At 48.6% G+C, this 71670-nt stretch overlaps 9 non-coding genes across 9 annotated transcripts; all 9 read left to right on the top strand.

Moving 5' to 3' along the window:
* The first annotated feature begins 9868 nt into the window (after nucleotides 1-9868).
* Nucleotides 9869-9941, top strand: Trnaa-ugc (transfer RNA alanine (anticodon UGC)). The gene has a single exon. It is a non-coding gene; the product is annotated as a tRNA-Ala (tRNA).
* Nucleotides 9942-11436: 1495 nt separating this feature from the next.
* Nucleotides 11437-11509, top strand: Trnaa-ugc (transfer RNA alanine (anticodon UGC)). The gene has a single exon. It is a non-coding gene; the product is annotated as a tRNA-Ala (tRNA).
* Nucleotides 11510-11935: 426 nt separating this feature from the next.
* Nucleotides 11936-12009, top strand: Trnat-agu (transfer RNA threonine (anticodon AGU)). The gene has a single exon. It is a non-coding gene; the product is annotated as a tRNA-Thr (tRNA).
* A 1005-nt stretch (nucleotides 12010-13014) lies between these two features.
* On the top strand, nucleotides 13015-13087 carry Trnaa-cgc (transfer RNA alanine (anticodon CGC)). The gene has a single exon. It is a non-coding gene; the product is annotated as a tRNA-Ala (tRNA).
* Nucleotides 13088-17739: 4652 nt separating this feature from the next.
* On the top strand, nucleotides 17740-17812 carry Trnaa-ugc (transfer RNA alanine (anticodon UGC)). The gene has a single exon. It is a non-coding gene; the product is annotated as a tRNA-Ala (tRNA).
* A 426-nt stretch (nucleotides 17813-18238) lies between these two features.
* On the top strand, nucleotides 18239-18312 carry Trnat-agu (transfer RNA threonine (anticodon AGU)). Its single transcript has one exon. It is a non-coding gene; the product is annotated as a tRNA-Thr (tRNA).
* Nucleotides 18313-19317: 1005 nt separating this feature from the next.
* Trnaa-cgc (transfer RNA alanine (anticodon CGC)) lies at nucleotides 19318-19390 on the top strand. The gene has a single exon. It is a non-coding gene; the product is annotated as a tRNA-Ala (tRNA).
* A 1504-nt stretch (nucleotides 19391-20894) lies between these two features.
* On the top strand, nucleotides 20895-20967 carry Trnaa-cgc (transfer RNA alanine (anticodon CGC)). Its single transcript has one exon. It is a non-coding gene; the product is annotated as a tRNA-Ala (tRNA).
* Nucleotides 20968-30331: 9364 nt separating this feature from the next.
* On the top strand, nucleotides 30332-30405 carry Trnat-agu (transfer RNA threonine (anticodon AGU)). Its single transcript has one exon. It is a non-coding gene; the product is annotated as a tRNA-Thr (tRNA).
* The last annotated feature ends 41265 nt before the right edge of the window (nucleotides 30406-71670 follow it).

Consider the following 71670-nt stretch of genomic DNA (forward strand, 5'->3'; position numbering starts at 1 on the left):
TCTCAAAGCGTCGGCACCCGCGACAACGAAGACGACACCCAACCAACCGACATTTCCATGCAGAGGTCGGCGGACAACTTTCACGATGATCAAGACATTTCGCAGGACGGGACCACTATGGAGGTCGCCACGCACAATGTAACGATCGGTGCGCCGGTTGAGACGCCTGTCTCCCCGCCGACAACTCCAGATCTCTCTCACCACGACGCAATTCCCATGGACATTGGACGGACCCATGGCACAGGAGCATGGGCCGACGAGATTGAGGAAGATACGCCCCCTCCTCCGGATGAGTTGCCTCCGCCGGACAAGGCTGCCTGTTAACATCAAAGCGAGGCCCTGCAGCTGATGGGACGGGACTTCCTGTCAGTGTCCTCCTCTTACTTCCCTTGGTGATGGTAGATGCGCGTCCACCACCACTGAAACAAACGTATCGGTTTGCCACGATGAACATCAACATGATCGGCACTGTACCCAAGCTGAAACTCCTATGTGACATGCTTCGGGCCTCTGACGTCGACGTCGCCCTTCTTCAGGAAGTACGCGTTGCCACACTACCACCAGTCTACGGCTACAACTCATACACGTCCACATGTGATCAATCAGGGCGTGGAGTGGCTTTCTACATACGCGAAGGAATCCCACTCCAGGACACGACAATCCTTCCCTGTGGAAGAGGCATGGCTGTTACCATCTTCGACACGCGCGTCATCAATATCTATGCTCCGTCTGGCTCCTCGAACCGTCGGCAGCGGTCCACTTTCTTCGGACATGACGTGGCGCCCCTGTTTTCTGGACGCTATGATCGCCTTATCATGGGAGGCGATTTCAACTGTGTCCTCCATCCTCAGGACCAAATGCCTGGTTATTCGCCATGCCCGGCGCTTCTCACCTTAATCGAAGATTTTCACCTAGTGGACGTTTGGGAGAAAATTCATGGCAATACCCCCGGTTTCACCCATTATACAGCACATTCTGCGAGCAGACTGGACCGGTTATATGTCTCTGCCCACCTTGGCAATGACGTCGCCCAAGCTGAACGGTGGCCCCTTGCATTTTCGGACCACTGCGCCGTCATTTGCTCCCTGGCTCTGCCACCTCAGTCAGTGTGGCGCAGCAGAGGTTACTGGAAGCTTAATACCTCCCTCCTTAATGATCCACACTGCCGACAATGTATTGCCACTACGTGGGCGTCTTGCGAACGACGCCTTCCGCAGTACACATCCACGTTCCATTGGTGGCTCAAATGTGCCAAACCTGCGATCAGAAAGGCTTTCATACAATGTGGCAAGGAAGCAGCAGCATGGCATCGAGACACCACAAATTTTTACTACACCGTCCTCCGTGAGCTCGATGAGCTCCCTCCATCACCTGACACCCATAGGGAACGACAACGTACCAAAGCTCGTCTCCTCTCTCTTCAACGTGCACGACTGCATGGTGTCGTGGTGCGATCCCGGCGACAAGACCTCCTCCACGACGAAACCCCATCCACAATCCATGCCGCATCCGACCATAGTCGTCGACGTCGACTCTTCGTCTCCCACATCAAGACCTCCGATGGTGTTCACCACACAACACAGGCGGAGGTGGTGTCTGCCTTTGCTGAACATTATCGCCAATTTTATGATGATGAACAGATGGCGACGCCCATTCCTGATGATCTCCGTCCTTCCCCTGACCGGACCCTCACCGTAGCGGAGTCAACGTCCATGATGTCTGCAATCACCGCAGAAGAGGTAGCAGATGCGATCAACAGAGGGGCCAAGAACAAATCACCAGGACCAGATGGTCTCCCAGTAGAGTTTTACCGGGCGTTCACCACGTTGATGCTTCCTCGCTGGACGGAAATGATTCAGGAACTCTTTACTCCATCCTTCCCAATTCCACCTGAATTCGTCACTGGCATTCTTCTACCTGTGCCTAAACCGAAGGGAGGGCCTCATGTCTCTGCATATCGCCCCCTTACACTACTGAATGCAGACTATAAAATCTATGCACGCCTCTTAGCAGCGCGCATGCGCACCGTCTTACCTACGGTCCTTTCACCTGAGCAGACTGCACGTGGTTGTGGGGCAACCTTACAAACAGCCCTAGGAGAATGCCGTGACCTCATTGCACTGGCGTCGGTTTGTCGCCTTCGTGCAGCACTGGTATCCGTCGATTTCACGAGTGCCTTTGATCGCGTTCGACACCCATTCCTCCTCATGGTGGCGACATGTATGGGGTTCCCATTACTTTTTGTCGATGCCATTCGCCGGTTACTACTTCCCGCCGTCTCGATGGTACAAGTCAATGGGAGGCTTGTAGGACCGATTCCTATACGCCGCTCTGTACGTCAAGGATGCCCTATGTCTACTTTACTATATGCCATTGCACTTGAGCCCCTCATCACTGGACTTACCTCTAGACTGCAGGGCCTCACTTTGCGTGACTACACCTTTCACTGTAGGGCTTATGCGGACGATCTCCTCTTTCTCACCTGCTCCTCCACGGAACTCAATGACGCCATCCAATGGATCCACCAGTATGGACGTCTTTCTGGTAGCATTCTTAATGTCCGCAAATCGACTATGATGCACATTGGGCGCGGCCTCCCGGCTATGGTGCCGAACAGACTCCCAGTCAGTACCACCCTTCGTTACTTGGGTATCGAATTTACGAGCTCCACACACCGCACAGTGGCCCTGGCATACCGGCGACTTTTGCAGTCGATTCGGCACCATGTCCGCGGTCAAGTGCACCGTAACTTAAACCAACTCCAACGTGTGTCCTATGTCAACATGTATATAGCCCCTAAACTGGTACACGTCGCCCAGATCCTCCCAATGCCGTTACTCCTTGGCCGCCGCATCCAATCAGCCTTTGGATATTTCGTGTCAGCAGGTGCACTTTTCAAAGTCCGCTACAGCACTTTAACATTGCCTCCTGCAAAAGGTGGCCTCGGACTCGTCAACGTGCGGGCACGATCTTCTGCACTCTTTGTCCACACTCTGTTGCGGCACTGGCAGGGGACGGTTCCGTCCTTAACACGTAGTCTCTTAGATATCCTCCGACCAGCTTCTCTCGATCCACCGATCAATGTGGCACCTATTTCTCCATTATTGTACCACGTCGCCAATTGTTTCATAGAACTCAGCTACGTTCGGACCGATCTTCCAGTCGCCCGTCCTCCCCGTACAAAAGATTATTATCGTTTGTTTATGCTGTCCAACCCTTGCGACCCCATGGTGCTACAGCATCCTGACATTAACTGGCGCACGGTTTGGGGGTGTGTGCATGCACCCTTTTTACCGTCGTCTGTGTCTTCACTCTGGTATGTTTTAGTTTATGGAAAGTTCCCGACTAACAGTCGACTTTATCGCATAGGACTGGCCACCTCCCCACTCTGCCCTGACTGTCAGCTCGAAGACACCGACGAGCACCGTCTTACGTGCCCCCTGAAACAAAACGTATGGCTCCTCATCCAACGAATCGTGGGCTTTTACCTCCGTGCCCCGCCAACGACGGTAACCCCGGATTTCCTGTTGTTGCCCCAGACATTTCACTACCCTCTTGCTAAGCACCATACTCTCATCTGGTTTCGAGGACTGGCTTTAGAATACCTCTTTCAAAATGGTCCGCATACAGTCCTTGACTTCTGGTGCAAAGTTGTGACCTCGCATAGCACCCTCACCCGAAAACCATCTTACCGACAAACTTTTGCCGGTTATCTCCGCAGCGTCTTCCTTGACCCCCCTCAAAGCTGGGGTGTACCATGCATACCTGTCACATGATGCAACACCCTTATCCACGTTCCCATGCATCGAAAAAAAAAAAAAAAAATTAAAAAAAGCAAGAAGACAGAATATGTTATACATTGTTGTATTTAATTTTTTTTCTTTTTAATGTATTTATTTATTTATTTGCTTAACTAACAGTCATTTGTATATGTTTAAATGGAATGGTACCTTGAAGAACTCTTGCATAGTGAATATATATGTACTTTTAGTTTCTTCAATACAAATTATTATAAAAAAAAGAAACAAAAGAAGGATGTAAAAAAAAAAAAAAAAAAAAAAAAAAAAAAGATGGTAGAGCTCTCGCTTAGTATGTGAGAGGTACTGGGATCAATACCCAGTGCCTCCAGAATTTTTAACACACCTACATGCGCACCTTGCCATGCAAGTGGAATAATTCACAGCCAGCAGATGTGTCAAGGAAGATACAAGCGAATGATTAGCATCCACAATTGGCAAGCGTGCTGTTATTAGTGCGCGGGAAGCACCCTCCTCCCACGCCTACACTTAATTTAGAAACAGTACAAGTGTTCCCGTAAGATTCTCAAGCCTATGTAGGAAAGATCTGCCTTGCGCCGAGTTCACGTAAATCCCACTGCACATTCCTATTCTTAGCGTGCAGTCGGCTGCTACTGGTGTTGCTACTTGTGACTGCTGATAACAGATGCCGTAGCAATCAATTCATGGAGTGAGTTGTATGTTTTGCGATAGTCTGTCTCTGACAAGCAAGCACAGGTGACATAGGTGCGAACACAGGAAGCTTGCAGACACTCGCTGCCTGCAGACACCGAGCAGCCACACTAGGAGGGCGGCCTAAGCCGTAGGCGAAATGTGCTCATTCGCTTTGGCGCGACGTCGAACTATAAATAATGCTGTCACTAGCGTGAGCGTCGTGGAAAGTCGGAAAAGTCTGCTGCGTGGGTGCGTGCCAAGTTTGGGGAGCGTTTTGTAGTATGCGAAGTGCAATGGAGATGCGGAAACTTGTTGTGGCCCAGTGTTTTGCAGTTGGACGACAAGATTGGTACTCAGTAGTAAAGAGCGAGGCACTGAGTTGGCAGGAATAATGGAGTGCACAATGGGGCTCGAGATGTGTTTGTTACCTCAGGTGCTGTATGATTGTCGACAAGGAGTGAAAACGGAGCAATTTGTGACGGCTCTTTCAATTTAAGACGCTAACAACAGACGGAATTTGCATTTGTAATACCAGAGCATCGAAACTACTTGGAACTTTTGTGTATATGAACGTGTCCGCGCCTTTGTACTCTGCTCCCTTCACCGCTACAAACCAACCAACCATCGTGTCCGTGCGCATCAGAGTTGCAAAGAATGGGGAATAGCGCAGTTTGGTCGTGCATGGGGCGTAGCTCAGTTGGTAGAGCGTTCGCTTTGCATGTGAAAGGTCGAGGGTTCAAGCCGCGGCGCCTCAATTTTTTGTGGTCAGTGCATGGTAAGTGTTGGTCGCGGCGAACCTAAAGGCACGCAAGATGTTGCAAAGCCAGCGTCACAGACTGATATGATGTATACTGACGTAAGGAGAGCAAGATGTAAGTGTGGGGACCGGCTGTTATCGAGGTGTCATCGAGTGCAGATCTGTCTTAGGTATCACGGCTTAACCTCATTGAAGTCTAGAGGGTGGACAACACGTTCGTCTTACTCAGAGCGGTGTCCGAACTCTGTTTTCGACGTTATACGTGCCACTTTCATTGTGGCCAACTACGATTCGATACAGAATGCACCGAACCTGAAAGACACCCTAACGGATACATAGAGAGTAGTGTTTGTCTGCTAAATAATGGGAGTGCAAGGGTCTGTGTCGTATATATGGCTGTATGAAGAACCATTAGTCTTCGTGGGGCGGGCGTAGCTCAGATGGTAGAGCGCTCGCTTAGTATGCGAGAGGTACTGGGATCAATACCCAGTGCCTCCAGAATTTTTAACACACCTACATGCGCACCTTGCCATGCAAGTGGAATAATTCACAGCCAGCAGATGTGTCTAGGAAGATACAAGCGAATGATTAGCATCCACAATTGGCAAGCGTGCTGTTATTAGTGCGCGGGAAGCACCCTCCTCCCACGCCTACACTTAATTTAGAAACAGTACAAGTGTTCCCGTAAGATTCTCAAGCCTATGTCGGAAAGATCTGCCTTGGGCCGAGTTCACGTAAATCCCACTGCACATTCCTATTCTTTGCGTGCAGTCGGCTGCTACTGGTGTTGCTAGTTGTGACTGCTGATAACAGATGCCGTAGCAATCAATTCATGGAGTGAGTTGTATGTTTTGCGATAGTCTGTCTCTGACAAGCAAGCACAGGTGACATAGGTGCGAACACAGGAAGCTTGCAGACACTCGCTGCCTGCAGACACCGAGCAGCCAAACTAGGAGGGCGGCCTAAGCGGTAGGCGAAATGTGCTCATTCGCTTTGGCGCGACGTCGAACTATAAATAATGCTGTCACTAGCGTGAGCGTCGTGGAAAGTCGGAAAAGTCAGCTGCTTGGGTGCGTGCCAAGTTTGGGGAGCGTTTCGTAGTATGCGAAGTGCAATGGAGATGCGGAAACTTGTTGTGGCCCAGTGTTTTGCAGTTGGACGACAAGATTGGTACTCAGTAGTAAAGAGCGAGGCACTGAGTTGGCAGGAATAATGGAGTGCACAATGGGGCTCGAGATGTGTTTGTTACCTCAGGTGCTGTATGATTGTCGACAAGGAGTGAAAACGGAGCAATTTGTGACGGCTCTTTCAATTTAAGACGCTAAAAACAGACGGAATTTGCATTTGTAATACCAGAGCATCGAAACTACTTGGAACTTTTGTGTATATGAACGTGTCCGCGCCTTTGTACTCTGCTCCCTTCACCGCTACAAACCAACCAACCATCGTGTCCGTGCGCATCAGAGTTGCAAAGAATGGGGAATAGCGCAGTTTGGTCGTGCATGGGGCGTAGCTCAGTTGGTAGAGCGTTCGCTTTGCATGTGAAAGGTCGAGGGTTCAAGCCGCGGCGCCTCAATTTTTTGTGGTCAGTGCATGGTAAGTGTTGGTCGCGGCGAACCTAAAGGCACGCAAGATGTTGCAAAGCCAGCGTCACAGACTGATATGATGTATACTGACGTAAGGAGAGCAAGATGTAAGTGTGGGGACCGGCTGTTATCGAGGTGTCATCGAGTGCAGATCTGTCTTAGGTATCACGGCTTAACCTCATTGAAGTCTAGAGGGTGGACAACACGTTCGTCTTACTCAGAGCGGTGTCCGAACTCTGTTTTCGACGTTATACGTGCCACTTTCATTGTGGCCAACTACGATTCGATACAGAATGCACCGAACCTGAAAGACACCCTAACGGATACATAGAGAGTAGTGTTTGTCTGCTAAATAATGGGAGTGCAAGGGTCTGTGTCGTATATATGGCTGTATGAAGAACCATTAGTCTTCGTGGGGCGGGCGTAGCTCAGATGGTAGAGCGCTCGCTTAGTATGCGAGAGGTACTGGGATCAATACCCAGTGCCTCCAGAATTTTTAACACACCTACATGCGCACCTTGCCATGCAAGTGGAATAATTCACAGCCAGCAGATGTGTCTAGGAAGATACAAGCGAATGATTAGCATCCACAATTGGCAAGCGTGCTGTTATTAGTGCGCGGGAAGCACCCTCCTCCCACGCCTACACTTAATTTAGAAACAGTACAAGTGTTCCCGTAAGATTCTCAAGCCTATGTCGGAAAGATCTGCCTTGGGCCGAGTTCACGTAAATCCCACTGCACATTCCTATTCTTTGCGTGCAGTCGGCTGCTACTGGTGTTGCTAGTTGTGACTGCTGATAACAGATGCCGTAGCAATCAATTCATGGAGTGAGTTGTATGTTTTGCGATAGTCTGTCTCTGACAAGCAAGCACAGGTGACATAGGTGCGAACACAGGAAGCTTGCAGACACTCGCTGCCTGCAGACACCGAGCAGCCAAACTAGGAGGGCGGCCTAAGCGGTAGGCGAAATGTGCTCATTCGCTTTGGCGCGACGTCGAACTATAAATAATGCTGTCACTAGCGTGAGCGTCGTGGAAAGTCGGAAAAGTCAGCTGCTTGGGTGCGTGCCAAGTTTGGGGAGCGTTTCGTAGTATGCGAAGTGCAATGGAGATGCGGAAACTTGTTGTGGCCCAGTGTTTTGCAGTTGGACGACAAGATTGGTACTCAGTAGTAAAGAGCGAGGCACTGAGTTGGCAGGAATAATGGAGTGCACAATGGGGCACAACGCGAGACAGATACCTCAGGTGCTGTATGATTGTCGACAAGGAGTGAAAACGGAGCAATTTGTGACGGCTCTTTCAATTTAAGACGCTAAAAACAGACGGAATTTGCATTTGTAATACCAGAGCATCGAAACTACTTGGAACTTTTGTGTATATGAACGTGTCCGCGCCTTTGTACTCTGCTCCCTTCACCGCTACAAACCAACCAACCATCGTGTCCGTGCGTATCAGAGTTGCAAAGAATGGGGAATAGCGCAGTTTGGTCATGCATGGGGCGTAGCTCAGTTGGTAGAGCGTTCGCTTCGCATGTGAAAGGTCCAGGGTTCAAGCCGCGGCGCCTCCATTTTTTGTGGTCAGTGCATGGTAAGTGTTGGTCGCGGCGAACCTAAAGGCACGCAAGATGTTGCAAAGCCAGCGTCACAGACTGATATGATGTATACTGATGTAAGGAGAGCAAGATGTAAGTGTGGGGACCGGCTGTTATCGAGGTGTCATCGAGTGCAGATCTGTCTTAGGTATCACGGCTTAACCTCATTGAAGTCTAGAGGGTGGACAACACGTTCGTCTTACTCAGAGCGGTGTCCGAACTCTGTTTTCGACGTTATACGTGCCACTTTCATTGTGGCCAACTACGATTCGATACAGAATGCACCGAACCTGAAAGACACCCTAACGGATACATAGAGAGTAGTGTTTGTCTGCTAAATAATGGGAGTGCAAGGGTCTGTGTCGTATATATGGCTGTATGAAGAACCATTAGTCTTCGTGGGGCGGGCGTAGCTCAGATGGTAGAGCGCTCGCTTGGTATGCGAGAGGTACTGGGATCAATACCCAGTGCCTCCAGAATTTTTAACACACCTACATGCGCACCTTGCCATGCAAGTGGAATAATTCACAGCCAGCAGATGTCTCTAGGAAGATACAAGCGAATGATTAGCATCCACAATTGGCAAGCGTGCTGTTATTAGTGCGCGGGAAGCACCCTCCTCCCACGCCTACACTTAATTTAGAAACAGTACAAGTGTTCCCGTAAGATTCTCAAGCCTATGTCGGAAAGATCTGCCTTGGGCCGAGTTCACGTAAATCCCACTGCACATTCCTATTCTTTGCGTGCAGTCGGCTGCTACTGGTGTTGCTACTTGTGACTGCTAATAACAGATGCCGTAGCAATCAATTCATGGAGTGAGTTGTATGTTTTGCGATAGTCTGTCTCTGACAAGCAAGCACAGGTGACATAGTTGCGAACACAGGAAGCTTGCAGACACTCGCTGCCTGCAGACACCGAGCAGCCACACTAGGAGGGCGGCCTAAGCGGTAGGCGAAATGTGCTCATTCGCTTTGGCGCGACGTCGAACTATAAATTATGCTGTCACTAGCGTGAGCGTCGTGGAAAGTCGGAAAAGTCAGCTGCTTGGGTGTTTGCCAAGTTTGGGGGAGCGTTTCGTAGTATGCGAAGTGCAATGGAGATGCGGAAACTTGTTGTGGCCCAGTGTTTTGCAGTTGGACGACAAGATTGGTACTCAGTAGTAAAGAGCGAGGCACTGAGTTGGCAGGAATAATGGAGTGCACAATGGGGCTCGAGATGTGTTTGTTACCTCAGGTGCTGTATGATTGTCGACAAGGAGTGAAAACGGAGCAATTTGTGACGGCTCTTTCAATTTAAGACGTTAAAAACAGACGGAATTTGCATTTGTAATACCAGAGCATCGAAACTACTTGGAACTTTTGTGTATATGAACGTGTCAGCGCCTTTGTACTCTGCTCCCTTCACCGCTACAAACCAACCAACCATCGTGTCCGTGCGCATCAGAGTTGGAAAGAATGGGGAATAGCGCAGTTTGGTCGTGCATGGGGCGTAGCTCAGTTGGTAGAGCGTTCGCTTTGCATGTGAAAGGTCCAGGGTTCAAGCCGCGGCGCCTCAATTTTTTGTGGTCAGTGCATGGTAAGTGTTGGTCGCGGCGAACCTAAAGGCACGCAAGATGTTGCAAAGCCAGCGTCACAGACTGATATGATGTATACTGACGTAAGGAGAGCAAGATGTAAGTGTGGGGACCGGCTGTTATCGAGGTGTCATCGAGTGCAGATCGGTCTTAGGTATCACGGCTTAACCTCATTGAAGTCTAGAGGGTGGACAACACGTTCGTCTTACTCAGAGCGGTGTCCGAACTCTGTTTCCGACGTTATACGTGCCACTTTCATTGTGGCCAACTACGATTCGATACAGAATGCACGAAACCTGAAAGACACCCTAACGGATACATAGAGAGTAGTGTTTGTGAATAATGGGAGTGCAAGGGTCTGTGTCGTCTATATGGCTGTATGAAGCACCATTAGTCTTCGTGGGGCGGGCGTAGCTCAGATGGTAGAGCGATGGTATGCGAGAGGTACTGGGATCAATACCCAGTGCCTCCAGAATTTTTAACACACCTACATGCGCACCTTGCCATGCAAGTAGAATAATTCACAGCCTGCAGATGTGTCTAGGAAGATACAAGCGAATGATTAGCATCCACAATTGGCAAGCGTGCTGTTATTAGTGCGCGGGAAGCAACCTCCTCCCACGCCTACACTTAATTTAGAAACAGTGCAAGTGTTCCCGTAAGATTCTCAAGCCTATGTCGGAAAGATCTGCCTTGCGCCGAGTTCACGTAAATCCCACTGCACATTCCTATTCTTTGCGTGCAGTCGGCTGCTACTGGTGTTGCTAGTTGTGACTGCTGATAACAGAGGCCGTAGCAGTCAATTCATGGAGTGAGTTGTATGTTTTGCGATAGTCTGTCTCTGACAAGCAAGCACAGGTGACATAGGTGCGAACACAGGAAGCTTGCAGACACTCGCTGCCTGCAGACACCGAGCAGCCACACTAGAAGGGCGGCCTAAGCCGTAGGCGAAATGTGCTCATTCGCTTTGGCGCGACGTCGAACTATAAATTATGCTGTCACTAACGTGAGCGTCGTGGAAAGTCGGAAAAGTCGGCTGCGTGGGTGCGTGCCAAGTTTGGGGAGCGTTTCGTAGTATGCGAAGTGCAATGGAGATGCGGAAACTTGTTGTGGCCCAGTGTTTTGCAGTTGGACGACAAGATTGGTACTCAGTAGTAAAGAGCGAGGCACTGAGTTGGCAGGAATAATGGAGTGCACAATGGGGCTCGAGATGTGTTTGTTACCTCAGGTGCTGTATGATTGTCGACAAGGAGTGAAAACGGAGCAATTTGTGACGGCTCTTTCAATTTAAGACGCTAAAAACAGACGGAATTTGCATTTGTAATACCAGAGCATCGAAACTACTTGGAACTTTTGTGTGTATGAACGTGTCAGCGCCTTTGTACTCTGCTCCCTTCACCGCTACAAACCAACCAACCATCGTGTCCGTGCGCATCAGAGTTGGAAAGAATGGGGAATAGCGCAGTTTGGTCGTGCATGGGGTGTAGCTCAGTTGGTAGAGCGTTCGCTTTGCATGTGAAAGGTCCAGGGTTCAAGCCGCGGCGCCTCAATTTTTTGTGGTCAGTGCATGGTAAGTGTTGGTCGCGGCGAACCTAAAGGCACGCAAGATGTTGCAAAGCCAGCGTCACAGACTGATATGATGTATACTGACGTAAGGAGAGCAAGATGTAAGTGTGGGGACCGGCTGTTATCGAGGTGTCATCGAGTGCAGATCTGTCTTAGGTATCACGGCTTAACCTCATTGAAGTCTAGAGGGTGGACAACACGTTCGTCTTACTCAGAGCGGTGTCCGAACTCTGTTTCGGACGTTATACGTGCCACTTTCATTGTGGCCAACTACGATTCGATACAGAATGCACGAAACCTGAAAGACACCCTAACGGATACATAGAGAGTAGTGTTTGTCTGCTGAATAATGGGAGTGCAAGGGTCTGTGCCGTCTATATGGCTGTATGAAGCACCATTAGTCTTCGTGGGGCGGGCGTAGCTCAGATGGTAGAGCGCTCGCTTAGTATGCGAGAGGTTCTGGGATCAATACCCAGTGCCTCCAGAATTTTTAACACACCTACATGCGCACGTTGCCATGCAAGTGGAATAATTCACAGCCAGCAGATGTGTCTAGGAAGATACAAGCGAATGATTAGCATCCACAATTGACAAGCGTGCTGTTATTAGTGCGCGGGAAGCACCCTCCTCCCACGCCTACACTTAATTTAGAAACAGTACAAGTGTTCCCGTAAGATTCTCAAGCCTATGTCGGAAAGATCTGCCTTGCGCCGAGTTCACGTAAATCCCACTGCACATTCCTATTCTTTGCGTGCAGTCGGCTGCTACTGGTGTTGCTAGTTGTGACTGCTGATAGCAGATGCCGTAGCAATCAATTCATGGAGTGAGTTGTATGTTTTGCTATAGTCTGTCTCAGACAAGCAAGCACAGGTGACATAGGTGCGAACACAGGAAGCTTGCAGACACTCGCTGCCAGCAGACACCGAGCAGCCACACTAGGAGGGCTGCCTAAGCCGTAGGCGAAATGTGCTCATTCGCTTTGGCGCGACGTCGAACCATAAATAATGCTGTCACTAGCGTGAGCGTCGTGGAAAGTCGGAAAAGTCGGCTGCGTGGGTGAGTGCCAAGTTTGGGGAGCGTTTCGTAGTATGCGAAGTGCAATGGAGATGCGGAAACTTGTTGTGGCCCAGTGTTTTGCAGTTGGACGACAAGATTGGTACTCAGTAGTAAAGAGCGGGGCACTGAGTTTTCAGGAATAATGGAGTGCACAATGGGGCTCGAGATGTGTTTGTTACCTCAGGTGCTGTATGATTGTCGACAAGGAGTGAAAACGGAGCAATTTGTGACGGCTCTTTCAATTTAAGACGTTAAAAACAGACGGAATTTGCATTTGTAATACCAGAGCATCGAAACTACTTGGAACTTTTGTGTATATGAACGTGTCCGCGCCTTTGTACTCTGCTCCCTTCACCGCTACAAACCAACCAACCATCGTGTCCGTGCGCATCAGAGTTGCAAAGAATGGGGAATAGCGCAGTTTGTTCGTGCATGAGGCGTAGCTCAGTTGGTAGAGCGTTCGCTTCGCCTGTGAAAGGTCCAGGGTTCAAACCGCGGCGCCTCAATTTTTTGTGGTCAGTGCATGGTAAGTGTTGGTCGCGGCGAACCTAAAGGCACGCAAGATGTTGCAAAGCCAGCGTCACAGACTGATATGATGTATACTGACGTAAGGAGAGCAAGATGTAAGTGTGGGGACCGGCTGTTATCGAGGTGTCATCGAGTGCAGATCTGTCTTAGGTATCACGGCTTAACCTCATTGAAGTCTAGAGGGTGGACAACACGTTCGTCTTACTCAGAGCGGTGTCCGAACTCTATTTTCGACGTTATACGTGCCACTTTCATTGTGGCCAACTACGATTCGACACAGAATGCACGAAACCTGAAAGACACCCTAACGGATACATAGAGAGTAGTGTTTGTCTGCTGAATAATGGGAGTGCAAGGGTCTGTGTCGTATATATGGCTGTATGAAGCACCATTAGTCTTCGTGGGGCGGGCGTAGCTCAGATGGTAGAGCGCTCGCTTAGTATGCGAGACGTACTGGGATCAATACCCAGTGCCTCCAGAATTTTTAACACACCTACATGCGCACCTTGCCATGCAAGTGGAATAATTCACAGCAGGAGATGTGTCTAGGAAGATACAAGCGAATGATTAGCATCCACAATTGGCAAGCGTGCTGTTATTAGTGCGCGGGAAGCACCCTCCTCCCACGCCTACACTTAATTTAGAAACAGTACAAGTGTTCCCGTAAGATTCTCAAGCCTATGTCGGAAAGATCTGCCTTGCGCCGAGTTCACGTAAATCCAACGGCACATTCCTATTCTTTGCGTGCAGTCGGCTGCTACTGGTGTTGCTAGTTGTGACTGCTGATAACAGATGCCATAGCAATCAATTCATGGAGTGAGTTGTATGTTTTGCGATAGTCTGTCTCAGACAAGCAAGCACAGGTGACATAGGTGCGAACACAGGAAGCTTGCAGACACTCGCTGCCTGCAGACACCAAGCAGCCACACTAGGAGGGCTGCCTAAGCCGTAGGCGAAATGTGCTCATTCGCTTTGGCGCGACGTCGAACTATAAATAATGCTGTCACTAGCGTGAGCGTCGTGGAAAGTCGGAAAAGTCGGCTGCGTGGGTGAGTGCCAAGTTTGGGGAGCGTTTCGTAGTATGCGAAGTGCAATGGAGATGCGGAAACTTGTTGTGGCCCAGTGTTTTGCAGTTGGACGACAAGATTGCTACACAGTAGTAAAGAGCGAGGCACTGAGTTGGCAGGAATAATGGAGTGCACAATGTGGCTCGAGATGTGTTTGTTACCTCAGGTGCTCTATGATTGTCGACAAGGAGTGAAAACGGAGCAATTTGTGACGGCTCTTTCAATTTAAGACGCTAAAAACAGACGGAATTTGCATTTGTAATACCAGAGCATCGAAACTACTTGGAACTTTTGTGTATATGAACGTGTCCGCGCCTTTGTACTCTGCTCCCTTCACCGCTACAAACCAACCAACCATCGTGTCCGTGCGTATCAGAGTTGCAAAGAATGGGGAATAGCGCAGTTTGGTCATGCATGGGGCGTAGCTCAGTTGGTAGAGCGTTCGCTTCGCATGTGAAAGGTCCAGGGTTCAAGCCGCGGCGCCTCCATTTTTTGTGGTCAGTGCATGGTAAGTGTTGGTCGCGGCGAACCTAAAGGCACGCAAGATGTTGCAAAGCCAGCGTCACAGACTGATATGATGTATACTGATGTAAGGAGAGCAAGATGTAAGTGTGGGGACCGGCTGTTATCGAGGTGTCATCGAGTGCAGATCTGTCTTAGGTATCACGGCTTAACCTCATTGAAGTCTAGAGGGTGGACAACACGTTCGTCTTACTCAGAGCGGTGTCCGAACTCTGTTTTCGACGTTATACGTGCCACTTTCATTGTGGCCAACTACGATTCGATACAGAATGCACCGAACCTGAAAGACACCCTAACGGATACATAGAGAGTAGTGTTTGTCTGCTAAATAATGGGAGTGCAAGGGTCTGTGTCGTATATATGGCTGTATGAAGAACCATTAGTCTTCGTGGGGCGGGCGTAGCTCAGATGGTAGAGCGCTCGCTTGGTATGCGAGACGTACTGGGATCAATACCCAGTGCCTCCAGAATTTTTAACACACCTACATGCGCACCTTGCCATGCAAGTGGAATAATTCACAGCCAGCAGATGTGTCTAGGAAGATACAAGCGAATGATTAGCATCCACAATTGGCAAGCGTGCTGTTATTAGTGCGCGGGAAGCACCCTCCTCCCACGCCTACACTTAATTTAGAAACAGTACAAGTGTTCCCGTAAGATTCTCAAGCCTATGTCGGAAAGATCTGCCTTGGGCCGAGTTCACGTAAATCCCACTGCACATTCCTATTCTTTGCGTGCAGTCGGCTGCTACTGGTGTTGCTACTTGTGACTGCTGATAACAGATGCCGTAGCAATCAATTCATGGAGTGAGTTGTATGTTTTGCGATAGTCTGTCTCTGACAAGCAAGCACAGGTGACATAGTTGCGAACACAGGAAGCTTGCAGACACTCGCTGCCTGCAGACACCGAGCAGCCACACTAGGAGGGCGGCCTAAGCGGTAGGCGAAATGTGCTCATTCGCTTTGGCGCGACGTCGAACTATAAATAATGCTGTCACTAGCGTGAGCGTCGTGGAAAGTCGGAAAAGTCAGCTGCTTGGGTGTTTGCCAAGTTTGGGGGAGCGTTTCGTAGTATGCGAAGTGCAATGGAGATGCGGAAACTTGTTGTGGCCCAGTGTTTTGCAGTTGGACGACAAGATTGGTACTCAGTAGTAAAGAGCGAGGCACTGAGTTGGCACGAATAATGGAGTGCACAATGGGGCTCGAGATGTGTTTGTTACCTCAGGTGCTGTATGATTGTCGACAAGGAGTGAAAACGGAGCAATTTGTGACGGCTCTTTCAATTTAAGACGCTAAAAACAGACGGAATTTGCATTTGTAATACCAGAGCATCGAAACTACTTGGAACTTTTGTGTATATGAACGTGTCAGCGCCTTTGTACTCTGCTCCCTTCACCGCTACAAACCAACCAACCATCGTGTCCGTGCGCATCAGAGTTGGAAAGAATGGGGAATAGCGCAGTTTGGTCGTGCATGGGGCGTAGCTCCAGTTGGTAGAGCGTTCGCTTTGCATGTGAAAGGTCCAGGGTTCAAGCCGCGGCGCCTCAATTTTTTGTGGTCAGTGCATGGTAAGTGTTGGTCGCGGCGAACCTAAAGGCACGCAAGATGTTGCAAAGCCAGCGTCACAGACTGATATGATGTATACTGACGTAAGGAGAGCAAGATGTAAGTGTGGGGACCGGCTGTTATCGAGGTGTCATCGAGTGCAGATCGGTCTTAGGTATCACGGCTTAACCTCATTGAAGTCTAGAGGGTGGACAACACGTTCGTCTTACTCAGAGCGGTGTCCGAACTCTGTTTCCGACGTTATACGTGCCACTTTCATTGTGGCCAACTACGATTCGATACAGAATGCACGAAACCTGAAAGACACCCTAACGGATACATAGAGAGTAGTGTTTGTGAATAATGGGAGTGCAAGGGTCTGTGTCGTCTATATGGCTGTATGAAGCACCATTAGTCTTCGTGGGGCGGGCGTAGCTCAGATGGTAGAGCGATGGTATGCGAGAGGTACTGGGATCAATACCCAGTGCCTCCAGAATTTTTAACACACCTACATGCGCACCTTGCCATGCAAGTAGAATAATTCACAGCCTGCAGATGTGTCTAGGAAGATACAAGCGAATGATTAGCATCCACAATTGGCAAGCGTGCTGTTATTAGTGCGCGGGAAGCAACCTCCTCCCACGCCTACACTTAATTTAGAAACAGTACAAGTGTTCCCGTAAGATTCTCAAGCCTATGTCGGAAAGATCTGCCTTGCGCCGAGTTCACGTAAATCCCACTGCACATTCCTATTCTTTGCGTGCAGTCGGCTGCTACTGGTGTTGCTAGTTGTGACTGCTGATAACAGAGGCCGTAGCAGTCAATTCATGGAGTGAGTTGTATGTTTTGCGATAGTCTGTCTCTGACAAGCAAGCACAGGTGACATAGGTGCGAACACAGGAAGCTTGCAGACACTCGCTGCCTGCAGACACCGAGCAGCCACACTAGAAGGGCGGCCTAAGCCGTAGGCGAAATGTGCTCATTCGCTTTGGCGCGACGTCGAACTATAAATTATGCTGTCACTAACGTGAGCGTCGTGGAAAGTCGGAAAAGTCGGCTGCGTGGGTGCGTGCCAAGTTTGGGGAGCGTTTCGTAGTATGCGAAGTGCAATGGAGATGCGGAAACTTGTTGTGGCCCAGTGTTTTGCAGTTGGACGACAAGATTGGTACTCAGTAGTAAAGAGCGAGGCACTGAGTTGGCAGGAATAATGGAGTGCACAATGGGGCTCGAGATGTGTTTGTTACCTCAGGTGCTGTATGATTGTCGACATGGAGTGAAAACGGAGCAATTTGTGACGGCTCTTTCAATTTAAGACGTTAAAAACAGACGGAATTTGCATTTGTAATACCAGAGCATCGAAACTACTTGGAACTTTTGTGTGTATGAACGTGTCAGCGCCTTTGTACTCTGCTCCCTTCACCGCTACAAACCAACCAACCATCGTGTCCGTGCGCATCAGAGTTGGAAAGAATGGGGAATAGCGCAGTTTGGTCGTGCATGGGGTGTAGCTCAGTTGGTAGAGCGTTCGCTTTGCATGTGAAAGGTCCAGGGTTCAAGCCGCGGCGCCTCAATTTTTTGTGGTCAGTGCATGGTAAGTGTTGGTCGCGGCGAACCTAAAGGCACGCAAGATGTTGCAAAGCCAGCGTCACAGACTGATATGATGTATACTGACGTAAGGAGAGCAAGATGTAAGTGTGGGGACCGGCTGTTATCGAGGTGTCATCGAGTGCAGATCTGTCTTAGGTATCACGGCTTAACCTCATTGAAGTCTAGAGGGTGGACAACACGTTCGTCTTACTCAGAGCGGTGTCCGAACTCTGTTTCGGACGTTATACGTGCCACTTTCATTGTGGCCAACTACGATTCGATACAGAATGCACGAAACCTGAAAGACACCCTAACGGATACATAGAGAGTAGTGTTTGTCTGCTGAATAATGGGAGTGCAAGGGTCTGTGTCGTCTATATGGCTGTATGAAGCACCATTAGTCTTCGTGGGGCGGGCGTAGCTCAGATGGTAGAGCGCTCGCTTAGTATGCGAGAGGTTCTGGGATCAATACCCAGTGCCTCCAGAATTTTTAACACACCTACATGCGCACGTTGCCATGCAAGTGGAATAATTCACAGCCAGCAGATGTGTCTAGGAAGATACAAGCGAATGATTAGCATCCACAATTGGCAAGCGTGCTGTTATTAGTGCGCGGGAAGCACCCTCCTCCCACGCCTACACTTAATTTAGAAACAGTACAAGTGTTCCCGTAAGATTCTCAAGCCTATGTCGGAAAGATCTGCCTTGCGCCGAGTTCACGTAAATCCCACTGCACATTCCTATTCTTTGCGTGCAGTCGGCTGCTACTGGTGTTGCTAGTTGTGACTGCTGATAGCAGATGCCGTAGCAATCAATTCATGGAGTGAGTTGTATGTTTTGCTATAGTCTGTCTCAGACAAGCAAGCACAGGTGACATAGGTGCGAACACAGGAAGCTTGCAGACACTCGCTGCCAGCAGACACCGAGCAGCCACACTAGGAGGGCTGCCTAAGCCGTAGGCGAAATGTGCTCATTCGCTTTGGCGCGACGTCGAACTATAAATAATGCTGTCACTAGCGTGAGCGTCGTGGAAAGTCGGAAAAGTCGGCTGCGTGGGTGAGTGCCAAGTTTGGGGAGCGTTTCGTAGTATGCGAAGTGCAATGGAGATGCGGAAACTTGTTGTGGCCCAGTGTTTTGCAGTTGGACGACAAGATTGGTACTCAGTAGTAAAGAGCGGGGCACTGAGTTTTCAGGAATAATGGAGTGCACAATGGGGCTCGAGATGTGTTTGTTACCTCAGGTGCTGTATGATTGTCGACAAGGAGTGAAAACGGAGCAATTTGTGACGGCTCTTTCAATTTAAGACGTTAAAAACAGACGGAATTTGCATTTGTAATACCAGAGCATCGAAACTACTTGGAACTTTTGTGTATATGAACGTGTCCGCGCCTTTGTACTCTGCTCCCTTCACCGCTACAAACCAACCAACCATCGTGTCCGTGCGCATCAGAGTTGCAAAGAATGGGGAATAGCGCAGTTTGTTCGTGCATGAGGCGTAGCTCAGTTGGTAGAGCGTTCGCTTCGCCTGTGAAAGGTCCAGGGTTCAAACCGCGGCGCCTCAATTTTTTGTGGTCAGTGCATGGTAAGTGTTGGTCGCGGCGAACCTAAAGGCACGCAAGATGTTGCAAAGCCAGCGTCACAGACTGATATGATGTATACTGACGTAAGGAGAGCAAGATGTAAGTGTGGGGACCGGCTGTTATCGAGGTGTCATCGAGTGCAGATCTGTCTTAGGTATCACGGCTTAACCTCATTGAAGTCTAGAGGGTGGACAACACGTTCGTCTTACTCAGAGCGGTGTCCGAACTCTATTTTCGACGTTATACGTGCCACTTTCATTGTGGCCAACTACGATTCGACACAGAATGCACGAAACCTGAAAGACACCCTAACGGATACATACAGAGTAGTGTTTGTCTGCTGAATAATGGGAGTGCAAGGGTCTGTGTCGTCTATATGGCTGTATGAAGCACCATTAGTCTTCGTGGGGCGGGCGTAGCTCAGATGGTAGAGCGCTCGCTTAGTATGCGAGACGTACTGGGATCAATACCCAGTGCCTCCAGAATTTTTAACACACCTACATGCGCACCTTGCCATGCAAGTGGAATATTTCACAGCAGGAGATGTGTCTAGGAAGATACAAGCGAATGATTAGCATCCACAATTGGCAAGCGTGCTGTTATTAGTGCGCGGGAAGCACCCTCCTCCCACGCCTACACTTAATTTAGAAACAGTACAAGTGTTCCCGTAAGATTCTCAAGCCTATGTCGGAAAGATCTGCCTTGCGCCGAGTTCACGTAAATCCAACTGCACATTCCTATTCTTTGCGTGCAGTCGGCTGCTACTGGTGTTGCTAGTTGTGACTGCTGATAACAGATGCCATAGCAATCAATTCATGGAGTGAGTTGTATGTTTTGCGATAGTCTGTCTCAGACAAGCAAGCACAGGTGACATAGGTGCGAACACAGGAAGCTTGCAGACACTCGCTGCCTGCAGACACCAAGCAGCCACACTAGGAGGGCTGCCTAAGCCGTAGGCGAAATGTGCTCATTCGCTTTGGCGCGACGTCGAACTATAAATAATGCTGTCACTAGCGTGAGCGTCGTGGAAAGTCGGAAAAGTCGGCTGCGTGGGTGAGTGCCAAGTTTGGGGAGCGTTTCGTAGTATGCGAAGTGCAATGGAGATGCGGAAACTTGTTGTGGCCCAGTGTTTTGCAGTTGGACGACAAGATTGCTACACAGTAGTAAAGAGCGAGGCACTGAGTTGGCAGGAATAATGGAGTGCACAATGTGGCTCGAGATGTGTTTGTTACCTCAGGTGCTCTATGATTGTCGACAAGGAGTGAAAACGGAGCAATTTGTGACGGCTCTTTCAATTTAAGACGTTAAAAACAGACGGAATTTGCATTTGTAATACCAGAGCATCGAAACTACTCGGAACTTTTGTGTATATGAACGTGTCCGCGCCTTTGTACTCTGCTCCCTTCACCGCTACAAACCAACCAACCATCGTGTCCGCGCGCATCAGAGTTGCAAAGAATGGGGAATAGCGCAGTTTGTTCGTGCATGAGGCGTAGCTCAGTTGGTAGAGCGTTCGCTTCGCCTGTGAAAGGTCCAGGGTTCAAGCCGCGGCGCCTCAATTTTTTGTGGTCAGTGCATGGTAAGTGTTGGTCGCGGCGAACCTAAAGGCACGCAAGATGTTGCAAAGCCAGCGTCACAGACTGATATGATGTATACTGACGTAAGGAGAGCAAGATGTAAGTGTGGGGACCGGCTGTTATCGATGTGTCATCGAGTGCAGATCTGTCTTAGGTATCACAGCTTAACCTCATTGAAGTCTAGAGGGTGGACAACACGTTCGTCTTACTCAGAGCGGTGTCCGAACTCTATTTTCGACGTTATACGTGCCACTTTCATTGTGGCCAACTACGATTCGATACAGAATGCACGATACCTGAAAGACACTCTAACGGATACATAGAGAGTAGTGTTTGTCTGCTGAATAATGGGAGTGCAAGGGTCTGTGTCGTCAATATGGCTGTATGAAGCACCATTAGTCTTCGGGGGGCGTGCGTAGCTCAGATGGTAGAGCGCTCGCTTAGTATGCGAGAGGTATTGGGATCAATACCCAGTGCCTCTGGAATTTTTAACACACCTACATGCGCACCTTGCCATGCAAGTGGAATAATTCACAGCCAGCAGATGTGTCTAGGAAGATACAAGCGAATGATTAGCATCCACAATTGGCAAGCGTGCTGTTATTAGTGCGCGGGAAGCACCCTCCTCCCATGCCTACACTTAATTTAGAAACAGTCCAAGTGTTCCCGTAAGATTCTCAAGCCTATGTCGGAAAGATCTGCCTTGCGCCGAGTTCACGTAAATCATACTGCACATTCCTATTCTTTGCGTGCTGTCGGCTGCTACTGGTGTTGCTAGTTGTGACTGCTGATAACAGATGCCGTAGCAATCAATTCATGGAGTGAGTTGTATGTTTTGCGATAGTCTGTCTCTGACAAGCAAGCACAGGTGACATAGGTGCGAACACAGGAAGCTTGCAGACCCTCGCTGCCTGCAGACACCGAGCAGCCACACTAGGAGGGCGGCCTAAGCCGTAGGCGAAATGTGCTCATTCGCTTTGGCGCGACGTCGAACTATAAATAATGCTGTCACTAGCGTGAGCGTTGCGTGAGCGTCGTGGAAAGTCGGAAAAGTCGGCTGCGTGGTGAGTGCCAAGTTTGGGGAGCGTTTCGTAGTATGCGAAGTGCAATGGAGATGCGGAAACTTGTTGTGGCCCAGTGTTTTGCAGTTGGACGACAAGATTGGTACACAGTAGTAAAGAGCGAGGCACTGAGTTGGCAGGAATAATGGAGTGCACAATGGGGCTCGAGATGTGTTTGTTACCTCAGGTGCTGTATGATTGTCGACAAGGAGTGAAAACGGAGCAATTTGTGACGGCTCTTTCAATTTAAGACGTTAAAAACAGACGGAATTTGCATTTGTAATACCAGAGCATCGAAACTACTTGGAACTTTTGTGTATATGAACGTGTCCGCGCCTTTGTACTCTGCTCCCTTCACCGCTACAAACCAACCAACCATCGTGTCCGTGCGCATCAGAGTTGCAAAGAATGGGGAATAGCGCAGTTTGGTCGTGCATGGGGCGTAGCTCAGTTGTTAGAGCGTTCGCTTCGCATGTGAAAGGTCCAGGGTTCAAGCCGCGGCACCTCCTTTTTTTGTGGTCAGTGCATGGTAAGTGTTTGTCGCGGTGAACCTAAAGGCACGCAAGATGTTGCAAAGCCAGTGTCACAGACTGATATGATGTATACTGACGTAAGGAGAGCAAGATGTAAGTGTGGGTACCGGCTGTTATCGAGGTGTCATCGAGTGCAGATCTGTCTTAGGTATCACGGCTTAACCTCATTGAAGTCTAGAGGGTGGACAACACGTTCGTCTTACTCAGAGCGGTGTCCGAACTCTATTTTCGACGTTATACGTGCCACTTTCATTGTGGCCAACTACGATTCGATACAGAATGCACGAAACCTGAAAGACACCCTAACGGATACATAGAGAGTAGTGTTTGTCTGCTGAATAATGGGAGTGCAATGGTCTGTGTCGTCTATATGGCTGTATGAAGCACCATTAGTCTTCGGGGGGCGGGCGTAGCTCAGATGTTATAGTTGCGAGTCAGCCGCCGAGCGGGACGGACGTGTGGCGGACTTGGACGTCTGGCTGTAGTAAACACAGGCTGAGCCGCTGCGTTTGAGGTTAGTGGTGCTGCTAAGCCGCTATTCGTGTTGCACTTGTATTCATGAAGTTCTAGAATGAATAGGTCGACTGATTTGAGGAAAGACACTATCAAGTTTACTTTCGATCGAAATTTCGTTCGACCTAAAGCATTTGAAATTAAAGCATGGTTTATCGAAAAAGTATTGATTTACGGTGATGATGTTGTCGGAGTTTATCTCTCGTTTGTGACAAATGCTGTGTATCTGAAGATGAAAAGTCCAGAATTATGTAGTTCCATTGTGGATCGTTGCGGAGGTAGCGTGAAGTTTAATCATTCTGATGGGAATGTGAGTGACGTTGCTGTTAGTCATGCTGGGTACGGGATTCGTACGATCAGAGTGTCTGAGCTCCCTTTTGAAATTCCGCCCGAAGAACTTAATGTTGCCCTTCGGCCTTATGGCAGAATTATTTCCAATGTGGCAGAAAGGTGGTCTGAAGCTCATATGTTTCCTGTCTTGAACGGCGTAAGGCAAATTAAGATTGAATTACAGAAGCATGTCCCCTCTTATCTTAATATTTGTGGGTATCGTGCTTTGATTATCTATGATGGGCAACCGCGGACTTGCGCTTTATGCAATTCCACGGAACACATTCGTGCAGAATGTTCACGGAGGCGTGTCCCGCAGTTACCGCGTGACGAGATGCCGAGTTCCGGCCCTGTTGTTGGTATGAAGTTGTCATACGCTGCCGCTGCTGACTTCCACAGCCGAGGCGAGTCGGTGCCGCCTGTGCGCGGGGAGCCTGCTGCCTCGCGGGCGGTTGTCGATGATACTCCGGCTTCAAGCTCTAGATTTGCGGATGGTCTGCCGATCAGCTCCGCGCCCCTCGAATCTATGCCGACGCCAACTTTTTCCAACTCTCCCACTGTGGTTGCTCGTTCTTCCGCGGACTCGGCCGAAGATCCCCAAATACCCGCAACGGAGGTTTCCTTGCGTCGTCAGGATTCCCACCAACGTGAGGATATTGCCACTAGCTTCCGAGGAGTGGACGCTCCAGGCATCCACTCTGCGGGAACTATGAACGAAGATAGCAATCTGGACATTGGTTTCACGTTGGCGCCCACAGAAGACACTTGCGTCAAGGAAACCACAACGAGCGATAGTGTAGAATTGGAGACTGGGTTGCTACCAGTGGGAGCCATGGAAAAAGATGCGCCTCCTTCTGCCGTTGTGGAATGCGATACGCGGACTTTTGTCCGAAAAAAGGAACAGGCGACGTCAGACGTATCATCCGGTACTTCTCCTGACAGGTCGCAAACTTCATCTCCTGCTAGATCGCCGAAGAGATCTTCGAAGAAAGGCAAGAAGAGGAGATTGGCACACAAAGCAGCAGAGAGTTTAGCTCCTGCATTGCGGGAAAAGTTAAAACATTTAAGGGATAATGAACGACTACGAGTACAATGCCCAGTAGCACGAGTTAACGAGTGTACTGAAGCGGAGATGAGTCGTGCCGATGCAGATGATCTTCAACAACAACCTCGCGCACCGCTTGGCGTCGCAGGTTTGCAGACCGGCACTACTATGGATTTAGACCGAACTGTCTCAGGAAAAGGACTTGATTGGGCCGATGCCCAAGAAGATCGCACCGACCACGGAATGGAGATGGACCTGACACATGCTAGTGGCATTTAATTTTTTTTTAATGTCTATTTTTCTTTCTGACAGACGGAATGGAATGGTACAGACGTGACTCTGCATGGGGTATACTTCATTAGCCAATTTCTTTTACCTGCACCTATGCCAACGGAACTGACATATAATGTGACCACGATCAATATACATCGGATTCGCAGTGAAACGAAAGTCGCTTCTTTAAAAGATTTCCTTTACCAGTCGGATACTGATATAGCCCTCCTACAGGAATTTAATGTACACAACTTTTATTTCCCAGGTTTTCAAGAGATTTTAAATATTGCACCGGAAGCCACATGTGGGACTGCGATCCTTGTCAAAGATGGTATTGATGTGAAGGATATCTGTCTGTTAGAAAATGGGAGGGGCATCAGTTGTAAAATTTTTACTACTACTGTTTTAAATGTATATGTCCCCTCTGGTAACAACGCTAGAGATGATAGGGCCAAATTTTTAAGAACGATATGGTCTATTTACTTAAGGGGAATCCGGCGGAAGCTTTAATCGGTGGTGACTTTAATTGTGTACTTCACAAAAAGGATCAGCGACCAAATTTTAACTTCTCCAGGGAACTGGCGGCTTTGGTGACAAACATGAAGTGGACAGACGTGTGGGAAAGCAAATACCCCACGTTAGTCAAATTTACGTACATCAGTAGTCGCTCGCAAAGCAGAATAGACAGAATATACGTCACAGCAAACCTGGAAAATAAAATCAGTAGTATCGAAGTAATTCCCACTACCTTTTCGGACCATCTCGCAGTGAAATGCAGCATTCGGTTTCAGAAGCAAGGAACGTATTGGGGTCGCCCCTTATGGAAGCTGAATACCCATATGTTGTTCGAGGGTGCCCTATCAAGAACAGTAGCGGAGGTATGGCAGGCTGCTCTACGTATGCGCCATAAATACAGCTCTCGCCTTGCGTGGTGGACCTCATGTGCTAAAAAGAAATTGAGATCATCCCTAATAGCTTACGGGAGGGAGCGAGCGATGTGGTCTCGCAATACCGTTGAATTTTACTATACATGCTTAAGGGAACTATCAGCTCAGCAGATGACTGATGAGGTTTTCATTGAAATAAAGAAGATCAAGGCTCACCTCATAAGTCTCAAGCGACAACAGCTGGAGGGTTTAAAAATTAAATCTCGTGTCCCGACAACGGTGGAGGACGAAAACGCATCGCTGTACCACTTACTCGAACATGAAAGAAATAGAAGACGAGCGTTTATTGCTTGTCTTAGAGTGGGCGATAACCGGGTGCTGACGGAACACTCTGACATTTTAAATGCAGTTTATGGATTTTATCGTACGTTATATACTGATACCCGGTATAATCTAGACTGTGCGAACGATTTGCTACGAACTACTGGTATCGACAACGTTATCAATGACGAGGACAATGTGTCCCTTACCACTGCGATCACATGTGAGGAGGTGTTTGATATACTTAAATATTCGCCTACCCGTAAGTCCCCAGGGCCTGATGGCTTGCCTGTAGAGTTTTATTGTAAATTTTGGCCTCTCATCGGTAATCAATTCACAGAAGTGATAAATGAAGTGTTGCAAGGTGTTACTGTTCCACGCGAGTTCAAAGAAAGCGTAACTGTGCTAATACCAAAGGGAAGGAAAGCGACAGTTAAAGATCTCAATCAATTGAGACCGATATGTTTGATGAACTCGGATTATAAAATAATTGCACGTGTACTGAAGGAAAGACTGAGACCTCTAATGGAGAAGATCATAGGTGACCACCAAACCTGTCTCTCGGGGCGGAATATTTTTAAAACTGTTTGTGAATATAGGGATGTCTCTGCAATTTTTGCAACGTCATCCTCACCAGGAGGCCTTGCCTTTATCGACTTCTCAAAGGCTTTTGACAGGGTCAACCACTTATTTTTGTTCAGAACGTTGACCTATGTGGGTTTTAGTCAACATTTTGTGCAAGTTTTAATTAACATTGTTGAAGGCATCCAAACACAAGTGTCTGTAAATGGGCATTTCACTCCACCCATTGAAATTCGCAACGGCGTCCCGCAGGGAAGTCCTTTGTCAATGCTCCTGTATGTTGTTGCACTGGAGCCTTTACTAAGGAGACTCGATGTCGATCTTGAGGGCATCACGATATCTGGCGTTAACAACGTCACCAATGCATATGCTGATGACGTTGGAGTGGTTATTCGTAGTAACGAAGATTTAGAGAAATTAACTACGAATATTCAGATCTTTTGTGAAGCTACAGGCGCTAGGGTTAACGAGGTGAAGAGTTCGTTTTTAAATCTTAAAGGTCTTCAAGATGTCCGTTTGGAATGGGCACGCTCCGTCGATCGTCACACCGCTCTGGGTGTCACCTTTTACCGATGTCCGCTTCAGACCATGACCTACAATTGGAAGAAAGTACTGGATACAGTCAGAGGAGCCACAATACTCAATCAGACCAGACATCTGAACATTAAACAACGAATCAGAATAATTAATTGGTCCATTTTATCAAAAGCTATATATATATAGGTCAAATATTGCCAGTTTCGAAACCCATTGCCAAACGTATAATGAGTATCATTTGCCGATTTATATGGACAGGCAATATTTTTAGAGTAGCAGTCGGTACAGTTACGTTACCTTCCGCTGAAGGTGGCCTAGGTTTAACAGATATATGGCGGAAGACTACGGCGTTATATATAAAGAGGACCCTACAAATTATAGAAAAACATCCACATAGTATTACAGCCAGGCTGTATCGACTCCTACAGCCAGAAAATTTACGTCCACCCATAAATATAGGCGGAATTAATTATAAATTGAAATATATTCGCCAGTTCTTTTTAGAGATTAGCTACATGGACAGTATTGTCACGAATCCACAATCAAGGAATTGCAGGAAATTAATGGAACTCATAACAACGAAAGAACATGTCAACAAAATGGAGTGCAGATATCCCGACAAAGACTGGAAAAGAATTTGGAAAAATATTAGTAATCGTGAACTGTCTTCCGACATTCAGGCAACCTGGTACCGAGTTGTTAATAACGTAGTTTCCACTAACGAAAAGTTGCACTCCATTGGTCTTAGTGACACGATTGTGTGCACCCGATGTGACGCAGTTGACACATTGATCCACCGCTTTCTCTGTGGCGGATACGCCGAAATATGGAGGGGACTCCAACGGCGGGTAGCCTTTTGTAACCAGAACTGTTAGTACTGAGATCAATGTTGAAAAATTACTCTTCCCCGATGGTGTTTTCTTCCCTGTCCAGAAAACCAATGCTGTGTTGTGGTTGTTTGGCAATTATGTACATTACGTTATATCTGAACACGGCAATGACCGTGTTTTAGAATACGAATTATACGAACGAGCAAAATATTATCAGATATGTACGCGCAGGGACCACAAAAAAACTTTTGGTAACATGTTACACATTCTGTTTCAGAGACAAGGGATTGGATAAACATCTTAATAGCCCTCGTCTACGAAAAATGTAGTCACAGGCCAAAGTAGGGGATCGCTGTTGAGGGTGAAGTACGGTGGGGACTTCGTGTGCCCCAGGGCCGCTACGGTAGCCGTGAAGGCCTCGGACAGAACCCCGAAACGGCACTGCGGCTTCACACTTACTGCTGGATGAACCCCATATCTCCAGCAACTACTTTCATCTATGATGATTTTCCAGGATCTCGGTAATATCGGAAGGTGGTTTCGTTGCACACAATGCAGTGGAAGCTTCTTGCACGTGTTCCTCAGTTACAATCTTTCTATTTTTGTTTAATTTTTTTCAGTATGAAGCAAGAGTGACAATTTATTAATTCCCAAGAAGCCTTAATTTTTCAATTTTCAGTTCTACGGAGGAGAAGCCTCACATGGCGAAGAAGCCAAACATCATTTCATTTCCCTAACTGTCACAGTAAATTTGAAAAAAAAATCAGTCGATATAGCATAGAAGCTCGCCGAAGAAGGCATAAAAGGAGAGCGAATGGATGGGCTGTGTGGGGAGAAGGGAGGCAAAAAAAAAAAAAATAAAAAAAAAGAAGATGGTAGAGCGCTCGCTTAGTATGCGAGAGGTACTGGGATCAATACCCAGTGCTTCCAGAATTTTTAACACACCTACATGCGCACCTTGCCACGCAAGTGGAATAATTCACAGCCAGCAGATGTGTCTAGGAAGATACAAGCGAATGATTAGCATCCACAATTGGCAAGCGTGCTGTTATTAGTGCGCGGGAAGCACCCTCCTCCCACGCCTACACTTAATTTAGAAACAGTACAAGTGTTCCCGTAAGATTCTCAAGCCTATGTCGGAAAGATCTGCCTTGCGCCGAGTTCACGTAAATCGCACTGCACATTCCTATTCTTTGCGTGCAGTCGGCTGCTACTGGTGTTGCTAGTTGTGACTGCTGATAACAGATACCGTAGCAATCAATTCATGGAGTGAGTTGTATGTTTTGCGATAGTCTGTCTCTGACAAGCAAGCACAGGTGACATAGGTGCGAACACAGGAAGCTTGCAGACCCTCGCTGCCTGCAGACACCGAGCAGCCACACTAGGAGGGTGGCCTAAGCCGTAGGCGAAATGTGCTCATTCGCTTTGGCGCGACGTCGAACTATAAATAATGCTGTCACTAGCGTAAGCGTCGTGGAAAGTCGGAAAAGTCGGCTGCGTGGGTGAGTGAAAAGTTTGGATAGCGTTTCGTAGTATGCGAAGTGCAATGGAGATGCGGAAACTTGTTGTGGCCCAGTGTTTTGCAGTTGGACGACAAGATTGGTACACAGTAGTAAAGAACGAGGCACTGAGTTGGCAGGAATAATGGAGTGCACAATGGGGCTCGAGATGTGTTTGTTACCTCAGGTGCTGTATGATTGTCCACAAGGAGTGAAAACGGAGCAATTTGTGAAGGCTCTTTCAATTTAAGACGTTAAAAACAGATGGAATTTGCATTTGTAATACCAGAGCATCGAAACTACTTGGAACTTTTGTGTATATGAACGTGTCCGCGCCTTTGTACTCTGCTCCCTTCACCGCTACAAACCAACCAACCATGGTGTCCGTGCGCATCAGAGTTGCAAAGAATGGGGAATAGCGCAGTTTCGTCGTGCTTGGGGCGTAGCTCAGTTCTTAGAGCGTTCGCTTCGCATGTGAAAGGTCCAGGGTTCAAGCCGCGGCGCCTCCATTTTTTGTGGTCAGTGCATGGTAAGTGTTGGTCGCGGCGAACCTAAAGGCACGCAAGATGTTGCAAAGCCAGCGTCACAGACTGATATGATGTATACTGACGTAAGGAGAGCAAAATGTAAGTGTGGGGACCGGCTGTTATCGAGGTGTCATCGAGTGCAGATCTGTCTTAGGTATCACGGCTTAACCTCATTGAAGTCTAGAGGGTGGACAACACGTTCGTCTTACTCAGAGCGGTGTCCGAACTCTATTTTCGACGTTATACGTGCCACTTTCATTGTGGCCAACTACGATTCGACACAGAATGCACGAAACCTGAAAGACACCCTAACGGATACATAGAGAGTAGTGTTTGTCTGCTGAATAATGGGAGTGCAAGGGTCTGTGTCGTCTATATGGCTGTATGAAGCACCATTAGTCTTCGGGGGGCGGGCGTAGCTCAGATGGTAGAGCGCTCGCTTAGTATGCGAGAGGTACTGGGATCAATTCCCAGTGCCTCCAGAATTTTTAACACACCTACATGCGCACCTTGCCATGCAAGTGGAATAATTCACAGCCAGCAGATGTGTCTAGGAAGATGCAAGAGAATGATTAGCATCCACAATTGGCAAGCGTGCTGTTATTAGTGCGCGGGAAGCACCCTCCTCCCACGCCTACACTTAATTTAGAAACAGTACAAGTGTTCCCGTAACATTCTCAAGCCTATGTCGGAAAGATCAGCCTTGCGCCGAGTTCACGTAAATCGCACTGCACATTCCTATTCTTAGCGTGCAGTCGGCTGCTACTGGTGTTGCTAGTTGTGACTGCTGATAACAGATGCCGTAGCAATCAATTCATGGAGTGAGTTGTATGTTTTGCGATAGTCTGTCTCCGACAAGCAAGCACAGGTGACATAGTTGCGAACACAGGAAGCTTGCAGATCCTCGCTGCCTGCAGACACCGAGCAGCCACACTAGGAGGGCGGCCTAAGCCGTAGACGAAATGTGCTCATTCGCTTTGGCGCGACGTCGAACTATAAATAATGCTGTCACTAGCGTGAGCGTCGTGGAAAGTCGGAAAAGTCGGCTGCGTGGGTGAGTGCCAAGTTTGGATAGCGTTTCGTAGTATGCGAAGTGCAATGGAGATGCGGAAACTTGTTGTGGCCCAGTGTTTTGCAGTTGGACGACAAGATTGGTACACAGTAGTAAAGAACGAGGCACTGAGTTGGCAGGAATAATGGAGTGCACTATGGGGCTCGAGATGTGTTTGTTACCTCAGGTGCTGTATGATTGTCGACAAGGAGTGAAAACGGAGCAATTTGTGACGGCTCTTTCAATTTAAGACGTTAAAAACAGATGGAATTTGCATTTGTAATACCAGAGCATCGAAACTACTTGGAACTTTTGTGTATATGAACGTGTCCGCGCCTTTGTACTCTGCTCCCTTCACCGCTACAAACCAACCAACCATGGTGTCCGTGCGCATCAGAGTTGAAAAGAATGGGGAATAGCGCAGTTTCGTCGTGCATGGGGCGTAGCTCAGTTCTTAGAGCGTTCGCTTCGCATGTGAAAGGTCCAGGGTTCAAGCCGCGGCGCCTCCATTTTTTGTGGTCAGTGCATGGTAAGTGTTGGTCGCGGTGAACCTAAAGGCACGCAAGATGTTGCAAAGCAAGCGTCACAGACTGATATGATGTATACTGACGTAAGGAGAGCAAGATGTAACTGTGGGGACCGGCTGTTATCGAGGTGTCATCGAGTGCGGATCTGTCTTAGGTATCACGGCTTAACCTCATTGAAGTCTAGAGGGTGGACAACACGTTCGTCTTACTCAGAGCGGTGTCCGAACTCTATTTTCGACGTTATACGTGCCACTTTCATTGTGGCCAACTACGATTCGATACAGAATGCACGAAACCTGAAAGACACCCTAACGGATACATAGAGAGTAGTGTTTGTCTGCTGAATAATGGGAGTGCAAGGGTCTGTGTCGTCTATATGGCTGTATGTAGCACCATTCTTCTTCGGGGGGGCGGGCGTAGCTCTGATGGTAGAGCGCTCGCTTAGTATGCGAGAGGTACTGGGATCAATTCCCAGTGCCTCCAGAATTTTTAACACACCTACATGCGCACCTTGCCATGCAAGTGGAATAATTCACAGCCAGCAGATGTGTCTAGGAAGATGCAAGAGAATGATTAGCATCCACAATTGGCAAGCGTGCTGTTATTAGTGCGCGGGAAGCACCCTCCTCCCACGCCTACACTTAATTTAGAAACAGTACAAGTGTTCCCGTAAGATTCTCAAGCCTATGTCGGAAAGATCTGCCTTGCGCCGAGTTCACGTAAATCGCACTGCACATTCCTATTCTTAACGTGCAGTCGGCTGCTACTGGTGTTGGTAGTTGTGACTGCTGATAACAGATGCCGTAGCAATCAATTCATGGAGTGAGTTGTATGTTTTGCGATAGTACAGGTGACATAGGTGCGAACACAGGAAGCTTGCAGACCCTCGCTGCCTGCAGACACCGAGCAGCCACACTAGGAGGGTGGCCTAAGCCGTAGGCGAAATGTGCTCATTCGCTTTGGCGCGACGTCGAACTATAAATAATGCTGTCACTAGCGTGAGCGTCGTGGAAAGTCGGACAAGTCGGCTGCGTGGGTGAGTGCCAAGTTTGGGGAGCGTTTCGTAGTATGCGAAGTGCAATGGAGATGCGGAAACTTGTTGTGGCCCAGTGTTTTGCAGTTGGACGACAAGATTGGTACACAGTAGTAAAGAGCGAGGCACTGAGTTGGCAGGAATAATGGAGTGCACAATGGGGCTCGAGATGTGTTTGTTACCTAGGGTGCTGTATGATTGTCCACAAGGAGTGACAACGGAGCAATTTGTGACGGCTCTTTCAATTTAAGACGTTAAAAACAGATGGAATTTGCATTTGTAATACCAGAGCATCGAAACTACTTGGAACTTTTGTGTATATGAATGTGTCCGCGCCTTTGTACTCTGCTCCCTTCACCGCTACAAACCAACCAACCATCGTGTCCGTGAGCATCAGAGTTGCAAAGAATGGGGAATAGCGCAGTTTGGTCGTGCATGGGGCGTAGCCCAGTTCTTAGAGCGTTCGCTTCGCATGTGAAAGGTCCAGGGTTCAAGCCGCGGCGCCTCCTTTTTTTGTGGTCAGTGCAAGGTAAGTGTTGGTCGCGGCGAACCTAAAGGCACGCAAGATGTTGCAAAGCAAGCGTCACAGACTGATATGATGTATACTGACGTAAGGAGAGCAAGATGTAACTGTGGGGACCGGCTGTTATCGAGGTGTCATCGAATGCAGATCTGTCTTAGGTATCACGGCTTAACCTCATTGAAGTCTAGAGGGTGGACAACACGTTCGTCTTACTCAGAGCGGTGTCCGAACTCTATTTTCGACGTTATACGTGCCACTTTCATTGTGGCCAACTACGATTCGATACAGAATGCACGAAACCTGATAGACACCCTAACGGATACATAGAAAGTAGTGTTTGTCTGCTGAATAATGGGAGTGCAAGGGTCTGTGTCGTCTATATGGCTGTATGTAGCACCAATCTTCTTCGGGGGGGGGGGGGCGGGCGTAGCTCTGATGGTAGAGCGCTCGCTTAGTATGCGAGAGGTACTGGGATCAATACCCAGTGCCTCCAGAATTTTTAACACACCTACATGCGCACCTTGCCATGCAAGTGGAATAATTCACAGCCAGCAGATGTGGCTAGGAAGATGCAAGCGAATGATTAGCATCCACAATTGGCAAGCGTGCTGTTATTAGTGCGCGGGAAGCACCCTCCTCCCACGCCTACACTTAATTTAGAAACAGCACAAGTGTTCCCGTAAGATTCTCAAGCCTATGTCGGAAAGATCTGCCTTGCGCCGAGTTCAAGGAAATCGCACTGCACATTCCTATTCTTAGCGGGCAGTCGGCTGCTACTGGTGTTGCTAGTTGTGACTGCTGATAACAGATGCCGTAGCAATCAATTCATGGAGTGAGTTGTATGTTTTGCGATAGTCTGTCTCTGACAAGCAAGCACAGGTGGCATAGGTGCGAACACAGGAAGCTTGCAGACACTCGCTGCCTGCAGACACCGAGCAGCCACACTAGGAGGGTGGCCTAAGCCGTAGGCGAAATGTGCTCATTCGCTTTGGCGCGACGTCGAACTATAAATAATGCTGTCACTAGCGTGAGCGTCGTGGAAAGTCGGAAAAGTCGGCTGCGTGGGTGCGTGCCAAGTTTGGGGAGCGTTTCGTAGTATGCGAAGTGCAATGGAGATGCGGAAACTTGTTGTGGCCCAGTGTTTTGCAGTTGGACGACAAGATTGGTACTCAGTAGTAAAGAGCGAGGCACTGAGTTGGCAGGAATAATGGAGTGCACAATGGGGCTCGAGATGTGTTTGTTACCTCAGGTGCTGTATGATTGTCGACAAGGAGTGAAAACGGAGCAATTTGTGACGGCTCTTTCAATTTAAGACGTTAAAAACAGACGGAATTTGCATTTGTAATACCAGAGCATCGAAACTACTTGGAACTTTTGTGTATATGAACGTGTCCGCGCCTTTGTACTCTGCTCTCTTCACCGCTACAAACCAACCAACCATCGTGTCCGTGCGCATCAGAGTTGCAAAGAATCGGGAATAGCGCAGTATGGTCGTGCATGGGGCGTAGCTCAGTTGGTAGAGCGTTCGCTTCGCATGTGAAAGGTCCAGGGTTCAAGCCGCGGCGCCTCCATTTTTTGTGGTCAGTGCATGGTAAGTGTTGGTCGCGGTGAACCTAAAGGCACGCAAGATGTTGCAAAGCCAGCGTCACAGACTGATATGATGTATACTGACGTAAGGAGAGCAAGATGTAACTGTGGGGACCGGCTGTTATCGAGGTGTCATCGAGTGCAGATCTGTCTTAGGTATCACGGCTTAACCTCATTAAAGTCTTGAGGGTGGACAACACGTTCGTCTTACTCAGAGCGGTGTCCGAACTCTATTTTCGACGTTATACGTGCCACTTTCATTGTGGCCAACTACGATTCGATACAGAATGCACGAAACCTGAAAGACACCCTAACGGATACATAGAGAGTAGTGTTTGTCTGCTGAATAGTGGGAGTTCAAGGGTCTGTGTCGTCTAAAGGCTGTATGTAGCACCATTATTCTTCGGGGAGGCGGGCGTAGCTCAGATGGTAGAGCGCTCGCTAAGTATGCGAGAGGTACTGGGATCAATACCCAGTGCCCCCAGAATTTTTAACACACCTACATGCGCACCTTGCCATGCAAGTGGAATAATTCACAGCCAGCAGATGTGTCTAGGAAGATGCAAGCGAATGATTAGCATCCACAATTGGCAAGCGTGCTGTTATTAGTGCGCGGGAAGCACCCTACTTCCATGCCTACACTTAATTTAGAAGATACAAGCGAATGATTAGCATCCACAATTGGCAAGCGTGCTGTTATTAGTGCGCGGGAAGCACCCTCCTCCAACGCCTACACTTAATTTAGAAACAGTACAAGTGTTCCCGTAAGATTCTCAAGCCTATGTCGGAAAGATCTGCCTTGCGCCGAGTTCACGTAAAACCCACTGCACATTCCTATTCTTTGCGTGCAGTCGGCTGCTACTGGTGTTGCTAGTTGTGACTGCTGATAACAGATGCCGTAGCAATCAATTCATGGAGTGAGTTGTATGTTTTGCGATAGTCTGTCTCTGACAAGAAAGCACAGGTGACATAGGTGCGATCACAGGAAGCTTGCAGACCCTCGCTGCCTGCAGACACCGAGCAGCCACACTAGGAGGGCGGCCTAAGCCGTAGGCGAAATGTGGTCATTCGCTTTGGCGCGACGTCGAACTATAAATTATGCTGTCACTAGCGTGAGCGTCGTGGAAAGTCGGAAAATTCGGCTGCGTGGGTGCGTGACAAGTTTGGTGAGCGTTTCGTAGTATGCGAAGTGCAATGGAGATGGGGAAACTTGTTGTGGCCCAGTGTTTTGCAGTTGGACGACAAGATTGGTACACAGTAGTAAAGAGCGAGGCACTGAGTTGGCAGGAATAATGGAGTGCACAATGGGGCTCGAGATGTGTTTGTTACCTCAGGTGCTGTATGATTGTCGACAAGGAGTGAAAACGGAGCAATTTGTGACGGCTCTTTCAATTTAAGACGTTAAAAACAGATGGAATTTGCATTTGTAATACCAGAGCATCGAAACTACTTGGAACTTTTGTGTATATGAATGTGTCCGCGCCTTTGTACTCTGCTCCCTTCACCGCTACAAACCAACCAACCATCGTGTCCGTGAGCATCAGAGTTGCAAAGAATGGGGAATAGCGCAGTTTGGTCGTGCATGGGGCGTAGCTCAGTTCTTAGAGCGTTCGCTTCGCATGTGAAAGGTCCAGGGTTCAAGCCGCGGCGCCTCCTTTTTTTGTGGTCAGTGCAAGGTAAGTGTTGGTCGCGGCGAACCTAAAGGCACGCAAGATGTTGCAAAGCAAGCGTCACAGACTGATATGATGTATACTGACGTAAGGAGAGCAAGATGTAACTGTGGGGACCGGCTGTTATCGAGGTGTCATCGAATGCAGATCTGTCTTAGGTATCACGGCTTAACCTCATTGAAGTCTAGAGGGTGGACAACACGTTCGTCTTACTCAGAGCGGTGTCCGAACTCTATTTTCGACGTTATACGTGCCACTTTCATTGTGGCCAACTACGATTCGATACAGAATGCACGAAACCTGATAGACACCCTAACGGATACATAGAAAGTAGTGTTTGTCTGCTGAATAATGGGAGTGCAAGGGTCTGTGTCGTCTATATGGCTGTATGTAGCATCAATCTTCTTCGGGGGGGGGCGGGCGTAGCTCTGATGGTAGAGCGCTCGCTTAGTATGCGAGAGGTACTGGGATCAATACCCAGTGCCTCCAGAATTTTTAACACACCTACATGCGCACCTTGCCATGCAAGTGGAATAATTCACAACCAGCAGATGTGGCTAGGAAGATGCAAGCGAATGATTAGCATCCACAATTGGCAAGCGTGCTGTTATTAGTGCGCGGGAAGCACCCTCCTCCCACGCCTACACTTAATTTAGAAACAGCACAAGTGTTCCCGTAAGATTCTCAAGCCTATGTCGGAAAGATCTGCCTTGCGCCGAGTTCACGTAAATCGCACTGCACATTCCTATTCTTTGCGTGCAGTCGGCTGCTACTGGTGTTGCTAGTTGTGACTGCTGATAACAGATGCCGTAGCAATCAATTCATGGAGTGAGTTGTATGTTTTGCGATAGTCTGTCTCTGACAAGCAAGCACAGGTGGCATAGGTGCGAACACAGGAAGCTTGCAGACACTCGCTGCCTGCAGACACCGAGCAGCCACACTAGGAGGGTGGCCTAAGCCGTGGGCGAAATGTGCTCATTCGCTTTGGCGCGACGTCGAACTATAAATAATGCTGTCACTAGCGTGAGCGTTGTGGAAAGTCGGAAAAGTCGGCTGCGTGGGTGCGTGCCAAGTTTGGGAAGCGTTTCGTAGTATGCGAAGTGCAATGGAGATGCGGAAACTTGTTGTGGCCCAGTGTTTTGCAGTTGGACGACAAGATTGGTACTTAGTAGTAAAGAGCGAGGCACTGAGTTGGCAGGAATAATGGAGTGCACAATGGGGCTCGAGATGTGTTTGTTACCTCAGGTTTTGTATGATTGTCGACAAGGAGTGAAAACGGAGCAATTTGTGAGGGCTCTTTCAATTTAAGACGTTAAAAACAGACGGAATTTGCATTTGTAATACCAGAGCATCGAAACTACTTGGAACTTTTGTGTATATGAACGTGTCCTCGCCTTTGTACTCTGCTCTCTTCACCGCTACAAACCAACCAACCATCGTGTCCGTGCGCATCAGAGTTGCAAAGAATCGGGAATAGCGCAGTATGGTCGTGCATGGGGCGTAGCTCAGTTGGTAGAGCGTTCGCTTCGCATGTGAAAGGTCTAGGGTTCAAGCCGCGGCGCCTCCATTTTTTGTGGTCAGTGCATGGTAAGTGTTGGTCGCGGTGAACCTAAAGGCACGCAAGATGTTGCAAAGCCAGCGTCACAGACTGATATGATGTATACTGACGTAAGGAGAGCAAGATGTAACTGTGGGGACCGGCTGTTATCGAGGTGTCATCGAGTGCAGATCTGTCTTAGGTATCACGGCTTAACCTCATTAAAGTCTTGAGGGTGGACAACACGTTCGTCTTACTCAGAGCGGTGTCCGAACTCTATTTTCGACGTTATACGTGCCACTTTCATTGTGGCCAACTACGATTCGATACAGAATGCACGAAACCTGAAAGACACCCTAACGGATACATAGAGAGTAGTGTTTGTCTGCTGAATAGTGGGAGTTCAAGGGTCTGTGTCGTCTAAAGGCTGTATGTAGCACCATTATTCTTCGGGGAGGCGGGCGTAGCTCAGATGGTAGAGCGCTCGCTAAGTATGCGAGAGGTACTGGTATCAATACCCAGTGCCCCCAGAATTTTTAACACACCTACATGCGCACCTTGCCATGCAAGTGGAATAATTCACAGCCAGCAGATGTGTCTAGGAAGATGCAAGCGAATGTTTAGCATCCACAATTGGCAAGCGTGCTGTTATTAGTGCGCGGGAAGCACCCTACTTCCATGCCTACACTTAATTTAGAAGATACAAGCGAATGATTAGCATCCACAATTGGCAAGCGTGCTGTTATTAGTGCGCGGGAAGCACCCTTCTCCAACGCCTACACTTAATTTAGAAACAGTACAAGTGTTCCCGTAAGATTCTCAAGCCTATGTCGGAAAGATCTGCCTTGCGCCGAGTTCACGTAAATCCCACTGCACATTCCTATTCTTTGCGTGCAGTCGGCTGCTACTGGTGTTGCTAGTCTTGACTGCTGATAACAGATGCCGTAGCAATCAATTCATGGAGTGAGTTGTATGTTTTGCGATAGTCTGTCTCTGACAAGAAAGCACAGGTGACATAGGTGCGAACACAGGAAGCTTGCAGATCCTCGCTGCCTGCAGACACCGAGCAGCCACACTAGGAGGGCGGCCTAAGCCGTAGGCGAAATGTGGTCATTCGCTTTGGCGCGACGTCGAACTATAAATTATGCTGTCACTAGCGTGAGCGTCGTGGAAAGTCGGAAAATTCGGCTGCGTGGGTGCGTGCCAAGTTTGGGGAGCGTTTCGTAGTATGCGAAGTGCAATGGAGATGGGGAAACTTGTTGTGGACCAGTGTTTTGCAGTTGGACGACAAGATTGGTACACAGTAGTAAAGAGCGAGGCACTGAGTTGGCAGGAATAATGGAGTGCACAATGGGGCTCGAGATGTGTTTGTTACCTCAGGTGCTGTATGATTGTCGACAAGGAGTGAAAACGGAGCAATTTGTGACGGCTCTTTCAATTTAAGACGTTAAAAACAGATGGAATTTGCATTTGTAATACCAGAGCATCGAAACTACTTGGAACTTTTGTGTATATGAACGTGTCCGCGCCTTTGTACTCTGCTCCCTTCACCGCTACAAACCAACCAACCATGGTGTCCGTGCGCATCAGAGTTGCAAAGAATGGGGAATAGCGCAGTTTCGTCGTGCATTGGGCGTAGCTCAGTTCTTAGAGCGTTCGCTTCGCATGTGAAAGGTCCAGGGTTCAAGCCGCGGCGCCTCCATTTTTTGTGGTCAGTGCATGGTAAGTGTTGGTCGCGGTGAACCTAAAGGCACGCAAGATGTTGCAAAGCAAGCGTCACAGACTGATATGATGTATACTGACGTAAGGAGAGCAAGATGTAACTGTGGGGACCGGCTGTTATCGAGGTGTCATCGAGTGCAGATCTGTCTTAGGTATCACGGCTTAACCTCATTGAAGTCTAGAGGGTGGACAACACGTTCGTCTTACTCAGAGCGGTGTCCGAACTCTATTTTCGACGTTATACGTGCCACTTTCATTGTGGCCAACTACGATTCGATACAGAATGCACGAAACCTGAAAGACACCCTAACGGATACATAGAGAGTAGTGTTTGTCTGCTGAATAATGGGAGTGCAAGGGTCTGTGTCGCCTATATGGCTGTATGTAGCACCAATCTTCTTCGGGGGGGCGGGCGTAGCTCTGATGGTAGAGCGCTCGCTTAGTATGCGAGAGGTACTGGGATCAATACCCAGTGCCTCCAGAATTTTTAACACACCTACATGCGCACCTTGCCATGCAAGTGGAATAATTCACAGCCAGCAGATGTGTCTAGGAAGATGCAAGCGAATGATTAGCATCCACAATTGGCAAGCGTGCTGTTATTAGTACGCGGGAAGCACCCTCCTCCCACGCCTACACTTAATTTAGAAACAGCACAAGTGTTCCCGTAAGATTCTCAAGCCTATGTCGGAAAGATCTGCCTTGCGCCGAGTTCACGTAAATCGCACTGCACATTCCTATTCTTTGCGTGCAGTCGGCTGCTACTGGTGTTGCTAGTTGTGACTGCTGATAACAGATGCCGTAGCAATCAATTCATGGAGTGAGTTGTATGTTTTGCGATAGTCTGTCTCTGACAAGCAAGCACAGGTGACATAGGTGCGAACACAGGAAGCTTGCAGCCCCTCGCTGCCTGCAGACACCGAGCAGCCACACTAGGAGGGTGGCCTAAGCCGTAGGCGAAATGTGCTCATTCGCTTTGGCGCGACGTCGAACTATAAATAATGCTGTCACTAGCGTGAGCGTCGTGGAAAGTCGGAAAAGTCGGCTGCGTGGGTGAGTGCCAAGTTTGGGGAGCGTTTCGTAGTATGCGAAGTGCAATGGAGATGCGGAAACTTGTTGTGGCCCAGTGTTTTGCAGTTGGACGACAAGATTGGTACACAGTAGTAAAGAGCGAGGCACTGAGTTGGCAGGAATAATGGAGTGCACAATGGGGCTCGAGATGTGTTTGTTACCTCAGGTGCTGTATGATTGTCTACAAGGAGTGAAAACGGAGCAATTTGTGACGGCTCTTTCAATTTAAGACGTTAAAAACAGATGGAATTTGCATTTGTAATACCAGAGCATCGAAACTACTTGGAACTTTTGTGTATATGAATGTGTCCGCGCCTTTGTACTCTGCTCCCTTCACCGCTACAAACCAACCAACCATCGTGTCCGTGCGCATCAGAGTTGCAAAGAATGGGGAATAGCGCAGTATGGTCGTGCATGGGGCGTAGCTCAGTTGGTAGAGCGTTCGCTTCGCATGTGAAAGGTCCAGGGTTCAAGCCGAGGCGCCTCCATTTTTTGTGGTCAGTGCATGGTAAGTGTTGGTCGCGGTGAACCTAAAGGCACGCAAGATGTTGCAAAGCCAGCGTCACAGACTGATATGATGTATACTGACGTAAGGAGAGCAAGATGTAACTGTGGGGACCGGCTGTTATCGAGGTGTCATCGAGTGCAGATCTGTCTTAGGTATCACGGCTTAACCTCATTGAAGTCTAGAGGGTGGACAACACGTTCGTCTTACTCAGAGCGGTGTCCGAACTCTATTTTCGACGATATACGTGCCACTTTCATTGTGGCCAACTACGATTCGATACAGAATGCACGAAACCTGATAGACACCCTAACGGATACATAGAGAGTAGTGTTTGTCTGCTGAATAATGGGAGTGCAAGGGTCTGTGTCGTCTATATGGCTGTATGTAGCACCATTATTCTTCGGGGGGGCGGGCGTAGCTCTGATGGTAGAGCGCTCGCTTAGTATGCGAGAGGTACTGGGATCAATACCCAGTGCCTCCAGAATTTTTAACACACCTACATGCGCACCTTGCCATGCAAGTGGAATAATTCACAGCCAGCAGATGTGGCTAGGAAGATGCAAGCGAATGATTAGCATCCACAATTGGCAAGCGTGCTGTTATTAGTACGCGGGAAGAACCCTCCTCCCACGCCTACACTTAATTTAGAAACAGCACAAGTGTTCCCGTAAGATTCTCAAGCCTATGTCGGAAAGATCTGCCTTGCGCCGAGTTCACGTAAATCGCACTGCACATTCCTATTCTTAGCGTGCAGTCGGCTGCTACTGGTGTTGCTAGTTGTGACTGCTGATAACAGATGCCGTAGCAATCAATTCATGGAGTGAGTTGTATGTTTTGCGATAGTCTGTCTCTGACAAGCAAGCACAGGTGACATAGGTGCGAACACAGGAAGCTTGCAGCCCCTCGCTGCCTGCAGACACCGAGCACCCACACTAGGAGGGTGGCCTAAGCCGTAGGCGAAATGTGCTCATTCGCTTTGGCGCGACGTCGAACTATAAATAATGCTGTCACTAGCGTGTGCGTTGCGTGAGCGTCGTGGAAAGTCGGAAAAGTCGGCTGCGTGGGTGAGTGCCAAGTTTGGGGAGCCTTTCGTAGTATGCGAAGTGCAATGGAGATGCAGAAACTTGTTGTGGCCCAGTGTTTTGCAGTTGGACGACAAGATTGGTACACAGTAGTAAAGAGCGAGGCACTGAGTTGGTAGGAATAATGGAGTGCACAATGGGGCTCGAGATGTGTTTTTTACCTCAGGTGCTGTATGATTGTCGACAAGGAGTGAAAACGGAGCAATTTGTGACGGCTCTTTCAATTTAAGACGTTAAAAACAGACGGAATTTGCATTTGTAATACCAGAGCATCGAAACTACTTGGAACTTTTGTGTATATGAACGTGTCCGCGCCTTTGTACTCTGCTCTCTTCACCGCTACAAACCAACCAACCATCGTGTCCGTGCGCATCAGAGTTGCAAAGAATGGGGAATAGCGCAGTATGGTCGTGCATGGGGCGTAGCTCAGTTGGTAGAGCGTTCGCTTCGCATGTGAAAGGTCCAGGGTTCAAGCCGAGGCGCCTCCATTTTTTGTGGTCAGTGCATGGTAAGTGTTGGTCGCGGTGAACCTAAAGGCACGCAAGATGTTGCAAAGCCAGCGTCACAGACTGATATGATGTATACTGACGTAAGGAGAGCAAGATGTAACTGTGGGGACCGGCTGTTATCGAGGTGTCATCGAGTGCAGATATGTCTTAGGTATCACGGCTTAACCTCATTAAAGTCTTGAGGGTGGACAACACGTTCGTCTTACTCAGAGCGGTGTCCGAACTCTATTTTCGACGTTATACGTGCCACTTTCATTGTGGCCAACTACGATTCGATACAGAATGCACGAAACCTGAAAGACACCCTAACGGATACATAGAGAGTAGTGTTTGTCTGCTGAAAAATGGGAGTGCAAGGGTCTGTGTCGTCTAAAGGCTGTATGTAGCACCATTATTCTTTGGGGAGGCGGGCGTAGCTCAGTTGGTAGAGCGCTCGCTAAGTATGCGAGAGGTACTGGGATCAATACCCAGTGCCCCCAGAATTTTTAACACACCTACATGCGCACCTTGCCATGCAAGTGGAATAATTCACAGCCAGCAGATGTGACTAGGAAGATGCAAGCGAATGATTAGCATCCACAATTGGCAAGCGTGCTGTTATTAGTGCGCGGGAAGCACCCTACTTCCATGCCTACACTTAATTTAGAAGATACAAGCGAACGATTAGCATCCACAATTGGCAAGCGTGCTGTTATTAGTGCGCGGGAAGCACCCTCCTCCAACGCCTACACTTAATTTAGAAACAGTACAAGTGTTCCCGTAAGATTCTCAAGCCTATGTCGGAAAGATCTGCCTTGCGCCGAGTTCACGTAAATCCCACTGCACATTCCTATTCTTTGCGTGCAGTCGGCTGCTACTGGTGTTGCTAGTTGTGACTGCTGATAACAGATGCCGTAGCAATCAATTCATGGAGTGAGTTGTATGTTTTGCGATAGTCTGTCTCTGACAAGAAAGCACAGGTGACATAGGTGCGAACACAGGAAGCTTGCAGACCCTCGCTGCCTGCAGACACCGAGCAGCCACACTAGGAGGGCGGCCTAAGCCGTAGGCGAAATGTGCTCATTTGCTTTGGCGCGACGTCGAACTATAAATAATGCTGTCACTAGCGTGAGCGTCGTGGAAAGTCGGAAAAGTCGGCTGCGTGGGTGCGTGCCAAGTTTGGGGAGCGTTTCGTAGTATGCGAAGTGCAATGGAGATGGGGAAACTTGTTGTGGCCCAGTGTTTTGCAGTTGGACGACAAGATTGGTACACAGTAGTAAAGAGCGAGGCACTGAGTTGGCAGGAATAATGGAGTGCACAATGGGGCTCGAGATGTGTTTGTTACCTCAGGTGCTGTATGATTGTCGACAAGGAGTGAAAACGGAGCAATTTGTGACGGCTCTTTCAATTTAAGACGTTAAAAACAGACGGAATTTGCATTTGTAATACCAGAGCATCGAAACTACTTGGAACTTTTGTGTATATGAACGTGTCCGCGCCTTTGTACTCTGCTCTCTTCACCGCTACAAACCAACCAACCATCGTGTCCGTGCGCATCAGAGTTGAAAGAATGGGGAATAGCGCAGTATGGTCGTGCATGGGGCGTAGCTCATTTGGTAGAGCGTTCGCTTCGTATGTGAAAGGTCCAGGGTTCTAGCCGCGGCGCCTTCATTTTTTGTGGTCAGTGCATGGTAAGTTTTGGTCGCGGTGAACCTAAAGGCACGCAAGATGTTGCAAAGCCAACGTCACAGACTGATATGATGTATACTGACGTAAGTAGAGCAAGATGTAACTGTGGGGACCGGCTGTTATCGAGGTGTCATCGAGTGCAGATCTGTCTTAGGTATCACGGCTTAACCTCATTAAAGTCTAGAGGGTGGACAACACGTTCGTCTTACTCAGAGCGGTGTCCGAACTCTATTTTCAACGTTATACGTGCCACTTTCATTGTGGCCAACTACGATTCGATACAGAATGCACGAAACCTGAAAGACACCCTAACGGATACATAGAGAGTAGTGTTTGTCTGCTGAATAATGGGGTGCAAGGGTCTGTGTCGTCTATATGGCTGTATGTAGCACCATTATTCTTCGGGGGGGCGGGCGTATCTCAGATGGTAGAGCGCTCGCTTAGTATGCGAGAGGTACTGGGATCAATACCCAGTGCCTCCAGAATTTTTAACACACCTACATGCGCACCTCGCCATGCAAGTGGAATAATTCACAGCCAGCAGATGTGTCTAGGAAGATACAAGCGAATGATTAGCATCCACAATTGGCAAGCGTGCTGTTATTAGTGCGCGGGAAGCACCCTCCTCCCACGCCTACACTTAATTTAGAAACAGTACAAGTGTTCCCGTAAGATTCTCAAGCCTATGTCGGAAAGATCTGCCTTGCGCCGAGTTCACGTAAATCCCACTGCACATTCCTATTTTTTGCGTGCAGTCGGCTGCTACTGGTGTTGCTAGTTGTGACTGCTGATAACAGATGCCGTAGCAATCAATTCATGGAGTGAGTTGTATGTTTTGCGATAGTCTGTCTCTGACAAGCAAGCACAGTTGACATAGGTGCGAACACAGGAAGCTTGCAGACCCTCGCTGCCTGCAGACACCGAGCAGCCACACTAGGAGGGCGGCCTAAGCCGTAGGCGAAATGTGCTCATTCGCTTTGGCGCGACGTCGAACTATAAATAATGCTGTCACTAGCGTGAGCGTCGTGGAAAGTCGGAAAAGTCGGCTGCGTGGTTGCGTGCCAGGTTTGGGGAGCGTTTCGTAGTATGCGAAGTGCAATGGAGATGCGGAAACTTGTTGTGGACCAGTGTTTTGCAGTTGGACGACAAGATTGGTACACAGTAGTAAAGAGCGAGGCACTGAGTTGGCAGGAATAATGGATTGCACAATGGGGCTCGAGATGTGTTTGTTACCTCAGGTGCTGTATGATTGTCGACAAGGAGTGAAATCGGAGCAATTTGTGACGGCTCTTTCAATTTAAGACGTTAAAAACAGACGGAATTTGCATTTGTAATACCAGAGCATCGAAACTACTTGGAACTTTTGTGTATATGAACGTGTCCGCGCCTTTGTACTCTGTTCTCTTCACCGCTACAAACCAACCAACAATCGTGTCCGTGCGCATCAGAGTTGCAATGAATGGGGAATAGCGCAGTATGGTCGTGCATGGGGCGTAGCTCAGTTGGTAGAGCGTTCGCTTCGCATGTGAAAGGTCCAGGGTTCAAGCCGCGGCGCCTCCATTTTTTGTGGTCAGTGCATGGTAAGTGTTGGTCGCGGTGAACCTAAAGGCACGCAAGATGTTGCAAAGCCAGCGTCACAGACTGATATGATGTATACTGACGTAAGGAGAGCAAGATGTAACTGTGGGGACCGGCTGTTATCGAGGTGTCATCGAGTGCAGATCTGTCTTAGGTATCACGGCTTAACCTCATTAAAGTCTTGAGGGTGGACAACACGTTCGTCTTACTCAGAGCGGTGTCCGAACTCTATTTTCGACGTTATACGTGCCACTTTCATTGTGGCCAACTACGATTCGATACAGAATGCACGAAACCTGAAAGACACCCTAACGGATACATAGAGAGTAGTGTTTGTCTGCTGAATAGTGGGAGTTCAAGGGTCTGTGTCGTCTAAAGGCTGTATGTAGCACCATTATTCTTCGGGGAGGCGGGCGTAGCTCAGATGGTAGAGCGCTCGCTAAGTATGCGAGAGGTACTGGGATCAATACCCAGTGCCCCCAGAATTTTTAACACACCTACATGCGCACCTTGCCATGCAAGTGGAATAATTCACAGCCAGCAGATGTGTCTAGGAAGATGCAAGCGAATGATTAGCATCCACAATTGGCAAGCGTGCTGTTATTAGTGCGCGGGAAGCACCCTACTTCCATGCCTACACTTAATTTAGAAGATACAAGCGAATGATTAGCATCCACAATTGGCAAGCGTGCTGTTATTAGTGCGCGGGAAGCACCCTCCTCCAACGCCTACACTTAATTTAGAAACAGTACAAGTGTTCCCGTAAGATTCTCAAGCCTATGTCGGAAAGATCTGCCTTGCGCCGAGTTCACGTAAAACCCACTGCACATTCCTATTCTTTGCGTGCAGTCGGCTGCTACTGGTGTTGCTAGTTGTGACTGCTGATAACAGATGCCGTAGCAATCAATTCATGGAGTGAGTTGTATGTTTTGCGATAGTCTGTCTCTGACAAGAAAGCACAGGTGACATAGGTGCGATCACAGGAAGCTTGCAGACCCTCGCTGCCTGCAGACACCGAGCAGCCACACTAGGAGGGCGGCCTAAGCCGTAGGCGAAATGTGGTCATTCGCTTTGGCGCGACGTCGAACTATAAATTATGCTGTCACTAGCGTGAGCGTCGTGGAAAGTCGGAAAATTCGGCTGCGTGGGTGCGTGACAAGTTTGGTGAGCGTTTCGTAGTATGCGAAGTGCAATGGAGATGGGGAAACTTGTTGTGGCCCAGTGTTTTGCAGTTGGACGACAAGATTGGTACACAGTAGTAAAGAGCGAGGCACTGAGTTGGCAGGAATAATGGAGTGCACAATGGGGCTCGAGATGTGTTTGTTACCTCAGGTGCTGTATGATTGTCGACAAGGAGTGAAAACGGAGCAATTTGTGACGGCTCTTTCAATTTAAGACGTTAAAAACAGATGGAATTTGCATTTGTAATACCAGAGCATCGAAACTACTTGGAACTTTTGTGTATATGAATGTGTCCGCGCCTTTGTACTCTGCTCCCTTCACCGCAACAAACCAACCAACCATCGTGTCCGTGAGCATCAGAGTTGCAAAGAATGGGGAATAGCGCAGTTTGGTCGTGCATGGGGCGTAGCTCAGTTCTTAGAGCGTTCGCTTCGCATGTGAAAGGTCCAGGGTTCAAGCCGCGGCGCCTCCTTTTTTTGTGGTCAGTGCAAGGTAAGTGTTGGTCGCGGCGAACCTAAAGGCACGCAAGATGTTGCAAAGCAAGCGTCACAGACTGATATGATGTATACTGACGTAAGGAGAGCAAGATGTAACTGTGGGGACCGGCTGTTATCGAGGTGTCATCGAATGCAGATCTGTCTTAGGTATCACGGCTTAACCTCATTGAAGTCTAGAGGGTGGACAACACGTTCGTCTTACTCAGAGCGGTGTCCGAACTCTATTTTCGACGTTATACGTGCCACTTTCATTGTGGCCAACTACGATTCGATACAGAATGCACGAAACCTGATAGACACCCTAACGGATACATAGAAAGTAGTGTTTGTCTGCTGAATAATGGGAGTGCAAGGGTCTGTGTCGTCTATATGGCTGTATGTAGCACCAATCTTCTTCGGGGGGGGCGGGCGTAGCTCTGATGGTAGAGCGCTCGCTTAGTATGCGAGAGGTACTGGGATCAATACCCAGTGCCTCCAGAATTTTTAACACACCTACATGCGCACCTTGCCATGCAAGTGGAATAATTCACAGCCAGCAGATGTGGCTAGGAAGATGCAAGCGAATGATTAGCATCCACAATTGGCAAGCGTGCTGTTATTAGTGCGCGGGAAGCACCCTCCTCCCACGCCTACACTTAATTTAGAAACAGCACAAGTGTTCCCGTAAGATTCTCAAGCCTATGTCGGAAAGATCTGCCTTGCGCCGAGTTCACGTAAATCGCACTGCACATTCCTATTCTTTGCGTGCAGTCGGCTGCTACTGGTGTTGCTAGTTGTGACTGCTGATAACAGATGCCGTAGCAATCAATTCATGGAGTGAGTTGTATGTTTTGCGATAGTCTGTCTCTGACAAGCAAGCACAGGTGGCATAGGTGCGAACACAGGAAGCTTGCAGACACTCGCTGCCTGCAGACACCGAGCAGCCACACTAGGAGGGTGGCCTAAGCCGTGGGCGAAATGTGCTCATTCGCTTTGGCGCGACGTCGAACTATAAATAATGCTGTCACTAGCGTGAGCGTTGTGGAAAGTCGGAAAAGTCGGCTGCGTGGGTGCGTGCCAAGTTTGGGAAGCGTTTCGTAGTATGCGAAGTGCAATGGAGATGCGGAAACTTGTTGTGGCCCAGTGTTTTGCAGTTGGACGACAAGATTGGTACTTAGTAGTAAAGAGCGAGGCACTGAGTTGGCAGGAATAATGGAGTGCACAATGGGGCTCGAGATGTGTTTGTTACCTCAGGTTTTGTATGATTGTCGACAAGGAGTGAAAACGGAGCAATTTGTGAGGGCTCTTTCAATTTAAGACGTTAAAAACAGACGGAATTTGCATTTGTAATACCAGAGCATCGAAACTACTTGGAACTTTTGTGTATATGAACGTGTCCTCGCCTTTGTACTCTGCTCTCTTCACCGCTACAAACCAACCAACCATCGTGTCCGTGCGCATCAGAGTTGCAAAGAATCGGGAATAGCGCAGTATGGTCGTGCATGGGGCGTAGCTCAGTTGGTAGAGCGTTCGCTTCGCATGTGAAAGGTCTAGGGTTCAAGCCGCGGCGCCTCCATTTTTTGTGGTCAGTGCATGGTAAGTGTTGGTCGCGGTGAACCTAAAGGCACGCAAGATGTTGCAAAGCCAGCGTCACAGACTGATATGATGTATACTGACGTAAGGAGAGCAAGATGTAACTGTGGGGACCGGCTGTTATCGAGGTGTCATCGAGTGCAGATCTGTCTTAGGTATCACGGCTTAACCTCATTAAAGTCTTGAGGGTGGACAACACGTTCGTCTTACTCAGAGCGGTGTCCGAACTCTATTTTCGACGTTATACGTGCCACTTTCATTGTGGCCAACTACGATTCGATACAGAATGCACGAAACCTGAAAGACACCCTAACGGATACATAGAGAGTAGTGTTTGTCTGCTGAATAGTGGGAGTTCAAGGGTCTGTGTCGTCTAAAGGCTGTATGTAGCACCATTATTCTTCGGGGAGGCGGGCGTAGCTCAGATGGTAGAGCGCTCGCTAAGTATGCGAGAGGTACTGGTATCAATACCCAGTGCCCCCAGAATTTTTAACACACCTACATGCGCACCTTGCCATGCAAGTGGAATAATTCACAGCCAGCAGATGTGTCTAGGAAGATGCAAGCGAATGTTTAGCATCCACAATTGGCAAGCGTGCTGTTATTAGTGCGCGGGAAGCACCCTACTTCCATGCCTACACTTAATTTAGAAGATACAAGCGAATGATTAGCATCCACAATTGGCAAGCGTGCTGTTATTAGTGCGCGGGAAGCACCCTTCTCCAACGCCTACACTTAATTTAGAAACAGTACAAGTGTTCCCGTAAGATTCTCAAGCCTATGTCGGAAAGATCTGCCTTGCGCCGAGTTCACGTAAATCCCACTGCACATTCCTATTCTTTGCGTGCAGTCGGCTGCTACTGGTGTTGCTAGTCTTGACTGCTGATAACAGATGCCGTAGCAATCAATTCATGGAGTGAGTTGTATGTTTTGCGATAGTCTGTCTCTGACAAGAAAGCACAGGTGACATAGGTGCGAACACAGGAAGCTTGCAGATCCTCGCTGCCTGCAGACACCGAGCAGCCACACTAGGAGGGCGGCCTAAGCCGTAGGCGAAATGTGGTCATTCGCTTTGGCGCGACGTCGAACTATAAATTATGCTGTCACTAGCGTGAGCGTCGTGGAAAGTCGGAAAATTCGGCTGCGTGGGTGCGTGCCAAGTTTGGGGAGCGTTTCGTAGTATGCGAAGTGCAATGGAGATGGGGAAACTTGTTGTGGACCAGTGTTTTGCAGTTGGACGACAAGATTGGTACACAGTAGTAAAGAGCGAGGCACTGAGTTGGCAGGAATAATGGAGTGCACAATGGGGCTCGAGATGTGTTTGTTACCTCAGGTGCTGTATGATTGTCGACAAGGAGTGAAAACGGAGCAATTTGTGACGGCTCTTTCAATTTAAGACGTTAAAAACAGATGGAATTTGCATTTGTAATACCAGAGCATCGAAACTACTTGGAACTTTTGTGTATATGAACGTGTCCGCGCCTTTGTACTCTGCTCCCTTCACCGCTACAAACCAACCAACCATGGTGTCCGTGCGCATCAGAGTTGCAAAGAATGGGGAATAGCGCAGTTTCGTCGTGCATTGGGCGTAGCTCAGTTCTTAGAGCGTTCGCTTCGCATGTGAAAGGTCCAGGGTTCAAGCCGCGGCGCCTCCATTTTTTGTGGTCAGTGCATGGTAAGTGTTGGTCGCGGTGAACCTAAAGGCACGCAAGATGTTGCAAAGCAAGCGTCACAGACTGATATGATGTATACTGACGTAAGGAGAGCAAGATGTAACTGTGGGGACCGGCTGTTATCGAGGTGTCATCGAGTGCAGATCTGTCTTAGGTATCACGGCTTAACCTCATTGAAGTCTAGAGGGTGGACAACACGTTCGTCTTACTCAGAGCGGTGTCCGAACTCTATTTTCGACGTTATACGTGCCACTTTCATTGTGGCCAACTACGATTCGATACAGAATGCACGAAACCTGAAAGACACCCTAACGGATACATAGAGAGTAGTGTTTGTCTGCTGAATAATGGGAGTGCAAGGGTCTGTGTCGCCTATATGGCTGTATGTAGCACCAATCTTCTTCGGGGGGGCGGGCGTAGCTCTGATGGTAGAGCGCTCGCTTAGTATGCGAGAGGTACTGGGATCAATACCCAGTGCCTCCAGAATTTTTAACACACCTACATGCGCACCTTGCCATGCAAGTGGAATAATTCACAGCCAGCAGATGTGTCTAGGAAGATGCAAGCGAATGATTAGCATCCACAATTGGCAAGCGTGCTGTTATTAGTACGCGGGAAGCACCCTCCTCCCACGCCTACACTTAATTTAGAAACAGCACAAGTGTTCCCGTAAGATTCTCAAGCCTATGTCGGAAAGATCTGCCTTGCGCCGAGTTCACGTAAATCGCACTGCACATTCCTATTCTTTGCGTGCAGTCGGCTGCTACTGGTGTTGCTAGTTGTGACTGCTGATAACAGATGCCGTAGCAATCAATTCATGGAGTGAGTTGTATGTTTTGCGATAGTCTGTCTCTGACAAGCAAGCACAGGTGACATAGGTGCGAACACAGGAAGCTTGCAGCCCCTCGCTGCCTGCAGACACCGAGCAGCCACACTAGGAGGGTGGCCTAAGCCGTAGGCGAAATGTGCTCATTCGCTTTGGCGCGACGTCGAACTATAAATAATGCTGTCACTAGCGTGAGCGTCGTGGAAAGTCGGAAAAGTCGGCTGCGTGGGTGAGTGCCAAGTTTGGGGAGCGTTTCGTAGTATGCGAAGTGCAATGGAGATGCGGAAACTTGTTGTGGCCCAGTGTTTTGCAGTTGGACGACAAGATTGGTACACAGTAGTAAAGAGCGAGGCACTGAGTTGGCAGGAATAATGGAGTGCACAATGGGGCTCGAGATGTGTTTGTTACCTCAGGTGCTGTATGATTGTCTACAAGGAGTGAAAACGGAGCAATTTGTGACGGCTCTTTCAATTTAAGACGTTAAAAACAGATGGAATTTGCATTTGTAATACCAGAGCATCGAAACTACTTGGAACTTTTGTGTATATGAATGTGTCCGCGCCTTTGTACTCTGCTCCCTTCACCGCTACAAACCAACCAACCATCGTGTCCGTGCGCATCAGAGTTGCAAAGAATGGGGAATAGCGCAGTATGGTCGTGCATGGGGCGTAGCTCAGTTGGTAGAGCGTTCGCTTCGCATGTGAAAGGTCCAGGGTTCAAGCCGAGGCGCCTCCATTTTTTGTGGTCAGTGCATGGTAAGTGTTGGTCGCGGTGAACCTAAAGGCACGCAAGATGTTGCAAAGCCAGCGTCACAGACTGATATGATGTATACTGACGTAAGGAGAGCAAGATGTAACTGTGGGGACCGGCTGTTATCGAGGTGTCATCGAGTGCAGATCTGTCTTAGGTATCACGGCTTAACCTCATTGAAGTCTAGAGGGTGGACAACACGTTCGTCTTACTCAGAGCGGTGTCCGAACTCTATTTTCGACGATATACGTGCCACTTTCATTGTGGCCAACTACGATTCGATACAGAATGCACGAAACCTGATAGACACCCTAACGGATACATAGAGAGTAGTGTTTGTCTGCTGAATAATGGGAGTGCAAGGGTCTGTGTCGTCTATATGGCTGTATGTAGCACCATTATTCTTCGGGGGGGCGGGCGTAGCTCTGATGGTAGAGCGCTCGCTTAGTATGCGAGAGGTACTGGGATCAATACCCAGTGCCTCCAGAATTTTTAACACACCTACATGCGCACCTTGCCATGCAAGTGGAATAATTCACAGCCAGCAGATGTGGCTAGGAAGATGCAAGCGAATGATTAGCATCCACAATTGGCAAGCGTGCTGTTATTAGTACGCGGGAAGCACCCTCCTCCCACGCCTACACTTAATTTAGAAACAGCACAAGTGTTCCCGTAAGATTCTCAAGCCTATGTCGGAAAGATCTGCCTTGCGCCGAGTTCACGTAAATCGCACTGCACATTCCTATTCTTAGCGTGCAGTCGGCTGCTACTGGTGTTGCTAGTTGTGACTGCTGATAACAGATGCCGTAGCAATCAATTCATGGAGTGAGTTGTATGTTTTGCGATAGTCTGTCTCTGACAAGCAAGCACAGGTGACATAGGTGCGAACACAGGAAGCTTGCAGCCCCTCGCTGCCTGCAGACACCGAGCACCCACACTAGGAGGGTGGCCTAAGCCGTAGGCGAAATGTGCTCATTCGCTTTGGCGCGACGTCGAACTATAAATAATGCTGTCACTAGCGTGTGCGTTGCGTGAGCGTCGTGGAAAGTCGGAAAAGTCGGCTGCGTGGGTGAGTGCCAAGTTTGGGGAGCCTTTCGTAGTATGCGAAGTGCAATGGAGATGCAGAAACTTGTTGTGGCCCAGTGTTTTGCAGTTGGACGACAAGATTGGTACACAGTAGTAAAGAGCGAGGCACTGAGTTGGTAGGAATAATGGAGTGCACAATGGGGCTCGAGATGTGTTTTTTACCTCAGGTGCTGTATGATTGTCGACAAGGAGTGAAAACGGAGCAATTTGTGACGGCTCTTTCAATTTAAGACGTTAAAAACAGACGGAATTTGCATTTGTAATACCAGAGCATCGAAACTACTTGGAACTTTTGTGTATATGAACGTGTCCGCGCCTTTGTACTCTGCTCTCTTCACCGCTACAAACCAACCAACCATCGTGTCCGTGCGCATCAGAGTTGCAAAGAATGGGGAATAGCGCAGTATGGTCGTGCATGGGGCGTAGCTCAGTTGGTAGAGCGTTCGCTTCGCATGTGAAAGGTCCAGGGTTCAAGCCGAGGCGCCTCCATTTTTTGTGGTCAGTGCATGGTAAGTGTTGGTCGCGGTGAACCTAAAGGCACGCAAGATGTTGCAAAGCCAGCGTCACAGACTGATATGATGTATACTGACGTAAGGAGAGCAAGATGTAACTGTGGGGACCGGCTGTTATCGAGGTGTCATCGAGTGCAGATATGTCTTAGGTATCACGGCTTAACCTCATTAAAGTCTTGAGGGTGGACAACACGTTCGTCTTACTCAGAGCGGTGTCCGAACTCTATTTTCGACGTTATACGTGCCACTTTCATTGTGGCCAACTACGATTCGATACAGAATGCACGAAACCTGAAAGACACCCTAACGGATACATAGAGAGTAGTGTTTGTCTGCTGAAAAATGGGAGTGCAAGGGTCTGTGTCGTCTAAAGGCTGTATGTAGCACCATTATTCTTTGGGGAGGCGGGCGTAGCTCAGTTGGTAGAGCGCTCGCTAAGTATGCGAGAGGTACTGGGATCAATACCCAGTGCCCCCAGAATTTTTAACACACCTACATGCGCACCTTGCCATGCAAGTGGAATAATTCACAGCCAGCAGATGTGACTAGGAAGATGCAAGCGAATGATTAGCATCCACAATTGGCAAGCGTGCTGTTATTAGTGCGCGGGAAGCACCCTACTTCCATGCCTACACTTAATTTAGAAGATACAAGCGAACGATTAGCATCCACAATTGGCAAGCGTGCTGTTATTAGTGCGCGGGAAGCACCCTCCTCCAACGCCTACACTTAATTTAGAAACAGTACAAGTGTTCCCGTAAGATTCTCAAGCCTATGTCGGAAAGATCTGCCTTGCGCCGAGTTCACGTAAATCCCACTGCACATTCCTATTCTTTGCGTGCAGTCGGCTGCTACTGGTGTTGCTAGTTGTGACTGCTGATAACAGATGCCGTAGCAATCAATTCATGGAGTGAGTTGTATGTTTTGCGATAGTCTGTCTCTGACAAGAAAGCACAGGTGACATAGGTGCGAACACAGGAAGCTTGCAGACCCTCGCTGCCTGCAGACACCGAGCAGCCACACTAGGAGGGCGGCCTAAGCCGTAGGCGAAATGTGCTCATTTGCTTTGGCGCGACGTCGAACTATAAATAATGCTGTCACTAGCGTGAGCGTCGTGGAAAGTCGGAAAAGTCGGCTGCGTGGGTGCGTGCCAAGTTTGGGGAGCGTTTCGTAGTATGCGAAGTGCAATGGAGATGGGGAAACTTGTTGTGGCCCAGTGTTTTGCAGTTGGACGACAAGATTGGTACACAGTAGTAAAGAGCGAGGCACTGAGTTGGCAGGAATAATGGAGTGCACAATGGGGCTCGAGATGTGTTTGTTACCTCAGGTGCTGTATGATTGTCGACAAGGAGTGAAAACGGAGCAATTTGTGACGGCTCTTTCAATTTAAGACGTTAAAAACAGACGGAATTTGCATTTGTAATACCAGAGCATCGAAACTACTTGGAACTTTTGTGTATATGAACGTGTCCGCGCCTTTGTACTCTGCTCTCTTCACCGCTACAAACCAACCAACCATCGTGTCCGTGCGCATCAGAGTTGAAAGAATGGGGAATAGCGCAGTATGGTCGTGCATGGGGCGTAGCTCATTTGGTAGAGCGTTCGCTTCGTATGTGAAAGGTCCAGGGTTCTAGCCGCGGCGCCTTCATTTTTTGTGGTCAGTGCATGGTAAGTTTTGGTCGCGGTGAACCTAAAGGCACGCAAGATGTTGCAAAGCCAACGTCACAGACTGATATGATGTATACTGACGTAAGTAGAGCAAGATGTAACTGTGGGGACCGGCTATTATCGAGGTGTCATCGAGTGCAGATCTGTCTTAGGTATCACGGCTTAACCTCATTAAAGTCTAGAGGGTGGACAACACGTTCGTCTTACTCAGAGCGGTGTCCGAACTCTATTTTCAACGTTATACGTGCCACTTTCATTGTGGCCAACTACGATTCGATACAGAATGCACGAAACCTGAAAGACACCCTAACGGATACATAGAGAGTAGTGTTTGTCTGCTGAATAATGGGGTGCAAGGGTCTGTGTCGTCTATATGGCTGTATGTAGCACCATTATTCTTCGGGGGGGCGGGCGTATCTCAGATGGTAGAGCGCTCGCTTAGTATGCGAGAGGTACTGGGATCAATACCCAGTGCCTCCAGAATTTTTAACACACCTACATGCGCACCTCGCCATGCAAGTGGAATAATTCACAGCCAGCAGATGTGTCTAGGAAGATACAAGCGAATGATTAGCATCCACAATTGGCAAGCGTGCTGTTATTAGTGCGCGGGAAGCACCCTCCTCCCACGCCTACACTTAATTTAGAAACAGTACAAGTGTTCCCGTAAGATTCTCAAGCCTATGTCGGAAAGATCTGCCTTGCGCCGAGTTCACGTAAATCCCACTGCACATTCCTATTTTTTGCGTGCAGTCGGCTGCTACTGGTGTTGCTAGTTGTGACTGCTGATAACAGATGCCGTAGCAATCAATTCATGGAGTGAGTTGTATGTTTTGCGATAGTCTGTCTCTGACAAGCAAGCACAGTTGACATAGGTGCGAACACAGGAAGCTTGCAGACCCTCGCTGCCTGCAGACACCGAGCAGCCACACTAGGAGGGCGGCCTAAGCCGTAGGCGAAATGTGCTCATTCGCTTTGGCGCGACGTCGAACTATAAATAATGCTGTCACTAGCGTGAGCGTCGTGGAAAGTCGGAAAAGTCGGCTGCGTGGGTGAGTGCCAAGTTTGGGGAGCGTTTCGTACTATGCGAAGTGCAATGGAGATGGGGAAACTTGTTGTGAACCAGTGTTTTGCAGTTGGACGACAAGATTGGTACACAGTAGTAAAGAGCGAGGCACTGAGTTGGCAGGAATAATGGAGTGCACAATGGGGCTCGAGATGTGTTTGTTACCTCAGGTGCTGTATGATTGTCGACAAGGAGTGAAAACGGAGCAATTTGTGACGGCTCTTTCAATTTAAGACGTTAAAAACAGACGGAATTTGCATTTGTAATACCAGAGCATCGAAACTACTTGGAACTTTTGTGTATATGAACGTGTCCGCGCCTTTGTACTCTGCTCTCTTCACCGCTACAAACTAACCAACCATCGTGTCCGTGCGCATCAGAGTTGTAAAGAATGGGGAATAACGCTGTGTGGTCGTGCATGGGGCGTAGCTCAGTTGGTAGAGCGTTCCCTTCGCATGTGAAAGGTCCAGGGTTCAAGCCGCGGCGCCTCCATTTTTTGTGGTCAGTGCATGGTAAGTGTTGGTCGCGGTGAACCTAAAGGCACGCAAGATGTTGCAAAGCCAGCGTCACAGACTGATATGATGTATACTGACGTAAGGAGAGCAAGATGTAACTGTGGGGACCGGCTGTTATCGAGGTGTCATCGAGTGCAGATCTGTCTTAGGTATCACGGCTTAACCTCATTAAAGTCTAGAGGGTGGACAACACGTTCGTCTTACTCAGAGCGGTGTCCGAACTCTATTTACGACGTTATACGTGCCACTTACATTGTGGCCAACTACGATTCGATACAGAATGCACGAAACCTGAAAGACACCCTAACGGATACATAGAGAGTAGTGTTTGTCTGCTGAATAATGGGAGTGCAAGGGTCTGTGTCGTCTATATGGCTGTATGTAGCACCATTATTCTTCGGGGGGGCGGGCGTAGCTCAGATGGTAGAGCGCTCGCTTAGTATGCGAGAGGTACTGGGATCAATACCCAGTGCCTCCAGAATTTTTAACACACCTACATGCGCACCTTGCCATGCAAGTGGAATAATTCACAGCCAGCAGATGTGTCTAGGAAGATGCAAGCGAATGATTAGCATCCACAATTGGCAAGCGTGCTGTTATTAGTGCCCGGGAAGCACCCTCCTCCCACGCCTACACCTAATTTAGAAACAGTACAAGTGTTCCCGTAAGATTCTCAAGCCTATGTCGGAAAGATCTGCCTTGCGCCGAGTTCACGTAAATCGCACTGCACATTCCTATTCTTAGCGTGCAGTCGGCTGCTACTGGTGTTGCTAGTTGTGACTGCTGATAACAGATGCCGTAGCAATCAATTCATGGAGTGAGTTGTATGTTTTGCGATAGTCTGTCTCTGACAAGCAAGCACAGGTGACATAGGTGCGAACACAGGAAGCTTGCAGACCCTCGCTGCCTGCAGACACCGAGCAGCCAACCTAGGAGGGTGGCCTAAGCCGTAGGCGAAATGTGATCATTCGCTTTGGCGCGACGTCGAACTATAAATAATGCTGTCACCAGCGTGAGCGTCGTGGAAAGTCGGAAAAGTCGGCTGCGTGGTTGCGTGCCAGGTTTGGGGAGCGTTTCGTAGTATGCGAAGTGCAATGGAGATGCGGAAACTTGTTGTGGACCAGTGTTTTGCAGTTGGACGACAAGATTGGTACACAGTAGTAAAGAGCGAGGCACTGAGTTGGCAGGAATAATGGATTGCACAATGGGGCTCGAGATGTGTTTGTTACCTCAGGTGCTGTATGATTGTCGACAAGGAGTGAAATCGGAGCAATTTGTGACGGCTCTTTCAATTTAAGACGTTAAAAACAGACGGAATTTGCATTTGTAATACCAGAGCATCGAAACTACTTGGAACTTTTGTGTATATGAACGTGTCCGCGCCTTTGTACTCTGTTCTCTTCACCGCTACAAACCAACCAACAATCGTGTCCGTGCGCATCAGAGTTGCAATGAATGGGGAATTGCGCAGTATGGTCGTGCATGGGGCGTAGCTCAGTTGGTAGAGCGTTCGCTTCGCATGTGAAAGGTCCAGGGTTCAAGCCGCGGCGCCTCCATTTTTTGTGGTCAGTGCATGGTAAGTGTTGGTCGCGGTGAACCTAAAGGCACGCAAGATGTTGCAAAGCCAGCGTCACAGACTGATATGATGTATACTGACGTAAGGAGAGCAAGATGTAACTGTGGGGACCGGCTGTTATCGAGGTGTCATCGAGTGCAGATCTGTCTTAGGTATCACGGCTTAACCTCATTAAAGTCTAGAGTGTGGACAACACGTTCGTCTTACTCAGAGCGGTGTCCGAACTCTATTTTCGACGTTATACGTGCCACTTTCATTGTGGCCAAGTACGATTCGATAAAGAATGCACGAAACCTGAAAGACACCCTAACGGATACATAGAGAGTAGTGTTTGTCTGCTGAATAATGGGAGTGCAAGGGTCTGTGTCCTCTATATGGCTGTATGAAGCACCGTTAGTCTTCGGGGGGCGGACGTAGCTCAGATGGTAGAGCGCTCGCTTAGTATGCGAGAGGTACTGGGATCAATACCCAGTGCCTCCAGAATTTTTAACACACCTACATGCGCACGTTGCCATGCAAGTGGAATAATTCACAGCCAGCAGATGTGTCTAGGAAGATACAAGCGAATGATTAGCATCCACAATTGGCAAGCGTGCTGTTATTAGTGCGCGGGAAGCACCCTCCTCCCACGCCTACACTTAATTTAGAAACAGTACAAGTGTTCCCGTAAGATTCTCAAGTCTATGTCGGAAAGATCTGCCTTGCGCCGAGTTCACGTAAATCCCACTGCACATTCCTATTCTTTGCGTGCAGTCGGCTGCTACTGGTGTTGCTAGTTGTGACTGCTGATAACAGATGCCGTAGAAATCAATTCATGGAGTGAGTTATATGTTTTGCGATAGTCTGTCTCTGACAAGCAAGCACAGGTGACATAGTTGCGAACACAGGAAGCTTGCAGACCCTCGCTGCCTGCAGACACCGAGCAGCCACACTAGGAGGGCGGCCTAAGCCGTAGGCGAAATGTGCTCATTCGCTTTGGCGCACGTCGAACTATAAATAATGCTGTCACTAGCGTGAGCGTCGTGGAAAGTCGGAAAAGTCGGCTGCGTGGGTGCGTGCCAAGTTTGGGGAGCGTTTCGTAGTATGCGAAGTGCAATGGAGATGGGGAAACTTGTTGTGGACCAGTGTTTTGCAGTTGGACGACAAGATTGGTACACAGTAGTAAAGAGCGAGGCACTGAGTTGGCAGGAATAATGGAGTGCACAATGGGGCTCGAGATGTGTTTGTTACCTCAGGTGCTGTATGATTGTCGACAAGGAGTGAAAACGGAGCAATTTGTGACGGCTTTTTCAATTTAAGACGTTAAAAACAGATGGAATTTGCATTTGTAATACCAGAGCATCGAAACTACTTGGAACTTTTGTGTATATGAACGTGTCCGCGCCTTTGTACTCTGCTCCCTTCACCGCTACAAACCAACCAACCATAGTGTCCGTGCGCAACAGAGTTGCAAAGAATGGGGAATAGCGCAGTTTGGTCGAGCATGGGGCGTAGCTCAGTTGGTAGAGCGTTCGCTTCCCATGTGAAAGGTCCAGGGTTCAAGCCGCGGCGCCTCCATTTTTTGTTGTCAGTGCATGGAAAGTGTTGGTCGCGGTGAACCTAAAGGCACGCAAGATGTTGCAAAGCCAGCGTCACAGACTGATATGATGTATACTGACGTAAGGAGAGCAAGATGTAACTGTGGGGACCGGCTGTTATCGAGGTGTCATCGAGTGCAGATCTGTCTTAGGTATCACGGCTTAACCTCATTAAAGTCTAGAGTGTGGACAACACGTTCGTCTTACTCAGAGCGGTGTCCGAACTCTATTTTCGACGTTATACGTGCCACTTTCATTGTGGCCAACTACGATTCGATACAGAATGCACGAAACCTGAAAGACACCCTAACGGATACATAGAGAGTAGTGTTTGTCTGCTGAATAATGGGAGTGCAATTGTCTGTGTCGTCTATATGGCTGTATGTAGCACCATTATTCTTCGGTGGGCGGGCGTAGCTCAGATGGTAGAGCTCTCACTTAGTATGCGAGAGGTACTGGGATCAATACCCAGCGTCTCCAGAATTTTTAACACACCTACAGGCGCACCTTGCCATGCAAGTGGAATAATTCACAGCCAGCAGATGTGTCTAGGAAGATACAAGCGAATGATTAGCATCCACAATTGGCAAGCGTGCTGTTATTAGTGCGCGGGAAGCACCCTCCTCCCACGCCTACACTTAATTTAGAAACAGTACAAGTGTTCCCGTAAGATTCTCAAGCCTATGTCGGAAAGATCTGCCTTGCGCCGAGTTCACGTAAATCCCACTGCACATTCCTATTCTTTGCGTGCAGTCGGCTGCTACCGGTGTTGCTAGTTGTGACTGCTGATAACAGATGCCGTAGCAATCAATTCATGGAGTGAGTTATATGTTTTGTGATAGTCTGTCTCTGACAAGCAAGCACAGGTGACATAGTTGCGAACACAGGAAGCTTGCAGACCCTCGCTGCCTGCAGACACCGAGCAGCCACACTCGGAGGGCGGCCTAAGCGTAGGCGAAATATGCTCATTCGCTTTGGCGAGACGTCGAATTATAAATAATGCTGTCACTAGCGTGAGCGTCGTGGAAAGTCGGAAAAGTCGGCTGCGTGGGTGAGTGCCAAGTTTGGGGAGCGTTTTGTAGTATGCGCAGTGCAATGGACACGCGGAAACTTGTTGTGGCCCAGTGTTTTGCAGTTGGACGACAAGATTGGTACACAGTATTAAAGAGCGAGGCTTTGAGTTGGCATGAATAATGGAGTGCACAATGGGGCTCGAGATGTGTTTGTTACCTCAGGTGCTGTATGATTGTCGACAAGGAGTGAAATCGGAGCAATTTGTGACGGCTCTTTCAATTTAAGACGTTAAAAAAAGACGGAATTTGCATTTGTAATACCAGAGCATCGAAACTACTTGGAACTTTTGTGTATATGAACGTGTCCGCGCCTTTGTACTCTGCTCCCTTCACCGCTACAAACCAACCAACCATCGTGTCCGTGCGCAACAGAGTTGCAAAGAATGGGGAATAGCGCAGTTTGGTCGTGCATGGGGCGGAGCTCAGTTGGTAGAGCGTTCGTTTCCCATGTGAAAGGTCCAGGGTTCAAGCCGTGGCGCCTCCATTTTTTGTGGTCAGTGCATGGTAAGTGTTGGTCGCGGCGAACCTAAAGGCACGCAAGATGTTGCAAAGCCAGCGTCACAGACTGATATGATGTATACTGACGTAAGGAGAGCAAGATGTAAGTGTGGGGACCGGCTGTTATCGAGGTGTCATCGAGTGCAGATCTGTCTTAGGTATCACGGCTGAACCTCATTGAAGTCTAGAGGGTGGACAACACGTTCGTCTTACTCAGAGCGGTGTCCGAACTCTATTTTCGACGTTATACGTGCCACTTTCATTGTGGCCAACTACGATTCGATACAGAATGCACGAAACCTGAAAGACACCCTAACGGATACATAGAGAGTAGTGTTTGTCTGCTGAATAATGGGAGTGCAAGGGTCTGTGTCGTCTATATGGCTGCATGTAGCACCATTAGTCAACGGGGGGGCGGGCGTAGCTCAGATGGTAGAGCGCTCGCTTAGTATGCGAGAGGTACTGGGATCAATACCCAGTGCCTCCAGAATTTGTAACACACCTACATGCACACCTTGCCATGCAAGTGGAATAATTCACAGACAGCAAATGTGTCTAGGAAGATACAAGCGAATGATTAGCATCCACAATTGGCAAGCGTGCTGTTATTAGTGCGCGGGAAGCACCCTCCTCCCACGCCTACACCTAATTTAGAAACAGTACAAGTGTTCCCGTAAGATTCTCAAGCCTATGTCGGAAAGATCTGCCTTGCGCCGAGTTCACGTAAATCCCACTGCACATTCCTATTCTTTGCGTGCAGTCGGCTGCTACTGGTGTTGCTAGTTGTGACTGCTGATAACAGATGCCGTAGCAATCAATTCATGGAGTGAGTTGTATGTTTTGCGATAGTCTGTCTCTGACAAGCAAGCACAGGTGACATAGGTGCGAACACAGGAAGCTTGCCGACCCTCGCTGCCTGCAGACACAGAGCAGCCACACTACGAGGGTGGCCTAAGCCGTAGGCGCAATGTGCTCATTCGCTTTGGCGCGACGTCGAACTATAAATAATGCAGTCACTAGCGTGAGCGTCGTGGAAAGTCGGAAAAGTCGGCTGCGTGGGTGCGTGCCAAGTGTGGGGAGCGTTTCGTAGTATGCGCAGTGCAATGGAGACGCGGAAACTTGTTGTGGCCCAGTGTTTTGCAGTTGGACGACAAGATTGGTACACAGTAGTAATGAGCGAGGCACTGAGTTGGCATGAATAATGGAGTGCACAATGGGGCTCGAGATGTGTTTGTTACCTCAGGTGCTGTATGATTGTCGACAAGGATTGAAAACGGAGCAATTTGTGACGACTCTTTCAATTTAACACGTTAAAAACAGACGGAATTTGCATTTGTAATACCAGAGCATCGAAACTACTTGGAACTTTTGTGTATATGAACGTGTCCGGGCCTTTGTACTCTGCTCCCTTCACCGCTACAAACCAACCAACCATCGTGTCCGTGCGCATCAGAGTCGCAAAAAATGGGGAATAGCGCAGTTTGGTCGTGCATGGGGCGTAGCTCAGTTGGTAGAGCGTTCGCTTCGCATGTGAAAGGTCCAGGGTTCAAGCCGCGGCGCCTCCATTTTTTGTGGTCAGTGCATGGTAAGTGTTGGTCGCGGCGAACCTAAAGGCACGCAAGATGTTGCAAAGCCAGCGTCACAGACTGATATGATGTATACTGACGTAAGGAGAGCAAGATGTAAGTGTGGGGACCGGCTGTTACCGAGGTGTCATCGAGTGCAGATCTGTCTTAGGTATCACGGCTTAACCTCATTGAAGTCTAGAGGGTGGACAACACGTTCGTCTTACTCAGAGCGGTGTCCGAACTCTATTTTCGACGTTATACGTGCCACTTTCATTGTGGCCAACTACGATTCGATACAGAATGCACGAAACCTGAAAGACACCCTAACGGATACATAGAGAGTAGTGTTTGTCTGCTGAATAATGGGAGTGCAAGGGTCTGTGTCGTCTATATGGCTGTATGTAGCACCATTAGTCTCCCGGGGGGCGGGCGTAGCTCAGATGGTAGAGCGCTCGCTTAGTATGCGAGAGGTACTGGGATCAATACCCAATGCCTCCAGAATTTTTAACACACCTACATGCGCACCTTGCCATGCAAGTGGAATAATTCACAGACAGCAGATGTGTCTAGGAAGATACAAGCGAATGATTAGCATCCACAATTGGCAAGCGTGCTGTTATTATTGCGCGGGAAGCACCCTCCTCCCACGCCTACACTTAATTTAGAAACAGTACAAGTGTTCCCGTAAGATTCTCAAGCCTATGTAGGAAAGATCTGCCTTGCGCCGAGTTCACGTAAATCCCACTGCACATTCCTATTCTTTGCGTGCAGTCGGCTGCTACTGGTGTTGCTAGTTGCGACTGCTGATAACAGATGCCGTAGCAATCAATTCATGGAGTGAGTTGTATGTTTTGCGATAGTCTGTCTCTGACAAGCAAGCACAGGTGACATAGGTGCCAACACAGGAAGCTTGCAGACCCTCGCTGCCTGCAGACACAGAGCAGCCACACTAGGAGGGCGGCCTAAGCCGTAGGCGAAATGTGCTCATTCGCTTTGGCGCGACGTCGAACTATAAATAATGCTGTCACTAGCGTGAGCGTTGCGTGAAAAGTCGGAAATGTCGGCTGCGTGGGCGAGTGCCAAGTTTGGGGAGCGTTTCGTTGTATGCGCAGTGCAATGGAGACGCGGAAACTTGTTGTGGCCCAGTGTTTTGCAGTTGGACGACAAGATTGGTACACAGTAGTAAAGAGCGAGGCACTGAGTTGGCATGAATAATGGAGTGCACAATGGGGCTCGAGATGTGTTTGTTACCTCAGGTGCTGTATGATTGTCTACAAGGAGTGAAAACGGAGCAATTTGTGACGGCTCTTTCAATTTAAGACGTTAAAAACAGACGGAATTAGCATTTGTAATACCAGAGCATCGAAACTACTTGGAACTTTTGTGTATATGATCGTGTCCGCGCCTTTGTACTCTGCTCCCTTCACCGCTACAATCCAACCAACCATCGTGTCCGTGCGCATCAGAGTGGCAAAGAATGGGGAATAGCGCAGTTTGGTCGTGCGTGGAGCGTAGCTCAGTTGGTAGAGCGTTCGCTTCGCATGTGAAAGGTAGAGGGTCCAAGCCGCGGCGCCTCCATTTTTTGTGGTCAGTGCATGGTAAGTGTTGGTCGCGGCGAACCTAAAGGCACGCAAGATGTTGCAAAGCCAGCGTCAGAGACTGATATGATATATACTGTCGTAAGGACAGCAAGATGTAAGTGTGGGGACCGGCTGTTATCGAGGTGTCATCGAGTGCAGATCTGTCTTAGGTATCACGGCTTAACCTCATTGAAGTCTAGAGGGTGGACAACACGTTCGTCTTACTCAGAGCGGTGTCCGAACTCTATTTTCGACGTTATACGTGCCACTTTCATTGTGGCCAACTACGATTCGATACAGAATGCACGAAACCTGAAAGACACCCTAACGGATACATACAGAGTAGTGTTTGTCTGCTGAATAATTTGAGTGCAAGGGTCTGTGTCGTCTATATGGCTGTATGTAGCACCATTAGTCTTCAGGGGGGCGGGCGTAGCTCAGATGGTAGAGCGCTCGCTTGTATGCGAGAGGTACTGGGATCAATACCCAGTGCCTCCAGAACTTTCAACACACCTACATGCGCACCTTGCCATGCAAGTGGAATAATTCACAGCCAGCAGATGTGTCTAGGAAGATACAAGCGAATGATTAGCATCCACAATTGGCAAGCGTGCTGTTATTAGTGCGCGGGAAGCACCCTCCTCCCACGCCTACACTTAATTTAGAAACAGTACAAGTGTTCTCGTAAGATTCTCAAGCCTATGTCGGAAAGATCTGCCTTCCGTCGAGTTCACGTAAATCCCACTTCACATTCCTATTCTTTACGTGCAGTCGGCTGCTACTGGTGTTGCTAGTTGTGACTGCTAATAACAGATGCCGTAGCAATCAATTCATGGAGTGAGTTGTATGTTTTGCGATAGTCTGTCTCTGACAAGCAAGCACAGGTGACATAGGTGCCAACACAGGAAGCTTGCAGACCCTCGCTGCCTGCAGACACCGAGCAGCCACACTAGGAGGGCGGCCTAAGCCGTAGGCGAAATGTGCTCATTCGCTTCGGCGCGACGTCGAACTATAAATAATGCTGTCACTAGCGTGAGCGTTGCGTGAAAAGTCGGAAAAGTCGGCTGCGTGGGTGAGTGCCAATTTTGGGGAGCGTTTCGTAGTATGCGCAGTGCAATGGAGACGCGGAAACTTGTTGTGGCCCAGTGTTTTGCAGTTGGACGACAAGATTGGTACACAGTAGTAAAGAGCGAGGCACTGAGTTGGCATGAATAATGGAGTGCATAATGGGGCTCGAGATGTGTCTGTTACCTCAGGTGCTGTATGATTGTCGACAAGGAGTGAAAACGGAGCAATTTGTGACGGCTCTTTCAATTTAAGACGTAAAAAACAGACGGAATTTGCATTTGTAATACCAGAGCATCGAAACTACTTGGAACTTTTGTGTATATGAACGTGTCCGCGCCTTTGTACTCTGCTCCCTTCACCGCTACAAACCAACCAACCATCGTGTCCGTGCGCATCAGAGTCGCAAAGAATGGGGAATAGCGCAGTTTGGTCGCGCATGGGGCGTAGCTCAGTTGGTAGAGCGTTCGCTTCGCATGTGAAAGGAGCACGGTTCAAGCCGCGGCGCCTCCATTTTTTGTGGTCAGTGCATGGTAAGTGTTGGTCTTGGCGAACCTAAAGGCACGCAAGATGTTGCAAAGCCTGCGTCACAGACTGATATGATGTATACTGAATTAAGGAGAGCAAGATGTAAGTGTGGGGACCGGCTGTTATCGAGGTGTCATCGAGTGCAGATCTGTCTTAGGTATCACGGCTTAACCTCATTGAAGTCTAGAGGGTGGACAACACGTTCGTCTTACTCAGAGCGGTGTCCGAACTCTATTTTCGACGTTATACGTGCCACTTTCATTGTGGCCAACTACGATTCGATACAGAATGCACGAAACCTGAAAGACACCCTAACGGATACATAGAGAGTAGTGTTTGTCTGCTGAATAATGGGAGTGCAAGGGTCTGTGTCATCTATATGGCTGTATGTAGCACCATTAGTCTTCGGGGGGCGGGCGTAGCTCAGATGGACATTCAGCCAGCGGCTGCGCTGGAGGTCGGACGTGCCGTGCTGTGTGCTGTGCTGCGTTAGCTCCGCGTGGTAAGTCTCTGCTCTTGCTGCAACGCGTCGCTGTCTATAGTATTTGTGTAGACATGAAAAAGAATTAAGAGATGTCGCAACCGCAACGAAGAGATACTTTGAAATTCACGTTTGATCGCAACTTTGTCCGACCTTGGTCATTTGATGTTGAACAGTGGTTAGAGGATGATGTTAAAATAGGACTTGATGATATTATCGGCATACATTTCTCGATTATGAACAGTGTGGTTTTCGTGAAACTTGCCAGTCCAGAATTGTGTGAAAGGATAGTTCGATCTTGTGGTGGCATTCTGAAATTTAAACATGCTGACGGAAATGTTGGGGAGGTTACCGTTGCCCATGCTGGTCTAGGTATTCGGACCGTGCGAGTCTTTGAACTTCCCTTTGAAATTACAAGTGACCAGATAAATGCTGTTATTGCTCCATACGGGAAAGTTTTGAGTAATATTGCCGAACGGTGGTCTGCTGCACACAAATTCCCTGTTTTGAATGGTGTGCGCCAATTAAAAGTCGAATTGCAGAAGCACATTCCGTCGTTTATAAACGTCTGCGGATATAGAGCTGTTGTGATGTATGATGACCAACCGAAAACGTGTGTTGTCTGCAATTTACCAGGCCACGTTCGTGCAGAATGTGTTCAAAGGCGAGTGGCGCAACTGCCTGCCGGCGATGCCGTCAGGCCCCCAGCTATGTCAACGCTGCCCGTGACATATGTCGCCGTAGCGCGCGGTTTTGCAAGTGCCACTGCGCCCCCCGAAGTTACTACGAATAGCGACCCACAAGCGACCGACCAACCGACCGACTCAGGTGTATCATCTGTAGACACTCAACCCTCCTGCGAAGACATATCTGCTCCTGCCCTTGTCGCCGTGGAATCGCCCAATGAGGCAATGGATACGGACGCGACCTCAGTCGCTTCGGGTAGTGCTCCTCTGCATCCTGGAGCTTCTTTAGGAGGTATCAAAAGCGTATCAGGTGCACAGAAAACGGACTCGCAACCAGCCGTTTCTAGTGGTGCTCCTCCGAATCCTGCAGCTGCCTTAGGCACTGACCACAGCCCGTCAAGTGCAATGAAATCAGACCTGGCGTCAGTCACTTCGAGTAGTGCTACTTTGCAACCTGAGGCTTCTTCAGGTACCGTCCAAAGTCCACCACGAGACGCATCTCCCAAGAAATCTAAAAAACGGAGGATCGCGCGTCAAGGTGCAGAGCAGACTGCACCACAACTGCGTGAACAGGCGAAGCAAATAGGGGGCAAAATACGTCAATCTGCATCTGAGAACTTGCAGTGCAATCAGCAGTCATCTAACGAAGACCCTGTGTCCTTGGATAGTACCTCAGGTTCTGCCAGTTTGCCCTCCGATGACGTAGCAATTACCCGAACCGAAGATAAAAATCACCAGCAAACACCTGAATATAGTGCACCACTTAATGACGAACCGATGACAGGGCTGTCGAATCCGTGGGCAGACGATGTCGACGACACTACAAAGGAGGACGAAATTATGGACACCACAGGAACCGTTACAGTCACCACGATGGCCACACCACGAGATGACGTCGTCTTGAATGTCATCGCCGCGACGGATACTGTCCCAGGCACGGAGAAGCCGACTGATCCCTTCCCAAGTCATGAATATTTCTAGTCTGAACGGTTTTACTGACTTGTGTCCACATGTCTCTCGGGTCAGATTTCTTAATGTTTCTTCGAAATGATATGTTGCCAGAGTTTTTCCTAATTACACTCCCGTCTTGGCTAACGTAGTTCCGTTGCAGGCATATAAGATCGCTACGCTGAACATCAATAAAATTTGTAGCCCATTTAATTTACAAGATTTAAAAGATTTCCTGTATGCAGCTGATGTGGACATTTTGTTTTTACAAGAAGTAACAAACATCGAACTTGACTTCATACAGGGGTATAATGCTATAGTCAATCCTGGAATTGGATGTGATTTGGGTACCGCATTTCTTTTCAAAGAGGGCGTCGTCATTACAGACGTAACAAAACTGCCTAACGGCAGAGGCATTGCCGGCACGCTTTATAACACCAGGATTATTAATGTCTATGCCCCATCTGGTTCTACCAATCGGTGCCAACGAGCACAGTTTTTTAAGGAGGGAATTGTTCCTTTGTTTGGTGTACACTGCACCCATACCATCCTTGGAGGCGACTTTAACAGTGTCATACATGCCAAAGACCAAACTCCGAGCTACAATAAATCGCCGGACCTGGAACGTATCGTCACCGACCTCCGTTTAACTGATTCGTGGGAGCAAAAGCACGGCGCGGCACCCGGATTTACCCACCTCACTAATCATTCAGCGAGCCGGTTGGATCGAATATATGTCTCGCCCAATCTGAAACACCGCATCCTGCAGTCTGAAGTTTGGCCAACCGTTTTTTCGGACCACTCTGCATATATATGCACATTAAATTTGGAACGACAAGGAACCTGTCGATATAAAGGGCCATGGAAACTTAATGTTTCACACTTAAAAGATCCTGCCTGTCGAGAAGCCTTTCTCACCACTTGGAGAGCCTGCGAGACCAAACTCATCTCTTACCACTCGACTTTGTATTGGTGGCTAAAATGCGCCAAACCTCAGATCCGGAGATGTTTCATCAACTACTCCCGGGAGAAGAGCTTTTGGCGGAAAAGAACGATAGAATTTTACTTTCATTGCCTCCGAGAACTCTACCTGCAAGGTGCTACAGCTATTGGGAACCATGGGAGAATTAAAAAAATCCAGGCAAAAATACTGACATTAAGGCGACAACAGCTTGAAGGATACCAAATAAGGTCAAGAGCAGAGACTGTGGCGCAAAAAGAAGCCACTTCGGTATATCATGTGATTCGTGAAACTAAACGAGGATTCCGCAAAATACTGACGGAGCTTAAAACTGATAATGGAACCACCTTGACAATGCACAACGACATAAAAGCAGAAATACTAACCCATTTCGACAACTTGTTTTCACATAAAGAGGTAGACGAAAAAGCACAGGACGATTTACTGACCCACCTGCAAGGACGCGTTGGTAACGCGTACGCGGAAGCTCTAATAGCGGAGGCGACCGAAGACGATGTACACTATGCTGTCTATCAAAGTGCAAAAAATAAATCCCCTGGAGCTGACGGCATACCAGCAGAATTTTATCAAGTCTTCTGGGAACATATAAAACATAGAATTACATGCATCTGTAATGAACTTCTGAACCTCAATAAGGAGATACCGAAAGATTTTCGCGAACGTATGATAGTGTTAATCGCAAAAAAATCGGCTGGCAAGAAAATTGGAAATTTGAGACCAATCACTCTGCTGAACAGTGACTATAAAATTTTTTCGCGGCTCTTAGCCCACAGACTTAAAAATGTAATGGCCAGCGTCACCGGCCCATATCAGTCTAGCGTGGGCAAAGGTAGGAAAATTCAGCAGACGCTGTCCGACTACCGCGACATAATTTCAATAGCAGAAGTATGTCGACTAAAATGTGCCATCGTGTCGTTAGATTTCGATAAAGCCTTCGAAAGGATCAGCCACTCCTACCTCCTGAAAACGATGGGCGCAATGGGTTTTCCGCCGAGATTCGTCGACCTCATACGACGTTTGGTAACGAATAACTCCTCCAGAATCATCATAAATGGACAGCCTAGCCGGCCAGTCGAGATCGCATGTTCCGTCAGGCAAGGTTGTCCGTTGTCCATGGCACTTTTTGCCATGGCCATCGAACCTTTGCTCGCTACCTTGACTCAGCGGTTACAAGGATTGCAAATACGAGGAAACAAAATAATATGTAAAGCTTATGCGGACGATGTTGGGTTTCTCGTTATGAATGTAGCGGAAGTCGAGACGGCAATGCACATAATAGAAAAATACGAACGAGCGTCAGCCGCGAGGTTAAACAAAACCAAGTCCGGCATATTCAATATCGGACGTGGCATTGGCATGCGCACACACGGTCAGTTACGTGAGCTAACAGCCTTGTAGTGTCTCGGCATTGATTTCCGAAAAAATATACGTCAAACTATTGCGGCCAACTATAGACAAGTACTAACTACCATACGAGCTAGTGTACGGACACATAGTATTCGACAATTAAATGAAATTCAGAGAGTGTCTTTAGCGAACGTCTCTATTACTTCCAAAGTCAATTATGTCGCCCAGATACTGCCAATACCCGCCGGCATCGCCAAACAAATTATGTCAGCAATAGGCTATTTTGTGAGCCGTGGCCACATATTTAAAATCCAGTATGACACTCTGACGCTCGCCACTAATAATGGCGGCTTAAACTTAATGAATGTTACTAAAAAGTCGCAGGCTCTGTACATCTCCAATACGTTTCAACAATGGAGACAATC

This window comes from Schistocerca gregaria, chromosome 3 (genome assembly GCF_023897955.1).
Source record: "Schistocerca gregaria isolate iqSchGreg1 chromosome 3, iqSchGreg1.2, whole genome shotgun sequence".
Lineage (NCBI taxonomy): Eukaryota > Metazoa > Arthropoda > Insecta > Orthoptera > Acrididae > Schistocerca > Schistocerca gregaria.